This window comes from Benincasa hispida, chromosome 10 (assembly GCF_027475165.1).
Source record: "Benincasa hispida cultivar pf3 chromosome 10, pf3_genome.v1.1, whole genome shotgun sequence".
Lineage (NCBI taxonomy): Eukaryota > Viridiplantae > Streptophyta > Magnoliopsida > Cucurbitales > Cucurbitaceae > Benincasa > Benincasa hispida.
This window is the reverse complement of record NC_143487.1, coordinates 39,413,026-39,485,114: the sequence shown is the minus strand read 5'-3', so window position 1 is coordinate 39,485,114 and position 72,089 is coordinate 39,413,026. Positions and strand designations below refer to the sequence as shown.

Genomic DNA, 72,089 nt, shown 5'->3' with positions numbered 1-72,089 from the left:
GTAGTTAATTAAGTGGCATTTTTGTAAAATGCGCATTTAGAATTGAACTACCACACATCATCCATAGTATTAAATTTTCGTCGACATGTCGATATTTCAATTCATGTTTCCACGTTTTCATGAGATTGATATCGACATGAAAGATAAATCAATATTTCCATTATATCATGGAAAAATCCAAGAAATACTAATTAAACAAGAAAATATCACTAATGTAAATATAATATAAACAATAGATCTGTTAACTTGTTTTAAAAAAAACGTTTGTTTACTAATTTAAATTTATTTTTTAATCGTTTATAACTTTTCATGAAATATCCATCACATTCGAAATTTTATCGATATTTTCATCGAAATTTATGTAAAATTAAGATTTTGATATTTTCGTAAATATCAATATTTTAAACCTTCCATCTTGCCAATACATACCACAAAATATTCCAAATAATTTAAATAAAATTTCATCCACTGACAATTTCGTTTTTAGTTTTTTTAGATTTGTGTTTGTTTTCTCTCTATTTATGGTTTATAGTTTTTATTTTTTTAAAAAAAAAACACTTGAATTTCTACTAAAATTCTAAAAATCATTATAATGTTGGGAATTTGCAAGAATAGAACAAATATATATATTATAAGATTTGTAAATTTAGTAATGCCTTTTTGAAATTTACAAATATGGAAAAAAAAAGTTTAGATCTGATTTTCGTTTTTTATTATTTCAATTTTACTCTTTTTGGTGTATTGATATATGTATATTAATAGTATATCCGATATACTTTATGTTTGGTGTATCATTTGATTCATATAATCTATATGTAGTATATAGTTAACTGATATACTTTATATCTAGTTGATTGGGGAGTTATAAAATTGATATACCAAATTTACCATTCATCATACTAAATTTATCCATCAATAAAGTGCTCATGTACTTATTATTCATGGATTTAATTGGGATATTAATTCATTTTTTTTCGAGTATTAATGTTCTAGTATATCAACTTATTATAATGGTTTAATTCATCTTATTAGTAATCATTCTGAATGTATGTTGATAAACTAAATTGTTGATACACCAATGTTGCACTTGAAATTTAATTTTGAATGAGTGATTATCTACAATGTTATACTTGAAATTTAATTCAGAATGATTGAATTGATATACCGTTGATACACCAATGTTAAACTTGAAGTTGTTTTATAATGAGTGCTAATGTACTATCGATACACCAATGATATACTTGAAATGGATTTTTAATGGCGACCAATATATTATTTATATACTACTGTTAAATTTTAAATGAGTTTCGAATCAGTGTCGATAAACTACCGATACACTGATGTAATATTCAGTATTACATTTTAAACGAATGATGATATACTATTGATACACAAATGATATACTTGAAACTCTTTTTGAATTAGTATTGATATAAAATTAAAATACCAAATATTATACTTTAAAGTATATCATTTTAAATGATATACTTCACATTTGGTTTATCAACAATATCATTGATATGTTTTTCTTTCTCCCTAAATCTAGTTTGTCAATCAATCACAATGAACAAAATTTGAAATACATACATTATAGAATTGACATATCAAATTGAATATAACTTACATGCCATTAAAATCATATTAAAATTTTGAAAATAGAATAAATTAACTGATAGGCTTTATATTTGTCATATAAGTCGACATAATTAGTGTAATTAAAATATATAATAAAAATTAAACTAAAACGAATGAAAATATCATAAAACTAATGTCAAAACCTAAATCATGCCATTGAAATTGAACTAATAAAATAAAAATATCTGCATATCAAAATGAAACAAAAAACAAACACAACTTCCACTGTGATACAAAATCATGGAATATCAGTTGCATAAATGATTTACTTTAAATAAAGTGGCTGATTGATATAATAAAATATAAACTGTATCTGCTGACTGATATTTGAAAATATAAAATATATCAGATATACTTGCGGATGCACAAACAAGGGTAAAATTGGAACAATAAACAAACTGAAAATCAAGTTTTAATTTTTTGCTATGTCTGTAATTTTAGAAAATCGTTGCTAAATTTGTAAATAACCTTATGCTTTTTGCTACCCATTGCGATGCTCCTCTAATTTTTATTGTTTTAAGAAAAACATGCTTGAATTTTTAGTCAAATTCTAAAAACCGTAATAAATTTATGAAAACTATGCCACGTTTGATAACTTTTTTTTTTTTTTTTAAGATTATGCTTGTAACGTTGCACTTTACTCCTAAGTTTCTATATTTTGTAATCTACTTTCTACTAAGCGCTTTATTTGTGAGTGGTCCATTAGGCATTGAAAGATGAGTATATCCAGGTCGTCCTTGCTCTAGGTACAAGGTGTTGTGTCACATTTTGTGTATAGAGTTAGACTTAGTTGATATCATTTCTTGTTCTCAACGAGTCATCCATTTGACTTGTGTTAGACTAAGAATTTGGTTGAAAGCCTCTTTAGAGACCGCTCAAATAGTTTGGGTGTTGCTAATTTTGCCCATTGTAAGCTTTCATGTAATTTTGTTGCTCACTCTCTAACGTAGGATGCGATTGTTCATTTTTGGTCTAAGGCTTCTACTTCTGTGTAGGTTGCCAGAGAGGTTCATTCCAACTCTATTTATGTACCCTAATTGAGTGTCCTATGCTTTTAATGGGAACCTTATAATTTGTAGTTAGTTGGTGGTTGATGAAGTAATTTTTCCAAAAAAGAAAAAAAAACTAATTTTTGAAAACGGAAAAAAAATAAGTTTTTATTTTTAAAATTTGACTTGGAATTCCCATGTTTTTTTTTTAACAAACATGAAATTTAAAAAAAAACGACGAAATTGTTATCAAATAGAATATTGGTTATTTTAATTTTCAAAACTTGATTTCGACTTCCAAAACATCAATGAACGTGAATAAGAAAATATAGAAATTTAGTAATGGGAATAGTGTTTTTAAGGTTAATCTTCGAAATGAAAACTAAAAACTATATGAAGCAAAACAAAGTAGAAACCAAAGGCTCTTGAGAGTGGGTATACACCAAAGTCAGATCTAGAGGGAGAGGGTTAGGTTTTGTATTCTTTTTTTTCTGTTTTTGGAAAGGTCACTCTTAGTTGTAAGAGTATGCTTACAAAGAACTAACTTTTCTTCTTTTTAGAAGTGAGAAAAAAAAAACTAACTACAATGAAGAATTTTAGAAGGTGTTTGGTGCTTATAATGGATTGACTCCATATTTAGGATTCCAATTATAATAGTTGGTGTTCTAATTATTATAATCTACTATTTTAGCTACTTTAGTATTTTCTACCTATTTTCTCTTTTTCTCTTTATTACTGAATTTATTATTTTTCACTCAAATTAAAATAATTTATACCTAAAATAGAAAATATTATATTGCTTCACAAACACAAACTATTGAGTTTGTAATCCACGTAAGATTATAATAACAATTATTTTGAACGTATAATGTTTGAAGACTACTAGTGGTGTATCTCCACCTTATTTCAAAGCTACCCTTCAAGATCTCAATGGTTGGATTGGATTTGCATCCACCATTTCTCCCACCTACCCCTCTATTCTTCCTATTTATTCATCATCCCCTTTTTCTCTCTCTGCAAAACCAACTCCCAACTTAAAAATTTAATCAAGAGAGAGAAACTGATACATTGCCTTCGTTACGACACGTCGTCCCTTTAACAACCATGATTTCCGTGGCCTCGTTATGCGAAGCTCAACAACCCAATGTTTCCTCCGAACTCTCCTCCTCTCCGCCGCCCGCGACGGCGCCAACCCATATCTTCCGATCGAAATTACCGGACATTACAATCCCCGACCATCTCCCTCTTCACAGTTACTGCTTTCAGAAACTCTCTGAAGTCAAAGACCTCCCCTGTTTGATCGTCGGCTCCACCGGAAAATCCTATTCCTACTCCGAAACCCATCTCTTCTCCCGGAAAGCCGCCGCCACTTTCTCTAAACTTGGAGTTAAGAAAGGCGACGTCATTATGATTCTCCTCCAGAATTCTCCTGAATTTATTTTCTCTTTTATGGGTTCCTCCATGCTCGGCACCGTCGCCACCACCGCCAATCCGTACTACACGGCGGCGGAGATTTCCAAGCAGTTGAAGGCCTCCGGTGCCAAATTTGTTGTTACTTACTCCCAATGTGTCGCCAAGCTCCGAGAATCCGGCGAAGATCTCACCATTGTCACCGTCGATGACCCGCCGGAGAATTGTCTGAGCTTCTCGATGGTTTACGACGCTGATGAGAACGACGTCCCCTTTGTTGAGATTGACACGAACGATGCCGTTTCGTTGCCGTTCTCCTCCGGTACGACCGGGCTCCCGAAGGGTGTGATTTTGACTCATAAGAACATGGTGTCGAGTGTGGCTCAGCAGGTTCTAAGAAAAATTCGCTGAATTCAAAAGCTTATTAAATATTTAATCATATATTTATAGACCCAAAATTAACTTAGTTCAAAGATTAGCAAAGGCTCAACAAATAATTACCATATTAAAAAGATACCATTGGACTTATTTTCAAAGGATTAAATTTACTTGGTCGTTTTTAAAAGTCATATTTAATCACGTAAGTTTAATCTTAGATTTTAACTGTATTTTTCGTACTGTAAAACTTAAGTGTGAATGATTAAAAACATTTTCTTTAGTGATTTCAATAGTTTTAGATTTACCCCAAACATGTAATGTGATAACAATATAATGTAATAAGAAGAAAACGGGTAGTTATTGTAGATTTGATTATCTATTCATATGGTAAATATGCAGGTGGATGGAGAAAACCCGAACTTATATTTAAGAAGAAACGACATCGTTTTATGCGTGCTACCAATGTTTCACATATTCTCATTGAGCAGCATAGTTTTGGTATCAATTAGGTCAGGGGCAGCGCTGCTTTTGATGGAAAAATTCGAGATCGAGTCATTGTTACGACTAATAGAGAAGCACGGCGTGACGGTGGCAACGGTGGTGCCGCCACTTGTGGTGGCACTAGTGAAGAACCCGAGGGTAGCGGATTTCGACCTGAGCTCAATTAGAATGGTGCTTTCGGGAGCGGCGCCGCTGCGAAAGGAGCTGGAGGAGGCTCTCATGCAGAGGCTTCCTCAAGCCATTTTTGGTCAGGTATGGTAATGAAATGAAAGTGGTTATAAAGTTTGGCGTGTTTGTTGTGAATATTTCATGCCTTTTTTCTAAGTAAAAGGCCTTTTTTAAGTGTTATATATCTAGCATGTGAGAGTAATTAAAAGCTGGTTTTATTTAGCAACTTTTTTTTTTTAAACAAAAATGTTTTTTAAGTCTCTTAATTTTGAGTTTACTTTTTCATTTGATGTTGGTTTTCTTTTTTTTCTTTTTTTTTCATTCTATTTTTTTTAAAAAAAAAAATAATTATTGGATATATATATTTGAAAACTTAAAATGATTTTTACTACAACTTAAAATCATCTTCAACTTAGTTTAACTTTTAAACTTTTTACACATGTCTAGTCTTGAAAAACCCTAATTTTATTTAAAAGGCTTTGGATAAATATTTCAAGTTTCATTTTTTTTTGGTTATATATTTATATATTTAACAATGATTTATCAAAGTTTTCTAATAAATATTTACTTAGTTTAAATATTAATTATCAATACATTTAATTATATTTATAAATTTATCTATTAAGTCATTAAACTTTCCATTTCGTGTCTAATGATTTATTTAAATATTGATTAACTATAATCATAAAAAATATTATTTAAATCATATATTATAAACTTATCAATAAAAATCACTTACTAAATTATATATTCATAGTTTTACTTTTATCTAATATTTTGTTCTAAAATATTATGTCGCATGGCTAGTCAATAGTCACCATAGTATGGGCTTGAAAATATTAATAAAAGGTCTAAGAGTAAAGTATTAGTTTTTTTTTTTTTTTTTTTTTAAAGTACGAATAGGAATAGGGATTTGAATCTCAGACTTTTTGGTACTCAATACTTATAGATGTCAGTTCAATTATATTTTTATTGTTAAGTATTAGTTGATATAATAGAAAATAATGTTGATTCATAAAATATTATCGAAATTTGATCATTCATAACACAACATGACATAATAAATAGGGTTATGGGATGACGGAAGCGGGTCCCGTGCTGAGCATGTGCTCGGCTTTTGCAAAGGAGCCACCGATGCCAACAAAATCAGGGTCATGCGGCAGAGTAGTGAGAAACTCAGACCTTAAAGTTATTGACCCACAAACTGGTGCCTCCCTCAGTTATAATCAATCGGGAGAAATTTGTCTTCGAGGCCCTCAAGTTATGAAAGGTTCTCTTTTTTCTTTATTTTTTGTCTTTTCATTTTTCCGTTGCAAATATCGCAATTATGACCTAAATATTAATTAATATAGTAAAATACAAAAGAATTTGTTAATATGGTAAAATTTAAATAACAGTTCTCACAGAATATAATAGTCCATTGATACGTTCGATTAATAATAGAATTGACTATTCTTGCAATTTTTTAAAAATATTGGTATATACATCAGAATTAATCTGAAAAGTGGTACTTATTGGCTATTGCAATTATCCTTCCCCTTTTCATTAAATTAAATATCATAATGTTTGAAACTCTAAATAAATTTCCTACCCATTTTAAAAGTTGGGCAAATTGATAAAACCACACCTGAAGTATTGTGATAATTACAGTTACACACTTTAAACTTTCAATCCTAAAAATTAAGAGTGTTAAAAAAAGACTCGACAATTCGAACAATCTGTACTATTCAACTCAAATTATAAGAATTGGGTTGGGTTAGTTTTGTTCTTGGGTTGGGTTGAATTGAAATTTTTTCATTTTTATTTGGTCGGGTTGGGTCTCAGCTTGACTAAATAAAAATTTGATTTGACCCAACCCAACCTGAATTACATATTTTCTTTTAAGGGTTGGGTTGCGTTGCCTTGGGTTGGAGACTTTATCTAGGTCTTTTGGGTTGCCAATCCAAACGACTTGAAAATTTTGGTTGGTCCAAAAAACACTTTCAACCCATCCCAATCCAATCCGTGTACAACCTAGTAAAAATCAAATCTTTAAACTTCTACAAGTTTTAAATTGAACTCTCAAACTTCCAATAGTTGTAGAAATTGGACCCCAAGTGAGAAATTTTGATCCCTCAAACTTATACACTTATATAAATTTGAGGGTTCAATTTAATATTTGTATAAGTTTGAGGACTCAACTTTTACAATTGAAAGTTTGAGGGTATAATTGCAACTACCATCCTACCTTAGGAGTGGTTTTTACAATATGCTCTTAAACTTTCAATTTTATTTCCATTTTTAAATATAATTTGAAATTCTTTTGAAGTTATTTTCTCTTTTAACATATAATAACATGTTATAATTCAACTTTGGTATGGTTTCATCAATGGTATTATACCGAATTCTCTTTTTTAATTAGGTGCAGGTAAGAAATAATGAAATAGGTATAATTATTCGTATAAATATGTAAGTCTCCTCCCCTTAAATTAATATAATAATTTTATAATAAAAAGTTACTATTTTTTTCTCTTCCCCAAAAAATTAGAACCTAAATTTTATCCTTTTTAATTAGTGAAAATTTTTGGGACTTATTTCTAAAATAACTTAGTTTGATTGGTTACACATCAATAGTACGTTAAATTAAAGAAGTTTAAATTGAAGTAGCATCACAATTTGTTAAAATAAATGTCGTGAATTAAGATGTTAGAAATTTGAATCTATCAACACAAAAATGAAAACATTTTGAATTGCTAGAAATCAAGTAGCGTTAGGGGAAAAAAAAAGGGGCAAAAAATTATGTATATTCATCTGCAACTATCTTTTAGCATTTTTTTGTTTTTTTTTAAAAAAGTTAAAATTCAACCATTTTTGAAGCTGTTTAATTATGAAATTGAAAAGTTACAGTAAATGGAATTTAATTTTGGTGCTAAAGTGACATGACTGTAGGATATTTGAATGACCCGGTGTCCACGTCACTGACAGTTGACGTGGAGGGTTGGCTTCATACGGGTGACATTGGTTACATTGACGATGAAGATGAAATTTTTATTGTTGATAGAGTGAAAGAGATTATTAAATTTAAAGGTTTCCAGGTACACCTCACTTTTACCCTTTATATTACTCCATTCCCAAATTATTAATATTTATATATTATGTTTTAATCTTTTTCATTCTTATATTTAATTGTTATTTACTCAACTTAAAATACCAGTCGAACTTAATAATTTCTTTTGAAAAAAAAATAGAAAAATTATTTTAAATAATAAAACTGTTGAAAATAATTACAAATAATAGTCAATCGACTTTCATAGATCGCGATATACTATATCATGATAGATAGACTGTAAAAGACCACAATAAACCATTATTTATATCTATCACAACATAGATTTATCTATCACGGTCTATCTGCGATAGACAACATGTCACAGGTAGTAGCTTATCACCATCTATTACAGATATACGGTGAAATTTTGCTATATTTGTCAATATTTTAGTTCATTTTTCTATATTTCAAAACAATTCAAAAAATATGTTCATTAACCTCAATTTTGAGTATAGTTTCTATTTGGGCTCTATAAATCTCAACATGTTATATTTCGATGCCTAACTTTGACTTTAATTTTTACGTACTTTCTTTTTTTTTTCTTAAAAAAAATCATTTGATATTTAAATTTGAATTTTGAGTTTAGTTTTCATTTGGTTTTCAATTTTTAATATTATACCTTTTTACCCTGATTTTCATTATTTGAACTTTCATCTTTGATGTTAATTTTAATTAATAAATTTAAAATAATTGTGAAGTTAAAAATTGAATTTAATCATAATAATGATGAAAATATAGTGGAAATTATTAGAGTTAGTTAATCCAAGCTTTATTAGTTATTCCTAGTTACTTTTTAATTCTTTTGTAGCCATGGCTATATATTTGCCATCTTTACACATAATAAGTTAACGCAACTAGTTTATTATCTCAAGTCTTAATTAATCTATTTTAATCTATTTTAATTATTTAACATACATTAATATGTAATTATAATGGTCAATAGTGAGTACTTATGAAAAAATAGGGTCAAAACTATTGTTTTTTTTACCTAATTTGAATTGTATATAATTTAATGCTCCAAAACTTATTTTTAGTTGATTTTTCAACCTCATACAAATTTAGAGAAAAGGTGTTTGTGTCATAGGTTAAAATCATTGTATTTTTTTAATTGGTTTAAATGAAAAAGTTGTTGGATGTATATTCAAATATAACAAAATGTCACTACGTATCGGTAATAGATCGACATCTATCACTTTAGACACTATTAGACAAGGTCAGTGATAGACATTGATAGATTGACATCTATCACTTAGACACTGTTAAACAAGGTCAGTGATAGATGTAGATATCTATTAGTTTAAGTGCTTATCGTGGAAACACATTGACATTTTACTATATTTGTAAACAAGTTAACTCATTTTTCTATATTTAGAAATAACCAGCAAGACTTCCTAACAACTCTAGTTAGGAGTGTATTATTCGTTCAATTTTGTGTAATTAATTGAGAAATTGGGTTTGAGTTTTTTTTTTTTTCCTTTCTTTTTTGCCAAATTAAATTGGTATTAATGACTATAAATTATGATATTTGACAGGTGGCACCAGCAGAGTTAGAAGCTCTTCTCGTAACCCATCCATCTATTGTCGATGCCGCTGTTGTCCCGTAAGTACACAATTTATGAATGTGTTTGGAATGCATTTTTAAGTCTTTAATTTTAAAATAAGTCATTTAAAAAAATTGGAGTGTTTGGCAACCATTTATAATATTTTTTTAAAGTGTATTTTCAATAATTTTTGTTAAAAGTGTTTAAATAAAAATGATTTTTTTAAAAAACACATTTTTCTCAAGTCAATTCAAACGGGCCCTAAATCTCGTTGGTTTTACGGGATCATTTAAATTAAATTACAATTTTATTTTTAGTTCTTCTACCAAAAATACTGTTTATTAGGAATTATTGCAAATATAGTATAAAATAATTTGTGGATACATAACAAAGTTTATATCTAGCTCTCGGAGATTATATGACTGATAGAAGTCTATTTGTGATAGAGAGATAAATTTTGCTATATTTACAATTCTTTAAAGTTGTTGCTATACAGTTGATTATTAGCCTTAAAAGTGTTACTTATTACAATTACCTTATTTATTAACCAACTTTATACCTAACATAACTGTGGTTTAAATTCTCCCTTTTCTATTCTACTTAAAGGGAAAAAAAAAAAAAGAAAATCTATGTAGCTCAATTTTAGCAAAATGTAAAAAATGTGTTTGATTGTTTAATATCTAGAAAAATATTTGTAAAAGTAGAAAATGGAAATTAGAAAATTTAATATTTCGTTTGATAATCATTTCATTTTTTTTATTTAGTTTTTGATAATTAAATTTATTTCTTACAATGATAATGGTTAAATTCTTATCAAAATTTCAAAAACAAAAATAAATTTTGAAAAGCTATTTTTTTTAATTTTCAAAATTTGACTTGATTTTTTAAAGTATTGAAAAAATGTATATAATAAATAAAGAAATTTAGAGGTTGATGTATTGTTCTATAGGCTTAATTGTAAAATAATAATAATAATAAAAAAAAATTAAGATCTCATCTGACAACCATTTCATTTTTCGTTTTTGGTTTTTCAAAGTTAAGCTTATTTTTTTTTTCATTTCTTACCATGATTTACATATTTTTTTAAGAGTAATAGTTGAGTTTTCAATCAAATTCAAAAAAATAAAAATAAGTTTTTAAAAATTATTTTTTTTTATTTTTCAAAATCTGGTTTGATTTTTAAATCATTGAAAGTAGATATAATGTTTATAATCTTAATTTTTATAAGTAAAAAATAAAAAATAAAAAATAAAAAATGAAATGATTATTAAATAAAGTCAGTATTTTACGAGAATAATTTTGTTTTTAGTTATACATGTATTTGGACCTTTGAAAGTATCTTGTAATGAAGAGAAAATAAACCGTTTTAAGGAAATTACAGGCAAAATGATGATGTTGCTGGTGAAGTTCCAGTGGCTTTCGTAGTTCCGTCAACTCATAATGAACTTACCGAGGACGCAGTAAAAGAATTCATAGCAAAGCAGGTTTGTGTATATTCTACCTAAATTTAATTTTCATTATAATCACATTAAAATTATATTAGGGGATTTTCAAACATAAATAAAAAAAATTATTTATACAAAATAAAATAATTTTAATTTTCTTTGATAAAGGTCGATAGAAATCTATTAATATTTATTAGTGGTAGAAACAGATAGAAGTCTATTAATGATAGGCGTTGATAAAAGTCTATCAGTGTCTATCAATATATTTTTTTTGTTATTTCTATAAATAATTTGACATTTTTTCCATCTGCGAAACTTTTTCATAATAAATTCGATTTTAAATTTGTTATAATTATTCATTAATTTTCTAATAGGTCATTAAAAAAACTCATACTACACATATTCCTTTTTTTACTCTGATTTTCACATTAAAATTTGGTTTTTTAAAAGTGAAATTAAGCTTGCTTTCTCCTATAATCAATGCATTAGTTTTCTGAAAAAAAAAATATTATTCTTGACTAAATTCTAAAAATAAAAACAAAAACTATTTTTCAAAAAATATGTTTCTTAAACTTCATTTGGTACTTAGTTTTCTTTTTTTTTTTTTTCTTAAAAAAAATTATATTTGTTTTCTCCTGAATTTCTTACCAACACTGCTTGAAAAATACCTGAAATCTGCTCAAAGTTTTAAAAACAAAAACTAGTTTGAAAACTAGTTTATTTTGTTTGGTTTTTAAAAACACTAATTAGAATTGAATAACCAAAAAAAAAAAAAAAAAAAACTGATAGATGAAAACAGTAATTATAGTTTAATTATTTTTTAAAAAATCAAATAATTACCAAAATGAACTTTAATTTTCAAAATTTGGTAGAGTTTTTTAGAACATTGGTTGGAAATAGACAATAAAATATAGAAACTTATAGATAAAACAATGTTTTTTAGCTCAATTTATCAAAAATCAAAATCCAAAAAATGAAATGGTGGTTAGAATCCCGTACTTAAAAGTAAAGAAATTACCCTACTTTTTATAATATACATGAGTTACTATTCTTATTATCAATTGAATTTCAAATGAAATTTTATATTTAAATCAATTATATATCTAATAATAATGACTAAAGGAACTTAATTTTTTTAAAAAAAAATTACTTAAATTTTGAAAAGTACATAAGAAATCAAGAAAATCATAGGTAAAAGTATATTATTTATAATTATTAGTTTTTATTACAGTATTTTTTCTTAAAAAAAAATGGTTGTCAAATCGAGTGTTGTTAAATCATATTAAAAGTTCAAACAGAAGTCTGTACAAAGGAATGGCAAAACAGAAGATTTTGAAAAGCAAATACAATGATTTGACATTGGTTATTTTTGTAAATTTAAATGCAAAATCAACAGGTTGTGTTTTACAAGAGATTGCAGAAAGTATATTTTGTGCAGACAATTCCAAAATCTCCGTCTGGAAAGATTTTAAGAAAGGAACTCAAAGCCAAGCTCTCAGTGTCACCAGCATTTTAAAAGCCACAGAGAGAGAGAGAGAGAGAGATGGAGAGAGGCAGAGAGTTATAATTATTGACTTTCATGAATGCTTGTATATTTGTCTATTCAAGCATCATCTATTTGTGTACCACTTTTGTCAGCTGGTAGAATGTAGAAGTTTTCAATTTATTATTATTTTTGTTGGTCTATAGTAATCATTTTGAATATGAGTTGCATTTAAAACATGGTGTGGTACAACATTCTATATTAATTTTGTGATTTCTTGAATATCTTGAATTTATTTGTTGGCACTTCATCAACTAAGTATAGGGTCTGGTTGGCCGATCAGCGAATTGGGGTCCAGGGGGCGACGCTCCTGAAACCTATTCAAAATTCGTATTTAACATATTTATTTATTTGTGCGCTATATAAACTCTCTAACCATAGAGACACCGTTTGTGTAATCAAAAAACATTCTTTCTAATAATATTGTTTTCCTTCTGTCTCGTGGATATAGCTAACACATCATTAATGACCACGTATATCTGTGTTAGATTCTTTTACAATTTTTTTATATTATTTAATTGTTGATTACATAACAAACTGGTATCAAAGTCTCGTTAGGGGTTTTCAAAGTTTTGCATTTATTCTACAACTGAAGATGTCTGGCGTGAATGTAAAAATCAACAAATTTATCGTGAGGAACAATTTTGGTTTATGGCAGATCAAGATGTGATCTCTACTAAAGTAGTAGGGGCTGTGGGCACCACTAACTGGTAAGTCAAAAAAGGTTGTCGTGGATGACAAAGAATGACAGACTCTTGAGGAGAAGGCTCATTTGACTATCATGTTATGTTTGGCTGATGATGTCATCCTCGAGGTTACAGATGAAAAAACTGTCGCGGTCTTTGGTTGAAGTTGGAAATTCTTTACATGATGAAATCTTTAACAAAGAAGTTGTTTCTGAAGAAATGTCTGTATCATCTATATATGCAGGATGGTATGTCTCTACCAGACCATCTTGATCAATTAAATAAAATATTATTAGATCTGCGTAACATAGAGGTTAAAGTTGATGATGAGGATGTTACCTTAATTTTGTTGACATCTTTGCCCCTGTCGTATGAGACTTTCGTTGACTCGTATATTGGTGGGGAAGAAACTCTGACCTTAGAAGATACAAAGTCCACGTTGCTTATGAGAGAGGACCGCCAGAATGCAGAAAGTTCAGGTACAGAAAGTCAAAAATCTAGTTAGCTACTACAGGGAGTAAGGAACATAGGAATTCTGGTAAGTAGAAGTCGAACCAGAATAATAAGTCTTCAAAGTCAAAAGGTTCTAGGGTCAGATGATGTTTGTCACTATTGTAAAGAAAAGGGGCATTGGAAAACCGAATGTCCTAAGATAAAAAAGATAGAAAAAGAAGGGAAAAAAGTGACAAAAATGAAGCATCTGCTTTTGTTGCATAAGTTGAGATTGATCCTGAAGAAGTCGAGATCGATTCTAAAGGAGATCTAACTTTAGTTGTGAAAGTGGTTCTCAACGTATCAACTAATAGATAGAGGAAATATTAGTGTTGAATATGGGAAGTCTTCTCCTTCCCTTTACCCATTTGGAATGTTATTCCTTGCAATTTGTATTTATCCTTTTCAGTATTATTCTTTCCTTATGTCCATTTTTACCGTTATATGTCTTTGCCATATTTGGCAAACGTTGTTGTATATATAAGGGAGACCCTCTCTTGTAAAATGTATGTAGAATAACATTAAGAAAATTCAAAATTTCAACATGGTATCAGAGCCATCTCTCTGAATCATTTTCATAGGTGAAACATTGAAAATTCAGACATACCAATTTGTTTGGAGCTGTGCGTCAGAAAAACCACCATCCATAGCTTGGAGCTTCACGTCCGAAGCGAATTTGTTCACGATGGTTGAATCTCGTTCTTCGAGTATCAATCTAGTCTGAAGCAACCCCGACCGAACGCGTTCTTCGATCGACTATCATGTTGTCGTGGGTTTGTTTGATTTAATCTGTGTGTGTTGTTGAGTATCGAGTATCGTTAAAGGGTTTGGTTTTGTTATCGTCGAGTATCGTGTTATCAAGTAATCTAATCCGTGTGTGTTGTCGAGTATCGAGTACCATTAAAGGGTTTTGGTTTTGTTATCGTCGAGTTTAAAGCCGTAGGTTGTCGTATGTAGGTCGCCTCTCTTCATGGTTTTGTGATTTAATCGTGGGAGTATTTTATCAACCAGGTCAGGTCGAAATTCAACCGGGTCTAAGAAGCTTTTTTTTTAACAATTTGGGTCTAGGGGTGTGTTTTTTTCCTTTTTTTTTTCCCTATTTCTTTCTTAATTTTTGTCTTGCAATTATCAATTTTTATGGCATCAGTAAATTCTCTAACAATACAGAAGGGACCATATGCCTAACTACTAATCACAACTTAAATGGAAGAAATTATCTTCATTGGTCACAATCTGTTATGATGTTTATATGTGGAAAAGGAAAGGAAGATTATCTGTGAAGCAAAAATCCTATCCCAGACCTAGCTGATAAAAAATAAAAGACATGGGAAGCGAAAAATAATATGGTTATTTCATGGCTAATCAACTCCATGACGACAGAGATTGGTGAAGGATTTCTATTTTTCTCAACTGCAAGTGAAATATGGGAAGCAGCTCGTGAAACTTATACCAATCAATAAAATACAATGGAGTCATTTAAAATTGAAGGCAAAATTCATGAGTTACGACAAGGGGATATGCAAGTCACTCACTATTTCATTCAACTGTCTCGTCTTTAGTAGCAACTTGATGTATTTGAAAGCCACAAATAGGAATGCGTTGCAGATGGAGCCACATTGAAAAAGGTAATAGAGAAGAAACGAGTGTTCAAATTTCTCCTTGGCCTTAATAAAAAACTATATGAGGGATGTGGTAGAATCCTAGTCATTAAGCAATTACCTAACATCAGAGAAGTTTTTGTAGAAGTAAGAAGAGAAGAAAGTAGGAAGAAACTAATGTTAGGAGTGACTGCAAGCTCTGAATTTAAAGGGTCGGCTTTAATTGCTCAAAACCTTGGTAATGAGGTATGTATATTCATGATAATCGTTACAATCAAAATCAGAATTATACAGGAACTAAGAATCGATAACGAAAACCAAGACCATGGTTGAACACTGTAAAAAACCAGGACACACTAAAGAAATGTGTTGGAATTGGTAAACCTCTAGATTGGAAGACAAATAAAAGTGTAAGAGAAAGACGTGGGAAGACTTACCAAGCAAGTACAACATCTGAAGGTAACTTCAACTTTGAACATAATGTGTTTATTAAGGAGTAGTTGGACCTTCTCCAAAAACTATTTGGTCAACCAAAATCTATTCAAAAACAGTAGAAACCATTGTAACAACAGTGGCACAATCAGGTAACTTCTTTTGGGCTCTTAATGCAACCGAAGAAAGTTGTAGTACTTGGATTATTAATTCTAGAGCATCAGATCACATGATAGGTGGTATATCACTGTTAACTAACTATACATACTGTAACAATCAAATTACTGTAAATATTGCTGATGGTACCTATTCTAAAGTAATGGGAACTGGCAATGTCTTTGTATCTAAAGATCTTATGTTAGAAAATGTGTTGCATGTCCCAAAACTTAAATGCAATCTCCTTTCCATAAGCAAACCAACTCTTTTGAAAAATTAATTCATTTGCTTGTTCTAAACATTGGGGACAATGTTCCATCTTTAAGTTGGGGGTGGGATAAACATTGCATGTTTTTGACATGTTTTTGGTTATTCTTGTGACTATTCTTTGATTAACTTAGAAATAGTCAGAAATAGCCGCCTAAAATTTTTGCATAGCTGGAACCCTTGGGCATCTAAGCCCGAGATTGATAAATTGATTGATTACTTAGATTTGGCTATATACGAATAGATTTGAGGCTCTGATTCATCTCGATGGTATAATTTTGGTTCTTTCATAAATAAGTCTATCGAATTCTTTAAATCTTCATAAAACTGTTTTTCCTTTGAATTCAATAAATTCATAATTGATAAATTCATATTTGCACATTCATGAATTTCATTCACTTTGATTCAATGCATTAATTTTTTTTACTCAATCTCTTAATTCTTATCAATGAAATTTTGATGACGTACTCTTTCTAGTAAGGATACAACGAAATTTTAGATTTTCAAAGTTTTTCAACCAAAAATTTGAAGCACATTTTTCAAAAGAAAACTTTCTTTTCTTTTTAACTTCATAAAATATTGAATAATTAGTCCTTAGATTTATGTAGAATCTTTAAACTCTTAGAAATGTCATATCTACTTAATTTTCTTTGTTACCCTGATCAGACAAACTTTGGAAATTGACATAACATAACCTTTACTAACATGTGCGTGTGTGCATGGGTAAAGGCGAAAAGAGTTATCTTCATCGTGTTTCTGTTAGGGTTCGCAAGGAAAGAGTGATAGGTTCCCGGTGGTGTAAGTGTAAAAGTTATCCCTCTAAGTAAAAGAAATGCCTATGTTGAGAGTTACACACAATATAGTAGCCACTGGACTATTGATAGTGCAGCTTCTATATATATAGCTTCATATAGAAGTTTATTCACATCTTTCACATAAAGACTCGTAGTCTAGTGAGAATGAGGAATGGAAGAGTTTTCAAAATCACTGGGATTGGGAACATTAATTTGAAGACAGAGTTTGGAGAGAAGTTAGTGTTACGAGATGAGGTTTGTGCCTAGGATGAATGTCATCTCTATTGGCAAATTGGATGGTGAGGGTTACAAGTGTGAATTTGGTAGTCAATAGTATAAATTCATGTTGGGATCCCAAGTAATGGTAGTTGACCACAGAAATTTCATACTGTACAGATGTCGATTTAGTGTTGTCAAAGGATCAGAGAGACGACGGATGCTAGTTAAAGCTGCAGATGGCAGGTATAGAGGTATAGTTGAGCCAACAGCAAAGATAGGTAGAGTTAATTAATCAGATCAAGGTCCACTAGTTCAAAAGCAATTAAGAAGTCCAAGAGAGGGACTTGATGGCTATCATGGACCCCCAATTGTCAGATAGTCGAATGAATTGATAAAGTCGCAAAAGCAAATAAGAGCATCAAAGTGGAAGACCAAAGCAGTTACTAAGGTCAAGAATAAAATCTCTAGCTTGACAGTAGGTTTGAAGGAAGGATTCAAACCATTTAAAAAATTTATCTTCTTCAAGAATAGGTGTTCAGGATTGAAGAAGATGTCAATTGGTATCACTTAGCTGAAGTGGAAATAAGTGGCTGTTTTTTTATGTCTGAGGGATAGTTCCATGTAGCTTGCTCATACCTCGGGGCAAGAACAGATGAGCTACAATTATTTTCAGATGGTTTCCCATCACACCCTGCCCCAGATTACCTTATTAAACTGAAAAGGATGTGACGACAACAGTTACCAACCCTTTTGTTGGCTCTTACTGCCTAACTAACCTACTCAACCTATCTTAGACTCTCGTATACATACATTTTCAAATACATACTGAACAGAACAACTAGAACTTATCACATTTATCTCACAGGGTTTTACAGACTAATCACATATATACAACTTACGTACATTACCACTAGATGACCTAACATACAACATGAGTCCGCATGACAGAAACATGTGTACTAACAATTACAGAGTCATCAACTAAGCTTATTTCAACCTGAGTCTTTGAGTGGCAGAGCAACAACAGAATCGTCTTCTGGGAGTTGACCGTTATCAGGGGGGAGGGGACATTTTGAAAACCATGAGCTAGAAGCCCAATGAGTGACTAACTTTTAAAACATAGGTATCATACATAAAACTAATAAGAAAATTGAAAGCTTTAATTGGAAACATAAACTCAGGCAACAATCATTCACATAAACTTAGGCAACCATCATTCATATAAGCATTAACATAACAAAGCATATCTATGCTTAGTTGGACTATTCCTCAGTTGAGAGTGGACCTCTTGCTCAACTTCCAATACTTATACTTAGCCTCTTATCTGAGAGTGAATCTTCTTGTCTGCTCTCCACCTTACTTAACTGCATTACTACTTACTGAGAGAAGAAGCTCTTTTTTCCAACTCTCCATACTATTCTAGGTTGAGGTGTGTCACCTTTGTCCACACCTTACCTTGTACTAACCTACGTTAACGTGTGTCACCTTTATCCATCACTTTTCCCAGTCTCTCTCATGGTTTCCTAGGATAAAGTGTGTCGCCTCTATCCATCACCTCTCTCATAGTTTGACGTGTCCTCGTGCACGTAGTTTGGATCCTGTCATCAGAATTCATATCTAGGATTTAGCTCCAGTACCTTCACATCTTAGTCCTTCATCATTGAGCTACTCGTACTTTCTAAGGAATATTCCTACCTTACTAAGACTTAGTTTCCTTAAGGCATTCAATCCTAACGCTCAATCCGAATGCATACTCAGGATCATTGAAGTTCATAACTTAAACATACTTAGTAGCATTCTAGATCAGCGCATAACATTACATTTAAGAGATTCGTTATTTCAGATTAATTAGTGCTTAAAGTTGATCACTCATGCAAAACTCGATGCTCAATGGAATAATTGATGGTATAAAACTCAATGCTCAATGGAATACTCGATGGTATTTTGGTAATTACTCGATGCTTGATGGAATACTTGATGCACGATCCTTCGTCGATCATACATACTCGATGCACAATGAAATTTTCTCGATGCCTGTCTAGTGCTTACTCGATGCTTGCTTAATGTTTACTCGATGCTTGTCTAATGTTTACTCGATGCTTGGCAATCCTTTTCATGACCAACATTTAGTCAAAATTTCTTCTTGATAGGTGCAACTTATAAAACACCCAAGAGCCAACTTTCCCATACTTAAGAATTTTCCTTCTTCATTTCCTTATCCTTTACCCATTTCCCTACAATTCCACATTAACTTAAATACTAAACCCATCATTTTACTATTCTCAACAATAAACATATTTAAATAGGGAAGGTAGGGTTCAGGTTTCATAATTTCTGTTTTGTTACAATGTTGATTTTGCAGGTTTTATGTGGAACCTTGGAGTTCGTCAAGGAGATCAGAGATAATAGTTGTAGTGAGAGCTTAATCTTGGAGTTTTCCAATATGATGAGTTCTGTTATAGTGGAGACAAGATCGTTGTTTTATCTCCAAGTGGGAGAATGTTGAGATTTTTGAGATAAAATCCTATAGAAGCACACATGATGGGATGGAAATATATGTGTGTATGTATATCATTATAATTAATGAGTTAATTAACTTTGACCGAAGTAAAAAGTGAAAGGGAAAAGTTGTTTTCTTGAAGTACCAAATTGGGCCTGGCCCATTTTTATTCATTTAGTGTTACAACGTATGATATATATATATATATATATATATATATATATATATATGTATGTGAAGATGGTGGAAAAAAGAAAGTGACAGTGGTTGCAAAATTGAGAAAGAAAAGACAACAAATTGGTGGCTACAAAAACCAGAGTGCATTGACGGCAATATTAGAAGGTTGTTCGGCAGAAGCAATTGTTCAGTCCGGTTGCAACAGTGAGATTATTGAAAAACATACGTATTTTTTTTTATTTTTTTGTGTTTATCTTTTATTGTTAATTCCAAGATATCAAGTTATGATATAGAGAATCAAATGGTTCATCGTGGACTATTTGGAGAGAGATTTTGATAGACCTCCCATATTTAGAAAGTATGAAAGGAGAGTTAATAAAAAGAATGGGGAGAAAGGTACAAATGTAAATGTGGGAGAGAATAAAAATAGTTAGAAATGGGGCCACCAAAGAAGGATCAAATCCGTCAACAAATTCTGTTAGTAGGGGTGGGGAAAATAGAAGGATATTGTCCTTTTAGAAACTATTTAGGAAAATATTGTTGTTTTCAAACTATTTGTAAAAATATTGTTGTTGTTTTTTTTTAAATAAGTCGAGGGTTGAAAATTCGACCTAGATAGGTCGAATTGACCTTGCCCTTTCTAACATTATTATTGAGTCTGTTTAATTATCATTCCGGAGACCTTCCTCTATAAGATCGTATTTCTAAATTTTCATAAGGCCCCCTTGGAATTCCTTCCAAAGCTTGTTGAATAATTTTTATAGATTCTGTCATCTCAGCAAGTCTGACTAAATAACGAGCCAAGGAATCTCCTTCTTTTTGCCACTGAACTTCCCAATCAAATTCGAAAGCGAGATTATGAGAGAGAACGAGATTTTGAGAGAGTGAAGTTTGAGAGAGCGAGATTTTGAGCGTAAGCGAGAGCAGGAGCGAAATAATGAGATTTTGATAAAGAGCGAGAATACCGTACAAAATTTCCTTTTTTTTTTTTCCTTTTTAATTATTACACATTCCACCTTCTTCTTTCTAATCATTTCTTTTTTTCTTTTCTTTCATTTTTAATTTTTCATAAAAACAATTTCTAAAAATATTTTATTATTTGATTTAAACTCTAAAAAGAATAAATTAAAAAAAATAATAACTCATAAAAATTAAAAAATGTAAATTAAATATCTCATTTATATAAAAATAATTACAAAAATCAATGTGTCCTACAAGGCAGACGTCGTCGATTTCGAGCTAGTTGTCGTCGTCGACTTCGAACTTTCGGGTTCTTCTTGATGTTGCTCTGGTACCTTTGCAGGCGCTTCATAATATAAATATTCATTATGCTCTCCACGACCCCGACCATGTCCTGCACGTATGAAGACGAAGGACCAGCCTCTGAGTCATAATGTCCTGAACCAAATGCTGGCATCATCATCATCGGACTAACATAATCAGTTTGACTCTGCATCTACGTCATAGAGGGCAACTCTTCCACATTATGTGCAACCTCATCAAACTCATCCTCTTCCCGAATAGGTTCTCTAATTTCCTCCACATAGCTTTGGTTGTCACTACATATAGCAATAACCTGGTTCGGATCATTCGCAACCTCACGGATTCTACTATTGTTCGATCTCTGTGAATTATAAAACAATTAGACAATATTTAAAATAAATTTAAAGTAAAAAATTAGATTATATTCATTCATTTACCAGATAACCCACAACTGCTTTCGGACGAGTGATGTAGCGCCTTGTGATATTATTATACCAATGAATATATTCTGGAGTGACATCTGTGTCAAACTGTTCAAGAGAAACCCCCACTGCAATAAACCTTGCACGATAGTGCCATCGCACTACCAAATGTGCAACTTTTTCGGACCAATCTCCAGTCCTTAGGTCAATATCATGCAGTACGGGTTCAGTATTACAAGGCGATGGGATATCCTGCTGAAAACCGAATTGTCTCATCACCCTGTCAGGAAGATGCCACTCACCAATGTGAAAACATATGAGAGGACTCATCGTCCGCCATATGTTTTGACCATTCGTACAAAAATTAGGCAAAGTATGCACAATAATTTTGTACGGCTCCCAAATAACCTGAAACACAAAATATTATATTAGAGAATATTAAAGACAAATACAATAAAAATGTGAATAAAATAATCAATTAGGTTTAGTGTAATGTACCTGTTCAGGTTGAAGCAGATCAAACATGTATCTATACTGGTTGACTACATGTGTGGCTGTCCTAGTCACACAAAATTTGTCTCTCCACCTAAATTTTTAAATTGATAATTTAGAATTTAAATTAACTAGATCAGTGATATAAAAATTAAATTGAATTAAAACAACATACCGAGAACCGTAGGCTCGTCCAACTAACTGAGCGTCATTAACATGATGTAGCTGTGGAGCCATTGTTGGAAATCGCTCCCAAGCCCATAGTTGCAAAAGTATGAGAGGCCCAGCTATCTCTCGAACCTCAGGTCTTGTTGCTTTGCATAGTTGTCTATACAACCATGCCAAGCATGCTCCACCCCACGAATACCGCCCCGCATCATGGAGGTTAGCTAACAGTGGCAGGAACATCAAGTGAACAAAATGACTTGATTTATCTAAAAACAGACTTCCACCCATCATTTGTAGTATATATGCTCGCGCATATCTTATGACGGTTTCCTCGTCTGCATCATCTGTGAGCTCACGAAATTGTGTTCCTAACCATATTAAACTTAACCTCGATCCTTTAATCTTGTCGGCAGGTGGGGTCGCACCGAGGTACAGTTGACAAACTTCTAACCAGTCATCGTACATCACTCCGGTGACCGGCTCACCGTCAACAGGTAACCCCAACAACACTTCTATGTCTTGTAGAGTGATAGTGCACTCTCCAACAGACATATGGAATGTATGCGTCTCGGGCCTCCATCTCTCGACCAAGGCTTCCATCTCTCGACCAAGGCTATGATGCCTCTCGACCAACAAGATATTTCCTCCTCTCGACGTCTGTAAGATATTCCTCCAGTAGTACGATCTCGCCATACAACATATGATCGATGAATGGACTGGTCGTACAAAACATCGGGATCAACAGGTCCTGGGTTTAAAGCCATGATCTGAAAAAAAATATATTAAAATTGACTATAATTGAATAGTAGAGAAAAGTGTGAGGGTAAAGAATAATGTAAAACTTTATTGATTACAAAAAAAAAATTGAATATACAATAGATTATTATAAAAAAATTGAATATACAATAAATTATAATAAAAAAATTGAATATACAATAAAATGAATATATAATAAAAAAAATTATTTATTATTCAATCCCTAACTATCTGGAGCCCGTCTTAGTAACGAAGGACACTTCCTTCGATTATGTCCTAACTGGTTACAAAATCCACATCGTTGTCGAGTGGTTGGTTCTGTCCAATCCATCTCGTTGTGATAACGTGAACTTTTCGGTCTACCAGGTCTTCTCAACAACGATGGATCAGGATGTAAGACGGGCATATTAGGGTGCGTGATCCAGTAATCTTCATGCGGTACAGGTTGAAATTGAGGAGAGTAACATTCAGCATACGTTGACAATTTGTAGTAGTCCTCAATAAAATCTTCGTAGTTCATGTTAAAATGTGAGCAAACGGCCATAAAATGCGAGCATGGAATGCCGAATGCTTGCCACTTGTTACATGAACAGTACCGCTCGGACCTGTTTAGCCTCAATATTTGAACGTTTCCTCCTTTGGCATTGAGACTATGACGGTCGATCTTCACATGAAACACACCTTCATACCGATCGTATGATTGTACTTCATGTTTACTAGATCGTGCAGCCCATTTATTTATTTTGTCGTGTGCGTACCTGGATTTTTACTCCACTTAGTATTATAAAATATGTTTGAAATAAACTATTAATAAATTATATATATAAAAAATAATATTTACCAGGTGTATTTATCTTGACGCTCCAATGCATCCCTTATTTCTGCTCTTCTTTTCTCGAAATAGTTCACGCATTTGAAGAATGTTATCTGAGCAAGAGCATTTATAGGCAACATTCGAGCTCCTTTGAGGACTCCATTTATGCACTCTGATAGATTTGTCGTCATCCACCCATATCTGAATCCTCCATCATGTGCTTGAGTCCATTGCTCTAAACTAATGTTGTCAAAAAAACTTAGACAGCTCCGATTTATTCCTTTGATATCTTCAATTGCTTTGTTGAACTTTTGAATTTGAAACTGACACCCGGCACGATAAACATAATTTTTCAATGAATTAAATTTATACTTTTTATTGAAGTTGCTGACGATATGTCGTAAGCAGAAACGATGGTGACATTTCGGTCCCGTCCAACCATTTGCTGGGTTGTTCACTGCTGCAATTATACCAGCATGTCGATCTGAAATTAAACACACCTCTTCGTGTGTTACAATTTCTCTCAGGTGTTTCATACTTAGTGATCTCGAACAAGCCATCATACCGAGCGGTACTGTTCATGTAACAAGTGGAAGCATTCGACATTCCATGCTCGCATTTTATGGCCGTTTGCTCACATTTTAACATGAACTACGAAGATTTTATTGAGGACTACTACAAATTGTCAACGTATGCTGAATGTTACTCTCCTCAATTTCAACCTGTACCGCATGAAGATTACTGGATCACGCACCCTAATATGCCCGTCTTACATCCTGATCCATCGTTGTTGAGAAGACCTGGTAGACCAAAAAGTTCACGTTATCACAACGAGATGGATTGGACAGAACCAGCCACTCGACAACGATGTGGATTTTGTAACCAGTTAGGACATAATCGAAGGAAGTGTCCTTCGTTACTAAGACGGGCTCCAGATAGTTAGGGATTGAATAATAAATAATTTTTTTTATTATATATTCATTTTATTGTATATTCAATTTTTTTTTATAATTTATTGTATATTCAATTTTTTTATAATAATCTACTATATATTCAATTTTTTTTTTTTTTTGTAATCAATAAAGTTTTACATTATAATAATCTAATATATTCAATTTATAGTATAATAATCTAATATATTTAATTTGTTGTCTAATGATTATTCAATTATAGTATAATAATCTAATATATTCAATTTGTTGTCTAATGATTATTCAATTATAGTATAATAATCTAATATATTCAATTTATTGTCTAATGATTATTCAATTAGAGTATAATAATCTAATATATTCAATTTATTGTCTAATGATTATTCAATTATAGTATAATAATCTAATATATTCAATTATAGTCTAATGATTATTCAATTATAGTATTATTATTAGCTATTTTTTCTCATTTTTTATATATATTTCTATGGAAAGTTCAAATAAAGTGAAGACTCTCGCTCTTTCCTAAGATCTCGCTCTCTCAATCTCACTCTCTCCTAAGATCTTGCTCTCTCACTTTTGCTCTCTCCTAAGATCTCGCTCTCTCACTTTCGCTCTCTCCTAAGATCTCGCTCTCTCACTCTCGCTCTCTCTCAATATCTCGCTCTCTCTGTTATTGTTGTTATTTTTCCATTAATGATTACTAGCTTCCATTTCTTCTGGAACAATCACAAACACTTTTTTTATTATGGATCTACTACCAGAAACTCAATGCGTAGTCTTAGCATTCAATGTATATTCCTGAATAATCTCAGTTTTCAATTATTCAATCATTTCATTTTATCAAGTTCAATGTTAGTCAAATTAGTCAATATAAACTACATCTTGCTCTCTCCTAAAATCTCGCTTTGAATCTCCTCTCTCCTTAATCTGCTTCAACCCACTTATCTCCTTAATCACTTTGAAGTTTCGACATGTGTGTAACCTTCAACAACCTAATATACAAAATTTTGTTCGTAGATAAAGCTAATTCGGAATTGTCTTTCATTCCAAGGCATAACTTGTATCCATACACTTCATATTCGCCTGAAGTTCGCTCCCAGAAATATAGCCATCCCCACCCCGTCACGTCAATCCCACAAGCCTCCATCTAATTCGAAACGATAAAAAATGCATAGGTTGTTAGAAGCAGCTCGAGTACACAGATACATATAGTATACCATCTCATTACTTTATTTCCTCTATGGGGGAAAAAGAAAAGTCATAAACCTGCAATCTCGAGGGTGGATGTGTGTCGAAACTTCAACCTTCGACAACCTAAGCGAGATTCGCGAGATTTTCCTTGTCGAGGGTTGAAGTTTCGGCCTATATATTGTTTCCAAGTTTTTCTTTGTTCGTCGAGTTCTCAACGTTCGACCTCCACATTAGTCGAGTTCTCAACGTTCGACCTCTAGCCTCGAACTCCCAAAACAACAATATTTCTCTAATAAGTTTCAAAACAACAATATTTCTCTAATAAGTTTTGAAAACAACAATATTAATATTAAAGGTCCAGTAGGGGTGGCTGTTTGTTATTATAAAGATAGGAGGTAGAAGCAAGGGGGATATCAAACTTTTCATTTAGAATTGAGCTTGTAAAGCTTGTAAGAGGGAGGAGGTCTCGGCTTCCTAGGCTACTTTGATAGTAAATACATAATCAAGATTCTATTAGATTTATAGCACGAGTTTTGGAACTTTACAATCTTCATTATAGTAGAATCTGCAGTTGTTGAAGACTAATCATAGTCTTGACTTTGGGATGGATGAACTAGTATATTTCTCGGCGTCGATTATCTTTTCTCTTATCTTAATTATTTGATAATTTTATGATTTTCAATTTTTTTAGCCCTAACTTGTGGAAGTGAGAATTTTAGATATAATTTAGCTTCCACATCTTATTTATATCTAATTATAAATTTCCAACAATAGGATGAAATAGTGACATTAAAAACTTCTTAAGCACAAGAAGGGGGTAAACCTCCTATGGAAAGGGAAATATGTGAACGGGTGTTGGGTAAGCGGCCGGGGCATGTGAAAGGATAGGGTTGGGGATTAAGGTCAAAAAATGTTAAAAATGAAGAAAGTTACCGAAATGCAAAGGAAACAAACACACATATTGCACATTTGCAAAGTATAGTCGAATCCTAACAAGCCATAATTGAGGAAATCTTAAAAAGGTTGCCAAGTCACGAAGTTACATCTAACATGGAAAGGACTTCAGAACAATCTAACGATAATGAACAAGTAATTTTGCAAATCAAGTAGGTGTTTTGCTTGAAATTCTATTTTGATAAAAAGTATTAGATTAGATTAGTATATGTAAACTTGATATAATTTAATTGCTATGACGATCCTGTAGTTATGGTAGTCATAAATTATTTTTTGCTACGTTATTGATCAAGGCTTTTTTTGTCATTTGAGTTATTGATATAAATGATTGAATGTATGAAACTTGCAATGTCTACGAGCTTTCATAATTTGTTTTTCTTGACAATGTATCTATGGCAAGGTATGGGAACGTTTTGGTGTTTATTTTAGAACGTGGTTGTGATTTTGACCCCCCTCCCCCCAAATTGTATTTAGGATACTCACTTTGATTGATACCTTTAGTATGATTCAAGAAGTCATTGCTTATGTTTTTTGTTTATTTGAATTATTTTGATAGTACTTATTCCTATACCCTTTTAGAAGGAGTTTCCATAATTTGTTTTTTTGACATTGTGTCTATGGCAGGATATAGGAATGGTTTGGTGTTTGTTTTAGAACATGGTTGTGCTTTTGACCACCCTTCTACGCCCCTACCCAATTTGTATCTCACATTGATTGGTCCCTTTAGTATGATTTAAGAAGTCATTACTTAAGTTTTGGTTTGTTTGAGTTATTTTGATGGTACTTGTTCCTATACCCTTTTGGAAGGAGGTTCCATAATTTTCTTTTTTTGATAATGTGTCCATGGCAAGGTTAGAAATGGTTTCACGTTTGTTTTAGAACATAGTTATGCTTTTGACCCCCCTCCCTCCAAATTGTATTTAGGATACTCACTTTAATTGGTACTTTTAGTATGATTTAAGAAGTCATTGCTTAAGTTTTTGGTTTGTTTGGATTACCTTGATGGTACTCATTCCTATACCCTTTTGGAAGGAGTTTCCATAATATGTTTTCTTGACAATGTATCCATGGAAAGGTATAGGAATGATTTGATGTTTTTCTTTTTTGACATTGTGTCCATGGAAAGGTATGGGAAAGGTATAGTCATTGCTTAAGATTTTGGTCTCCCCCAAGTTGTATTTAGGATAACTCACTTTGATTGGTCCCTTTAGTATGATTTAAGAAGTCATTGCCTAAGTTTTTGGTTTGTTTGAGTCACTTTGATGTTACTTATTCCTATACCATTTTGGAAGGAGCTTTCATAATTTGTTTTCTTGGCAATGTGTTCATGTCCATGTGTAGAATCTGTGTTTTTGCTCTATGTTATTGAATTTGAAAGGTTTAAGAATGGTTTGGTGTTTGTTTTAGAACATGATTGTGCTTGTGATTAGTCATTACTTAAGGTTTTGTTTTGTTTAAGTTAGTTTGATGGGGTTTGTTCAATTTTTTTATTCCCACGTGCTTACATATTTCCTTTTTTATTTTTCAGATTTCATGTCTTGGTGGTCTTCAGGACAAGATGAATTTTGATGGAAGTGGAAAGAGTTTTAGGGTTGGTATTTTATAATGTTGTTTCGAAATGATGTTAGCTTCAATGACCTTTTGTTGAACTTTCATTAGGTTAATATTACTTCAACTCATTAGAAAACTACGAGTTTGTTGATATAACTTGTCATGTAAACTTGTACTCGAGTTAGTATTATTTCATTTTGTTTCAATGATAGTATTGGAAATGTGTATCTTCACTTATAATTTTTGGTTTAAATATAAATTGAATAGTTTATTCATAATTTGTTCAAATGATTATTATATTTTAAAATTTTATAGCAGGTTTATTTATTAAATCAAATATTATTTTTTTAATTACTAAAATACTTTTAACGACGTTTACTATAATGATAGGAAATCAAGTTTTAAAAATATAGCTTTTATAATGACACAAAATATTAATTTTGTCGACACTTAAATATGTTGCAAAAAGATACTTGCAAAGACCACAAAAAAAAAAATAAAAAAACATTTAGCAATCGTTTTATATGTTTCTAAAACTTAACTTTTAGTGACACGTTTTTGTGTATATGGAAAATAGTAACAAATAATGTGATGCTAAAAGTGTGCATTTAGTGACGCGTATGTATCAATAAAAGTAGCCTTTTAGTGGCACGCTATAAATGTATCGCTAAATCCTTTAGCTATGTGGATACAACAACATTCTTAACGACGCGACCTTTAGTGGCACATTTGGAGCTTTAGTACCGCGTTTTATTCGTTTCTAAAAGTTGATTTTATTGTAATGTTGACTTATATGGGTAATTCAAAATTAACATTATGAGAGAAAATGACATAACATTGAAACATACAAAATATATTAATTAATAACATACAATCAAATATCCAAGTTCAACATAGAAATCAAACCATTTGAAAAATGAAGACAATAAACCATTTTTATTGCTATGATACTCTAGTGATTTAGAATAAGTGTCGTCGTAGAGTAAGTTAAATGTTCCTTTACCAGATTGAAACATTATCAAACAAACATTACACCATAATAACTCTTGTTCCTATAATGTTTAGTTACCATTTATTCAGTTGGAACAATATTGACCACCTTAATGTGTTATTGTAAGTGTAAGCCATCTTTTTTCATCTATAGTTTTGTCTCAACAAGTGTCGTCGTAAGGTAGGTCAAGTATTGGAAACAAAAACTGCAATCCTAGCCTTTTCAGAAGTTAAGCAAAATATTGATTCATGCAAACACCTTTCGTAGGGGATGGTTCTAGACTGCCACGAGGCCAAACATGAATCTCATATTGTCAACCAATGATGGAGACCGTAGAATATGTTGAGATATATCCTTCTCCCATTTACAATAATATTTTCTCGAATTAACCTTGATTTTTTTCCATGCTAAATGATAACTTGTAGAAATACAAGTTATTTACACCGTTTTATTTAGATTATACGGCAAAAAGAAGGAAAAAGTTGCGTCGACCGTATAGAAATTAGCTTACTGCAAAAGTTGTAAAGTGTTGTAAGCACACCTGCTAACCTCATTGCGATGGAAAAATGGAATATCCAAGTCTTTGTTTTGTAGGAAATAGGTTACCGTATTCGACAATCGCTCGAGGACGAAAAGAACAACACAATTGCAGCACATGCGACGATCGATCATGGATGCAAACAATCAACGCATTTGCACCGCATGCGACAATCGATAAAAATATCAACACAAGTGCACCGCATGTGGCGATCGATCGTAGATGAAAAGAGCGACGCATTCGCAAGGACTTCTGAAATTATACAGCTTTTCTGTTGGACGTGCATTACTTTCATGCAGTCACATAGTCTGGAAAGGAAAGGAGATTGCATCTAACTTCATATTACATATAACATTCACCTAATCATGAATCCTCTAAAATCTCCTCATCGTCAACCTCATGTTAATTAACCTCAACATATGTATTTAATCTAGTTTTAAATGGATCAACTGTAGCACTTCACTTTCATGCACTAAATCATGTAAACAATACAGTATTCGGGATTTCGTAATATATTATACCATCTACACATTCTCATAATAAATCGCATAACTATATAGATCAGCAAATGTCTAATGCTCATCTAGCTTTAAGACACTCCAATAGGAGTGCTACTTAACTCATAATTTAAGGGTCATGCTCAGTCATCATTTAATATAACTCATAAAATTCCAAACCAAGCCATACGTAATCATATTCTGATATATTACCACATGTTTACATATCCTTCATAAGCAGTCCATCCAACCTCAAAACAATCAAAATTATTCAAAGAAAAACTGCTGCAGGATCCTCAATGTTAAATTTACAATGTATCGCCTGGCACAAAAGCGATTCCAGTAGTAAGATTACTTACCTTAATCGAAATTCCACAGATAAAATCAGATAACCAAACGATGACCGCAGTTTGAAGTAACGGCCCCAAAGAACTTGATCAACAACCACTCCCAAGATTTCGACTCCAAAATCTCCTGCTAATAGATTTTAAATCCCAATGGATGACGGCTTGGAACCTTAAAAATATAAGGGTTAAGTCAAACTTAATTCAGTAAGTGCCCACAAACCAACAATAAGGACCATAACTCTTACCAACCCTCTTACCGAACGATCTTGAATCCGCTGGACATTCGCTGCTGTGATTTCCCAAGTTCAAATCTAAAATTAAATAATGTGACTAATTTAATCCTTAATCCAACTTATTGGGCATCCAAAATCTTTCAAGAAACCCAACCACCAAAAATAGATCTTACCAAAAACTAAAAGTCAAGCTGCTGGAAGACGGCGTGGCGCGCGGTGGTCAGGGGCTGAATCGGCGGCGCAGACGGCTCTCCTCCTGGGCGAGCGGTGTGACGGGCGGAGGAGTAACTGGCTGGGCGCATAGTGGCAAGGGTCTGGGCAGTGAGGGAGGCAGCGGCGAGGTAGTCGTGACTGGCAAGAGGGAACTTTGGGGGAGATATGTGTGAGGTGTGCGTGAGGAAGAAGACAACTCCCGTTTTATTTTATAATAGTAATAATAATAATTAAAAAGGAAAATAGTATAACTATAATTAAATCATTTTCTTATTCCACTTTATACTATTTAATTCCTCTCATTTTTCAAAGAAAATTAATTTCTGTCATTAATTTTCAAATTAAATTTCAAAATTGAATAATTTTCACGCCAATACTTAAATTCTCACACCTATACTTCAAATTCAAAATTCCAAAAATGCCACTTCCAACTAAGAACAATTACTGAATTTCTAAATAATAAAATTACTGAAAATTACATTATTATTAAATAAAAATGTGCGGGGTGTTACAATTACCTACCCTATTAGATGTATGGAGTTGATTCAGTTGATGAAATATTTTAGAATAAACTTAAAGAAAATAGGATTTAGTTTTTAAAATTTAAAATCAACATGTTGATTAAGGTCTACAAAATTCAAAGTCCAATAAAAGCAATTTGAGACCAAAAGTCATTTGTGAAGTGGGATTAATATTGTTACAATCAAATCTTGCATACCAGTACTTGAGAACATGAACTTAAATTTTTTCTACCAAGAAACAAAAGAAAGCAGGCACCATTATCAAAATCTGCAATCAACGTCGATTATTAATTTTACTCAAATTAACATAAAATAGGCACATTGGTTAAAATCAATTCATAAATATCTAAGTAAGAAAGAGCAAGTATTTCTCCACTTTAATTTTAAGTTAATTGAAGAGATAGAGTAAGGTTATGATGTAGTAAAAGAACACCCTAGAATAAATATAAATAAAAGAAAGCATGGAATGATGTAGCAGAACATTCTCAAACTCTGTACGAGAATGAACGTAAATAACAACCAGAAGTTCAAACAACCTTAATCTACAGTATACATCACAGACATTATTATTATTCATTTCATGGTTCTCTCTTTTCCATCTTTTTGAAAACTACCAGAATTCATATTCTTCACAAAGCACACCATCTATCTAGAGGAAAGTGACATAAAATGTTTTGTTCCAGAAAAAGAAATAGAAAACAATCAAATATTACAAGAAATTTAGTTCAAGTATAAAAATCATGAAAAAGGGGGGAAAGCAGTCATATGATATTATATGTAATCAAGCCACAACTAATATTTCAGCTCAGAAACAAGAGAAATAACTAAGATGCCTTTGTGATTTGTCTTGTTTCTACAAAGAAGAAAAGGTTAGGATTTTGGGTAGAAATGTCAAAAGGTAAAAATTGCAGAGGAGGAAGAAGAATAAAATAGAGAGAGGATCCTGTTGAGGCAGTTGAGATGGTGGATGAGAACACCATTTGTGTTGCTGCAATTTTGGGGTTCACTTACAATGGAAAATTTGAAGACGTTTGAAGCAATCAGTGAACAAAAAAGATCATCTTGAACTCATATTTGAAAGTTCATAGAGCTTGAAGGCATTAACATAAATATTCTTTTTATGTTACACAGTTACTTGATAAAGCAGAACCAAAGGTTCAAAATAAGCAACAACTGTACGGTTATAAAATATGAAAATCATTATTTACAAAATTGTATAACTACAACAGAAAACAGAAGATGATCAACAAATGAAAAATGTGCCCCTCATAAAATTTTCCTATCAGATTCATGTCTTCCCTTGATGATCCTTCGAACGCACAATTCCCTCGTCGTCGTCTATTCAACCGACGTCGTTGGGCGTCTGCCCTGCCATGTCGTCAATTTCCTTAAAAATCGAGGCCAACGTCCTCAACCGTGTCTCCTCCAGACCTACTACCACAGTCTCTTCCATGGAAGTTTATGATAACTCCCCCTCTCTCTCTCACTCCACGAGGCTTTTAAAAGGTTGGTGAGACTGAGAGCTTGGCTTTCAGTTCCTTTCTCAAGATCTTTCCAGAGGGCGATTTTGGAATTGTCTGCCAAAAGTATACTTTCTGCAATCTTTTGTAGAAAACAACTTCTTTGTTTTGCATTCAAAATTACAAAAATAACCAACGTCAGGTCGATGTAATTGCTCTTGAATTGTTCTGTTTCATCCATATGTAAAGGCTGTATGAAATTTTGAATTACACTCTAAATCAATCAACTTAAGATTAAATTTTATTGTCATTAGGAACACTCAGATTTGGAAGCAATTTTTTCTTTTCTATGGTAATAAAACTTAAAACATGGTATGCTCAAAATGAACAACCGTATCATATCATACTATCGTGGAGATATTTGGATGTCCACTGATCCATATATGACTTAAACAATCATCTAGGTGTTAGTGCCAAAAGTTTGATGAGTACATCTCAAATTAGATTCAAAAGCAAACAAAAACAGACAACTCTCCTAAAGAATATGACCCTAAACACCAACTACTCCTAAACACACAACTACTAGAATTTTGACAGTGTTGAGAAATGGTAGGGTTCTACATTTCTGAAAAAAGGATAGAGTTTTTCAGAAAGACAGCAACTTGTTTTTGTTTCAAAGGTGAAGAATGTTGAAATAAGTTAAAACAGTTATGTTGAACCAACAAGTTGTTTCCGTCATCTCAACTACTCAATATATTATCTATAAATTGATGATTATAAGATTGTGTTTGAAACGCATTTTCAAGTGTTAAATTTAAAAAATAATTCGTTTCGGAAGAAATTTGAGGATTTAATATTCACTCAAAATAATTTTTCAAGTGTTTTTTAATAATTTTATTTATCAAAAGTATTTAAATAAAAATCTACTTTTTGAAAGACATTTTGTTTCTCAAATTAATCCAAACAGACTCTAAAAAGGATTATAAGTGAGAGTACTTGAAAAGCTACTATAAAATTCCTTGTATTACCCCTTCGAGATTAAAATCTAGGCCTTTATTGTCGAAGCACTTAAATTTTTTGGGTTCGTCTTCTCTTCTCTTCTTCTCCACGTAGCTTCCACGTGCTTGCCTTTGAGTGGATTTATGACATTGTGCTTCTTTTCCTCTTGATTTCTCCCAATCTCTCTTTCTACCTCAATTTCTTTCTCTCTCTGTTTCTCTTTCTACTTTTCACAAACTTTCCCTTTTTTTTTATTCCTTTTTTCTTTTTTTCTTATACGACCCATGCAAAGCTCCACCAATTATGATTGGAGTTATTTTCAAATACAACAAAATAGATCAACTTATTTATAAATATAGCAAAATATCACTGTTTATCAATGATAGACATTAATAAGGATTCGTGTCTGACTGACACTGACATATGTTTATAAGTATCTATCATTGGTAGACAATGTTATTTTGCTATATTTAAAAATATTTTTATTGTTTTGTTATTTGAAACAATTGCCCTTATTATTACTACTTGAAAAATCCCATAAGCTTCACAATTTTTTCGTCTTCTTTTTCAGGTCGATTGAACTTTTTTTTTTCCGAAGCTTGCATTTCCTTGTTTCTTTTTGTTTCTTTTTCCTCTCATTGCTAAATGAAAAAAAAAAAAAAAAAACAAAAATAAATCTTACAATACACCTATGCTAAATTAAAAAGAAAACATTAGAATTAGTTGCAAATTTAACAAAATTGTTCAAAAGAAAAGATCATTCAATTTCCACAATTTATGCAGAAGGAAAGGCTCAATTTCTGCAAAGAAGTGTGGTTTTCCAACCATCGAGGCAAAGCTTCAATGCTACCAACAGAGTTTTGCATCGACAAATCTTGCAAGGAATTAACCAATCCAATGGGAAGCCTAAGCTGTGCAGAAGAACACAAGTTAAGGGGTCCATAATGTTGGAGGCATCCAAAAATGTTCACTTCATTCACCTCCAAGTTAGTGAGTTGAAGAAACTTCTCAGGCAACATGATCCTTAAAGAAGACAACAAGTTCCTATGTTCCAAGTTTAGAGTAAAACAGGAACAACACTGCTTTATTCTCAAATCTTGAATGGAATGACAACGTTGGAGCCCATTTGGAATGTTGGTCAATTGGAAACATTCCAAAATTTCAACAACTCTAAGGTTTTGCAAACCATTCTCATCACAAAACCCAAACATATTTGGAATGTTCAATAACATGGGACAATCAGATACTTTCAATACTTGGAGATGAGGAAAAGTTGTAACATTTGATCCCACTCTCACTTCTTCCCATTGCTTTAGGTAGTCCATGCGGTCGAAATAGAGTTATTGTTACCAAATTTTCAATGAAAATATCGTTAGGCAATGTTTTACCTCGAAAGGATCGAATCTTCAAATGTTGTAGATGTTCATGTGGTCGAAATCCTTTCAACACTTCCAAATCATTGTGATTGTTGACTTTTCTATGAGAATTGTAACTCCAAATGAAATCTAGACCATGTAAGTTCTCCTTTTCATCCAAGTTTGCACTTTCAGCTTCTTCTTTACACTTGACATGCTCCAAATGTGTAAGTTTCAAACTACCTTTTAGGTTTTTTAGAGGTCCGAGTTCGGTTATCTTCCAACCCTCTTCAGATCCTGCTACAAATATAGACAACGTTTGAAGTTGAGTCAATTGGCTCAAATGTGGAGGCATTTGTTTGATGTAGTCGACATGTCCATTTGAAAATACAAAATGTCTTAAACTAACAGTTCTCTTAAATTATTCGGAAGCTCTCGAATATGTTTGCCTTCAATCCTTAATGTTTGTAAATGATAAAGCAAACAGAGAGAATTTGGAAGCTTCTCCAATCTACAATGGGACACATCGAGGTATCTCAAGTGCATTAACTTATGAATCGAATCAGGTAATTCATAAATATCCCACGAGTTCATCACCAAAACACGCAAACCAACGAAGTTCAAAATTTTATCACAAATCATCTTCTCTATTGTAGAAGGAATTAGTTCGTGACAAAGTATAGTGCGTGCCTGCCTAGCAAATTTCTTAGTCTTACTCGTCCAATGTTTCATTTGCAATGCATTGCTATGTTCTAATTGAAAACTTTTGTTATTTGAAACATCACATGCAATGTCATGTATAAGATCATGCATCTTACAACTTATAATTCTCCCTCTATCATCCTTGTTCACATCTTGAAATAAGCAACGAGATAACAATATCTTGAAGAACATATCTCCTTCATCTTCCAATGTTTTGTTGCTTCTTCCTTTCTTTAGATGAATAAATCCTTGTGCTATCCACATTTGAATCAATTGTTCTTTTTCAAATTCAAAATCTTTGGAAAAATTTGAACAGTAGGCAAAACATTGTTTCAAAGAACAGGAAGGTAGACGTTCTACACTTAATTTTAAAACGTATAACACAAAATTTTCTTCTTCAAATGGTGTTCTTATTTCACTTTCCAACATGGTCACCCATCTATCATAGTTTCCTTGAAATTTTAATGCCCTTCCCAAAACTCTTGCAACTAATGGTATTCCACCAATTTTTTTAACCAACTCTTCTCGAAGAAGTGTCAAACTTGAAGTCATTGTTAGTCCAATTGCATTTGAACTCGCTTGAAATAAAGACCAACATTGATCGTCAGATAATTTGCTTAAATGATGAGTTGGAAGCGTTTCCATGATTCTTGCAACTTCAACACTCCTTGTAATCACAACGAAACTATTTTCAGATTTTTCAGTGATCTTCATCAAACAATTCTTCAATTCATCCCACAAAGAAGGATTTTCATTCCAAACATCATCAAGTACAAGAAAATAACTTTTGTGGCGCATCTCATATTTAAGCTCACGAAGGAAAGCCTCCTTATTGTCCAAGCCACTGGAAGTACCTTTTAAAGTTACTAAGATTGTTCCCAAAATCTTATTGATAAGAAAAGGTTCAGACACACAGACCCATATAGTTTCATCAAAATATTGTTTGATCTTAGGGTGATTAAATACCAATTTTGCCAGAGTTGTTTTTCCCAATCCACTCATACCCACGATGGGTAGGATAGATGTAGTATGCTTCTTTTTTGCATCGATCACTTGTTTCACTATGCTTGAAACTTCATCATTCCTTCCCACTATTTCAAAATCATCCAACTCTGAGATCGTCTCTCGAAGTTGGCTAATTTCAGTCTCTAGCTCTGTAGATTCATTGCTAACGAGTCCTAAAGGACCTGCTTCACAATAATGTTTACGTAACAAGTCCTTAATGCTTTTCATTCTTTTTGCCATCTTTGCACGAAACAGGAAAGCATTACTGCAAGCAGAAACAAAAGCATGTACCTTTTTCATTTTTTCTTTTGCTACCTTTCCTCGAAGATCTTCATAAACAAGCTTGTCTAATACATCATCTGCTTGATTGGCAAGATTTTGAAGTTTATCCACCCACAGTTTCACTGAATCCTGATGTAATGTTGTTGTGTGTATATCACGCAAGAAGGTTTCTGCCTTCAGTAGCCATTCTGTCAACTCTGATAGCTCCTTCTCCAAGCTCCATGCCAACCCAGTTTGCTCAGCTGCAAGTTTGACAACCTTCTTCAACATTTCTTCCGCAGCAAAAGTCCATAGGAATTCGGCCATCGCTCAATTCTTACTTTCTCACAAAATTGCAGTTGATTTGGGGAAGAACACCCAAAATCTATAGGGTTTATGAATCGATGGGTTCTTTGGAAGTCAAGGTGGACTTGGATAGGGGACGAAGCAGCGTAGAAAGAAAGTAATTACTATGAAAATAACTACTTGTACCCCATCAACAGCTGGCAACTGGGAACTTAATTGCCTTTCAACTGTAAATTCAGTTTGAATTATTGCAATCTCAAAAGTGACAAAGAAACAGGGAAGAATTCAACAGGTGCATAGTAGAAGAATAATAGACTTTTTATCCGTTGAAATCAAAGTCTGGATCGGAGAAAACACACGACTTTCATGCCACAAATGTTAGAAATGACTTTTAGCCTTACATCCATGGAAAAAGTTAAGGGGAGTGGGAAGTTTGTCCAACATTGATAGATCCTAGAAGGTATAAATACCAAGCCATTCTAGATGAGAATCTAAAGTATGTTGGTGGTGAAAGTATTACTCTTTCACCACACGTGCGTGTTGCCGTTGTCGTCCGACGGACGGGTGGATTCGTGCTTGGGTTCCTCACTCTTACGTGAAAAAGAATTAAATTTTTACTACTTATCTTTACAATTATTTTTTGAATAAAATTATTATTAAATCTATTTATTAATATTTTGTTGAATGTTCATTTTTTTTACCGTTAATAGACCGTTCGAGTCTCCTGACATTTCGTGTCCTCCTCTCCTATGCTATTTAACACATATCAGACTTGAGAGAGGAGACACAACAAATCGATTTCCTTCTTCTATTTCTTCTAAATTCTTCTTTTGTTCTAAGCAATCTTCTCACCGGTTCTAGTCCATTTTTCGATGAGTGTACGTTTGAATTTGGAGACTGCTTTAACCTTGGGGAGCAACCGGTATAGAGGTCGCGCCGTAATTACTTTCAGGGTAGTGGTTTCTCCACTACGCAGCTACCTTTCTTGACATCTGTCCTAACAATAAATAATGGTAAATTTTTTTATTTGGGAAAGAATGTGACTTATAATACGGAAAGATATACAAAACGTCATAGTGCTTGTTACATAGACTCCTATGTTTAAGTTATAAAGGGGCTATTTGGGGGACTGTAATGGAATGAGTTTGTGTAATCCAAAACTCATACTAGGATTGAGCGTTTTGAATCTAATTTGTAATACCAAACTCAATTTGTTTTCACAGTTTTCAACTTAACATTCATTTCCACCGTTTTGACACTTGAAAGTTCCATATCCATTATGCCCTTGGTTCTTCATGCATTCCAATACCCTTCAAATTTCTAGTAATTCTGATTACATTCTAGCTCTCCAAACATCTCCAAATTTGGGTAGCAAATAGAAAAACTGGGTATTAGAATGAACTTACTTTCCTTATTATTCAAAGCATGCACCACATATCAGGTTCAAAGCATTGCAACAAAGTTCTTTTTCAAATTACAAAATGAGACACCCGTACTCTTGGTCATTCAAAGCGCCAAATATTAGATTCAAGGCGAACAAGTTTTTTTCACACTCTTTAGAGATGAAAACAAGATGACAGATATCACTACAAGAAATAATAGATACAATAGCTAATGAAAAAGGCTATAAAAGACCTTTCATAGCCTTTTTCGAAGGTCCTGATTGCCCATGTTATTAAAAGTCTGGAACTTTTTACAGCCATTTTGTATAGCTATAATAGATGCTATAGTAGAGTATAGAGATATAGCATGCATACATGGCTATGAAAAGATTCAACAACATTAGTCATCAAAGCTATCTTTAACATATAATAGCTTGCTCTCAATGCTATTTTTATTATATAATAGTATTTTCTTAATGCTTTATTTGACATATGATAACCTTTTTTTAAGGCTATTATATCATATATATATAGCTTTAATCTTATGCTATAACAAACAACATTGAAATTATGTCCATTTACATTACAAAAACTTGTTTTATGTTAAATAGACATATGAAATGATTCACAATTGCATTAAATACAATGACTTCCTTTCATTATTGAAATTTAGTAGTCAATTTACATTAGAAACTAAAAAGAATTATCCAATAATACAAAAAATACATCAAATGTAATTTTCAACCTATATAAAAAGTGCACTAGCATCAGATTGATTCCCAAAATCACAATTAAATGTCAAAACTATATAAAAAGTACATAATTATCCTTTTGACTCTCAAAACAACTTATATGTGGTTCATTAATAATCGACAAAGTTATATAAACACAATTATTAAACCTTTAATTACCTCTAAATTCATGAGCCTGTCATTCATTTTAGCTATTGTCAATGTAATAAATATATATAAGCATTGGTCAGGAAGGATAAGTTGACATTAAACTTCATAGATCATTGAAATATATAAGCAATGGTCATGAACTCTAAATATAAATGCCACTGATTAGGCAATAATAATATAAGCAATGTCATGAACTCTAAACATATGAAAATAGTAATAAAATAGAAACAAAGGTGAAATGAATAAATATGTTAGAAGCAAATTCAGAACAATATGTAAACTATAGAGATGTTTTACAATTCTAATAATAGATTGAAATCAACAATAGAGTAATGTGTAACTTGTGTACCCATTAACAAAAAAGAATTAGGATCTAATTACACTCTAATTGCTTTTAACTTAAAGGAAAAAACATGCAATTTGAAGGAAAAACAGTAATTATAATTATTTTTGTAGCTCCCGAAAATCGCTCTTTCTCACTGAATCTTGACCTGAACTCTTTTGGACCACCACTAGAGTTGACCTACTATCCTCTAGACTCAGCACCGAATTGTGGGACCCGGTGGATGAAGAAAATCGAGAGAGAGAAAGAGATGAAAAAATAAGATTGAATTTTGGTTTTGGGTTTTCTCCTTTTTTAGCCCAATTTTAGAAAATAATTTGGCAAAATTGGCAAAACTTTTTAATCCAAAACAGAAAGCCCAATTTATAGAAAAAAGTCATGCAACAATTGCATGAACCAAATCCATAAAAACCCAATACCTATAATCCACTATCTTAGTGGGCTTAATGTCTCCACTATAAGCCAACACCTAGCCCACTATTTTATTAGTGAAATTATTCAACAAAAGTTTGGATTTTTCTACTAACTTTAGTCAAAGGGCAAAATAGTCATTTGGTCAAAGTCAAACTTTGACCAAAAAGTCAACATTTTGACTTTTATGATTTTTTCCGTGTTGACTAATTTTGACCTCCCGAGCATGAATCCGCATTCATTTTCTCAAAATTCAAATCACATTTGAATATAAGGTCGGTCAAAGTTTGACTTTTCAAAGTCAAAAGTCAACTCTTTGACTTTTTACATCTTTGACCATTTCCATTATTTCCGAGCTTCCGAATATGAATGTATTCATATTCTTGATATTTAAATCACATTTAAATATTAAAGCTGTATCTCTAAACTGAAAAATCCGACCACTATATCACATATACTTGTCGGTTTCTCTCTCTTCACCTAATTCGAACAATTCGAATTATTCTATCATACTGTTCTAAGTTTATTCCATATGAGCTAGTAGGGGAACCTAATGAACCTATAGATCATGGGCTCCAACGATCCGAGATTAGCTGGCTAAACTCTTTAGATAGAGCTAATCAACATTCGTTAATTAACGGGTCATTCCACTAGAGTCCTGTAGTTGCACTCCCTTCACTATAGATATATTTATGTCCATTTGATATAACCATGATTAGGAAGCTAATCCTTCATAAGTTGTTCGTAATCTCGGCTGGATCATAAAAACTGTGTATCCCCGAGACTACATCTTATTTCTTAAGTTCCACTGATCCTCTAATGAACAATTGGTTTAAGGTCCAACCTATAAACCGAATCCCTCTCGGGCTAAGGAGAGGGTGGGGCCCCTTGTTCAAGACCTAGATTTAGTACTAAAGGAAACAACCTATCTACTATCCCTATAACAGGTAGGAGTGAATTCCATCTTGCACCCTATGTTCCCAACTATCCACCTGATCTTACCCTTGAAATGGGAGGCTTAGCGATAATGAGCTGCCCTCATCTATGTAAATCTAAGGATAATTCCGAGTGAACAGGAGTTCATAGTTAGCTCAGGATTAAGATTAAGTTACCTAGATCATCAATTAACAAAATAGTCAGTTTTATACATTAAACGACATTCAGAACGTAAAAAGTGACTATTTCATGGTTCAGTCTTATGCAAACTCATTGCATAGGATGCCCCCACTCACATATCTCTATATGAACGATTCAGGATCACATCGTTTGTACTAATTACAAAGTGGGCCGCATCCATAGTGTCCCCAAAACAAGGCATCCAACCTTATTCATATACTATAGACCATTTTGGCTATATATTTGAACTTGATCTACATTTATATCACTACATAAAGTTCAAGCTACATTAAATAGCCTCAGGACCTTAGTTTATTGGATTCAAGATTACAATTTCAATAACAACTTTATCGAAAAACAAAATAGAATATGTTTATTAATTTACAAACTACGAGTTTTAGGACATAAAATCCAACAGAACCTACAAATAATACTCATAATAAAAACAGAGCAATAAACAATTGAAGGCGAGAAGAGAAATAGTGTAGAACAAGAGAGAAAAAAAGGAAATTATTATCAAAAGAATAAGAAAGTGATAATTCAAAATGTTCTAAAAGATGTTTTAAACTGAAATTTGAGCATTTTTATGATATTACTCGCTTTAAAAGTCTCTCCTGTTCGAATCGGGCGAGCATCGAGTGGCAGAGCATCGAATGGATTTTGTTTTGCAACAGATCTCGACGAGCATTGAGTTTTCACAGTGGGGGACTTCTAGATCAGATCGAGGACCGAATCAAGACATGGATCGAATTCGATAGAGGATCGAATTCTGGACCAGATCAAGTTCTGGACCGAATCGAGTTTTGGACCGGATCAAGTTTTGGACCAGATCGTGTTCTTCACGGTGGGGACAGGTAATACACAGTGGGGATCGAGGATCGAGTTTTGGACTGGATCGAGGATTGAGTTCTAGCATAAAATTTTTAGACTACAGTTATAGAAACATTAACCATCACAGGAAATAAAACCCAAGAGGGTATAAATACCAAGACATTCTAAATGAGAATCCAAAGTGTGTTGGTGGTGGAAGTGTTACCCTTTCCCATACATGCATGTTGCTGCTGTCATCTAATAGACGGGTGGGTTTAGGTTTGGTTTTCTCACTCTTGCGTGAAAAAGAATTAAATTGTTATTACTTATCTTTTTAATTTCATTTAAATAAAATTATTATTAAATCTATTTATTAATATTTGTTGACTGTTCATTTTTTTAACCGTTAATGGACTGTTCGTTTCAGACCGTTCGAGTCTCCTAATCTTTCATTCTCCTTTGCAATTTAACACAGATCATACTTGAGAGAGGAGACACAACAACTCGATTTCCTTTTCTTGTTTTCTTCTAGATTTTTCTTCTTTTATGAGCAATATTTTCATCCGTTCTAGTCCATTTTTCGACGATTGCACATTCGATATACAAATCGAAGTATAGTGATTAGCAACGAGGTCGAGATCGGTATAGCAATCTTCTCACCGATTCTAGTCCATTTTTGACATATGTTCTAACAATAAATTGATGGAGTAAACTAACACAATCTTCTCACCAGTTCTAGTTAATTTAAGTTTAAAACATGCTTTAGAAAAGTTATTTCATAAGAGCGTTTGCTAAACACAATACCCTTGATGAAACTTCTTCACAACCAGCTGGGCTCCACAAAAAGATGCTTCAATCTTCAAGTAGACCACAATAAAGATCTTTTCTACTATTCTCTTACAAGGATCGTGTGGTGGAAATACTAAATTGAGCTAGTTTTGATAAGACTGAGGAGGATTTGGAGAGGATTTTGATTTCTACTGAATTCTTGTAGAAATTTTGAATGTTTGACTTATGATTTAGCCCAACACTCTAATTTATAAAGCTTATCATGCAATCTCAAAGCTTGCATGAAGGCCAACTCCTTCTTCATGAATTAAGTGAAATTGGATGAATAAGGTGCTTGCACCTTTAGTGGAGATTTCCAACTTTTGGAAATTTCTATTTTGTTTTTCAAATTTTGGATTTCTAAAATCAATTTAACAAATGAACTAATTTATTTGTTTAATAGTTTTATAAAAATTAATTCAATTAATTAATTTTAGATAAAACTAATTAATTAAACCTTTTAATTAATTTTGTTAATTTTAATATCTAATATTAAATTAATAGAACACCAACTTCACTACAATGATTTTAATTTCATATAATTAATATTTAAATCATAATTTAAACTAATTGTTTCTCCAATTTTGTTTAAATTTGATGAGATTAAACATTTCAATTGTATCGTATACAATTAATAGAAACCCTAATTGAATTTGAACATTTCAAATTCTAAACCCTAAGTTCAAATCTCATCAAGATTACTCAATTTATTAATCAAAGTTATGAGCTCGTAGAGGGACCTTATGGACCTACAGATCATAAACTCAAACGATTTATAATTAATTGGTTAAACTCTTTAAACCGAATTAAACACTATTCGTTAACTACCAAGACATTCCACTATAGCTCGATAGTTGCACTCTCCTCACTGTAGATATATTTCTGTTCATTTTAACCATAATCGGTAAGTCAATCCTGCATAGGTCGTTTATATTTACAGTTGGATAAAAGATTACCATTTTACCCTTGTAAATAAATCTTGCTCTTTAAACTCCCACTAATTCTCCATTGAAAAATTGATTTATAGTCCAACTTATAAAATCATAACGCTCTCTTTCATGAGAGGGTAGGGCCTTGTTGTTCAAGACAAGGCATCAACGCTTAAGAGAACAACCTATCTGCTAACCCTAAATTGGGTAGGAGTGAGTTCCCCATTGCAAAGTTATGTCCTAGCTATCTATCCGGTCTTATCCCAAAATGGGAGGCTCTTTGAGTAGTGTTGTTGGACTACTCTCACCTATACAGATCAAAGGATAATCTCGAATAAACAGGAGTTCATAGTTAGCTGAGGATTAAAATCGAGTTACCCTAGGTAATTGAGTTTGAGATAGTCAGTTTTAACAGTAAATGGTTGTTACAAAGAAAAATGACTATTTTGAGGTCCAGTATTATGCAAACTCATTGCTTAGGATGCCCTCATTCATATGTCTCCACATGAAAGATTTTCGGATCACATCATTTGTACCAGTATACAAAGATGAGCCGCATCCAATAGTATCACCAGGATGAGGTACCCAATGTCATCCATATACTTATAGACCATTTTGGTTACATACTAAAATTTGATCATCTTTTATGTCGCCACATAATGTTAAAGTATTCATGTTATAGCCATGGATTTTTTTATTGATTTTTTTATAAAAGAGTACAATATCAATAATAATTTATTAAATAAAATACTCAACAACATTTTTATTGATGAATAGAATATGTTAACAACATTTATGAACTGCGAGTTTAGGACATTCCCAACATAAATAATGGTGACGTTTTTTAATTTGGGAAAGAATGTGACTTATAATATGGAAAGATATACAAAACGACGTAGTGCCTGCTATACAGGCTCTGATGCTTAAGTCATTAAGTGGTTGTTTGGGGGACTATAATGGAATGGGTTTGTGACATCGAAAACTCATACTTGAATTGAGCATTTTGAGTCTAATTTGTAATACCAAACTCATTCAGTTTTCATAGTTTTTAATTTAACCTTCATTTCCACCATATTGACGCTTGAAGGTTCCATTCCTATTCCACCCTTGGTTCTTCATGCATTCCAACACCCCTAAAATTCATAATAATTCCAATTACATTTCAGCTCACGAAACATTTCCAAAGTGTATATTTGTGTAGCAAATAGAAATTTTTGTTTTTAGAATGAACTTACTTTCCTTGTCATTCAAAGCATGCACCATGTATCAGATTCAAAGAATTGCAACAAAGTTATTTTTCAAATTACAAAATGAGACACTGTAAACCCTTAAGTCTTGCTAAAGGTAGATCAAGCCAAACTTGGATATTAAAATTAAAGATGTCTAAGTATAAGTTAAGATTATAAGGAGAAAGCTTGAGGATGGATGAGAAAGGAGGAAAATACTTTAGGGGTTATAAAGAACATAGGTAATAGGTAAAGATGTAGATAAGCGTGGTTAAGGAGGGCAAAATTTGGCCAAGTATGGAAGCCATGAGTTGAAGACTTGAGGAGGTGTGCAGTGGCCTAAGTATTTTAAGGATAAAATGAGAATTGAGGAAGGTAAGGGCATGGTTAAGGGTTGGACGATGGTGAGGGGGCCTTGCATTGAAGCCATGCGTTGGTCAAACCTCATGTTGAGGTTAGAGGGACAAAGTGACACGCACGACAAAGAGCAAGGGTGCCTTAGGTGAGGAGACTTGAGTGTGCATTGATGTGTGTTGGTTTGATAAGATGTGCGTGAGGTAGGGCCATGCACCAACCGTGAGGCTAGGCATTGGGCACAAAGGGGGCGTTGAGGTATGCATTTACCAATTAAGAGTTGTATCCTAGTGAGGCTCGGCGTCGAGTAAAGTATGAGGCCAAGGAAGGGATGATATGTGTTGAGTTGAGTAATCTTAGGGAGCAAGTTTGGGTTGACAGCAAATTGGGCATGTGACTAAACCAAGTGAAGTTAGCTCAGAATTATAATCAAGTTACCCTAAGTCATTGAGTTTGAGATATCCAGTTTTAATAGTAAACGGTTATTATAAAGAAAAGTGACTATTTCGAGGTCTAGTTTTATGCAAACTCATTGCACAAAATGACCCCACTCACATATTTTCACATGAATGATTTTTGGATCACATTATTTGTATCAGTATACAAAATGTGCCGCATCCAATAGTGTCACTAGGAAGAGGTACCCAATCTCATCCATATACTTAAAGACCATTTTGGCTACATACTAAATCTTGACTTCCTTTTATCTTTTTATTCACAATTCTTTTCAAGTTTTCCTTAAAAATCTCGACATTAATATTACTCCCTCAAAACTCTCATAAGTTTGGGAGAGTTGAAGACCTTTAATATTTCTTATTTTATTATTTATTTTTTTTTCCAAAACTTAAACCCTCTCCATCTTGCTAAATCTCTCTCAACTCACAAATTTTCGTTGATATTCTATGTCGCCTCACAACTCCATGTTAGATTATCAATTGCTAGAGCGGAAATCATTTCCTCCACTCAATCAGACTACTTGAAAGGTGCAACTTTTTTTTTTTTTTCAAATTCTTTTACCTTTTTTTTTTTTTGAAAAAAAGAATATCATATTATTGATTATTCAATACCGTAACATCTAAGTTTCGTTTATATTTTCATACTTAGAATATCAATATGTCTAGTAAAAAATATGAATCTAGATATGAAAACCTCAAGAAGAAAAGAAAAGTAGAAAAATTGATAGAGTCTAAAAAAGGTGCTCTCGATAAATTTGTCATTAGAAGTAAAAGTAACAAAGCTGATGAAATAATCGAAGAAATTATAGGTAGAGACATATATAGAGAAAATAGATTCAAAGATGCTATGATTTCATCTAAAGAAATTACAAATAATATGGAAATACCACTGAAAAATAAATGGTTCAAAGAATAAAAAACAACTTGATGAGAATGTTGTATTGAAGAAACAAGATAACGTGAAGATTCTTTTAGAATTGATTACTTCTTCTAGGTTATAGATCAAACAATTTCTTCACATAAAAATAGGTTTGAACAATTTCAAGTATTCAAAAATGTCTTTAACTTCTTATTTGATATGAAGTTTTTAAAGTCATTAGATGATGATAATTTAAAAGATATTATATTAATCTTGAAAATATATTAAAACATGACACATTTTTTTTACATTAACAGTTTAGATTTATTTTTTTAATTAAAAATATTAAGAGAAGTCTTGCAAGATGAAATGATTGCTCTATTAACATATTAAATTATATAAATAAGTAATATTTTTTCAAATGCATATATTGCTTTAGAATATTATTAAGAATACAGTAATGGTTGCTTCTGCTGAAAGAAATTTTTCAAAATTAAAACTAATTAAATCTTATCTAAGATCAACTATGTAAGATTAAATGGATTGGTCATATTATCCATTGAAAATAATATAATGATGAACTTATATTATCAAAAATCAATATATAATTTTTCTTCTCAAAAAACAAGAAAATAAAATTTAGATAATATTTTCTATATGAACACCTCTCTATCAATGTTTTGCCTAAGGTCTTATATGATCTCGGGTCGCCCCTGCCTTGTGCCATCCACATTTCAACCAATTCTTCTTTTGTAAACCAATAATCTTTTGAAAAATTTGAATAAAAAAACATTGCTTTAATAAAGATGATGGTAAACAATCCACGCTTAATTTTAACATGGACAAAACAACATTTTCTTCTTGTTGTCTAATGCTTACTACACTTACCAAAATTGTCGCCCATCTCTCATCATTTCTTTCAAATATTACAACTCTTCCCAATACTCTTGCAACCAAGGGTGTGCCACCAATCTTTTTATCCAACTCTTCTCGAATTTCCTCCAAGCTTCACGTCTTTGATGGTTTATATGCATTTGCACTTTCCTTCAACAAGGACCAACATTCATCATCAGATAATTTGCATAAATGATGAGTAGGAAATGTTTCCATAAATTTTGCAACATCAACGCTCCTAGTTGTGACAAGGATGCTATTTTCAATTTTTGGAGTGAGTCGCATTAAACAATATCTTTATCCATGCATCTCTTTTCGGAGTTCGCGAAGTAGGACCTCCTGATTGCCCCTTCCATTGGGAAATACCTTTCACCTTTTGTCGATGATCTTCCTAGACAATTTCGTCTAATAGATTATCGATTTGATTGTTGAAATGTCTTGAATCTGTTTGTATTCAATATATTTATTTATTTGTTGTTATTTATGATTATGACCCTAAAATGCTATATAAACTCTCTAACCCTAGAGGCGTTGTTTTGATGTAATTTCTGAAAACATTCTCTCAATAATATTGTCTCCCTCTGCCCGTAGACGTAGCTAACACACTGTTAGTGAATCACGTATATTTGTGTGTCGATCTTCCCTATCTCTACGTTCCTTTTTGTGTTCTTTAATTGTCGATTTTGCAACATTGATAAACAAGATGGGGGAGATGGTTCAACCACATCCTCACAGAATGATGATGTAACATTCTTGTGTTGATATCTTGTAAGATGGCTTCAGCCTTGAGGAACCATGTTTTTAGCTCTGAAAGATCTTTCTCCAACCCCATTTGCTCCGCAGCAATTTTCACCAATTTCTTCAACACTTCTTGTACAGCAAAAGTCCATATGAACTCGGACATTGCTCCAATTTTTGTTTTCTCTTACAAAATTGCTCAATTGATTGATTGAAGAATTAGAAAATCCAAAAGTGTCTATAAGCCAAACTAGTATTTGGGAAGTGAACACTTCCAAAACCATTGTCTTGAAAAATAAATAATATTTGGGCCAAAGTGAAGCTAAATGATTTCAAAGTAGCAAACCGGAGCTTTAGAAAACTTAAAGGTAAAAGGTTGTTTAAACTACAAATTTTCCCTATCAATAATTGAGGCAATTTATTACATTTTAGACATTAAATTCTAACTTTTAAAATTATAGATACTTCACCTAACCACATAGACTAAATTTATAATTTTACCTAAAAGTTTTATCGTCTTTTATTATTTCCATTTTTATAAGATTTTATTTAGGAGGATATAGAAAAATAAGAAAACAATATTACACGAAAAGCAATATTTAATTATAGTTGTGATAGACATTGTTATCAATGTCTTATCATAGATAGATGCTGATAAAAGTCTATCAGTGTCTATCAGCTATAGAAATTGATAAAAGACTATCATTTATAGAGACTAATAGAAGTCTATCAGTGTCTAGTAGTAATTGATAGAAATCTATCATTAATACTATTAGTGATAGAAACTGATACAAGTCTATCATTGATAGAGGTTGATAGAAATCTATCTGTGTCTATTATTTTTTTTTTTTTGCTATTTTTATAAATAGTTTGACTTTATTCAATCTATGAAAATTTCTCTTTTATTTATTTATATTTGCAATAAAAGTTAAAATTAAAAAAATAAACTTTATAGCATTTGATATAAGGACACAAATGAATAAAGAAATTTATAACTGGTGATAAAATTAATAGAAATTGAAGGTAAGGCTATCAATTATGGTGAAGAGTATATAAATAATTTATAGTTAGTCAGAATGTGATACTGGCTAAATATATTTGTTTTAGATTGGTGACATTGAGTCCATAGGTTTTTAGTTGTCTCTGTTTTTGTCTTTGGTGGATCTTATCTCAAATGATGTTCTTCTAGATGCAAAATATATAGAATAATTATTTCCTTATTTAACTTATTTTACACAATAGTTTATTTGGGATGTACTCCTTTTTGATGGGCTAACGATTTTATGTGGGGATATTTTCCTTCATTCTTTTGTTTTATTTAAGTCCAAAAATTCTTCAAGCTAGGGTTGCGACACATAATATTTGAGAGATCATTGTTAGAATTCGATCTGATACACAACACGACATTGATTTAAAAAAGAAGGTTTCATGTTGCATTTGTGGCGACATTCCTTCAGTTGCTTTTATAGTAAGCATATCACAACAACAAAGGTTACTCGGTCTTGGGGGGGGGGGGTGTAGATAGTGTTAATCGAGAAGGATTTCTCAAACCTTAGGGGGAGACTAAGGTGTTATTCCTCAAGGATGGAGTTCCCAATACTAGGGGGAGCTTAAGTTCTCATGTGAAGAGAGTTTGCAAGTAGATGGAAAGATATAATCAAGTGAGAGGGAGTCTCCCCCTCTTAGAAGGACCCTAAGTGTTTTATCACTAATTACCACATACTTAGGGGGAGTCTAAATTCAAGTGATACGGAGTCTCACATCTAGGGGAAACCTAGGTGATTAACTAAGTTAGATTGTACCAGTTGAAGGAACTTTCATCAAAGGGAATCCATGAGCGGAAACACGATCGATCCAAATTCATTGTGACAAAATTACAAGCATTCACAAACATACATACTAGTTATGCATTTCAGAACAAATTATTGCATGCGTTTATAAATAAATACAAAGGGAACGATAGACATACCTTTGAAGAACTTTTCTTCTGCCTTTCTCTCGGTCTCGTGGACTTTGGAAAAGAAACCTCTCGCTGTCGCTTAGAACACCAACCCAATCGTCTAGTGGTCATGAACAAACTTCTCCACAAACAAACAACCTCTTGGACACCACCATTCGGCAACCTCGGTATTCTCGAAGTGAGAATCTAGGAGGTGTGGGCTCTGTTATGAATTTGGTAGAGGGAAGGAGGAAACAACGATCGAACTATACGACCAAGCAAGTGGGAGAGTGAACTATCTATCGTATAGACTTTGTGCTTGATCGCTTAGTAAAACTCAGTAGGTACACGATCGTTTAGGAAAAACAAGCTCGATCGTTTAGTGAATCTCGCTTGCTATGTGATTATTTAGTAAAATGCTACATGATCATTTAGAGAATGATGCGTGTACACGATCATTTAGACAAATACTTGAAGGCTGTCGTGTAGTCTCAAACGATTAGTTGTGTATTTAATGAAGCGATCACTTATAAAATGAAAACATTTTTCATTTTATCCTTCAATTATGAAAACTGAACGTAACCTCCCACTTCACGCATGGTTAAAGGAGAAACTGCCCACAGTTATCATATAATTATTTTAATCATAAATAAATATAATAACGAATTTATCATATTATATTTATAACATATAGTTTTAACATCACATCAATTTAACATTTAAAGCATAGTCATTTTCTCCTTTACTTGATATAAATCATATTTATATCATTTTTCTCCAATTAATATATCTCATACATCATATCAATTATCACATATAACCGAACCAGTTTAATCATATCATATATAATCAAACTTCCTCTTGTTAATTTGAACACTTCAAACTGTCCCGAAAACTAATTTTCAACTTGAATCCATTGAGCTACCAATGGGACCTTATGAACCTATAGCTTGAAGCTCCAATGGTACGTGAATAACTGACTAAACTCTTTAGTCACGAGATCCACCATCCGTTAACTGTCGGGCACTTCATTAAAGACTGATAGCTGCACTCTTCTCACTATAGATATATTTATGTGTCCATCGGATATAACCAGTCAACAATACGATAACCCTTCACAGAGCGCTTGTAAGTACAGCCGGGCCAATTTATCATTTTACTTCTGTAGTTACATCTAACTTCTTAAGCACCACTGATTCCTCTAATGAACAATACATCATAGTCCTACTATGAGTGGACACCTCACGGGCCTTGAGAAGGTGTGTGGTGCCACATCGTTCAAGCCTCGGAATCAACTTTTAAGGGAGCAATCTATCTACTTACTCCTATTTCGGGGAAGAAGTGAATTCCATCTTGTGTAGCTGAGTTCCCAGCTCCCCAATCAGACGAATCCCCACAGTGGTAGGTCCAAGTCGGTAATCTGGTTACTCGCACCCATGCAAATAAAAGTACCGCCCTCATAGGAAAGAGGTCCCAACTCACTCAGGATTAAGGTCATGTTACCTATTGTCATCCTAGTGAAATGAAAGTCTATGCCATGAACGGCGTTGTATAACGAGACTAAACACTTGGTGGTCTGGTCTTATACACACTCCTTTGTATAGGACACCCCCACTCACATGTCTCCACATAAATGATCAGGATCAGACCATCTGTAGCACGTCACAACACTTGTAACTATCTACAAAGCGAGTCATATCCGTAGTGTCACCAGGATAAAGTTTCCCTCCTTTATCCATATACTACAGACCATTTAGGTTATCACATAAGGCATGATCCACTTGTATGTCTCCACATATATGCTTAAGTTACAATGACAACCAAGGATTTTAGTTTATTGGTTTGTGGTAAATGCAAATAAAATATATCATATTTCTTAGACAACAGTGAAGAAAATATCTTATATTATTACATCACAAACGTTTGTTCATATAGGTGTTTACAAACTACAGGACCCTACGAGAGTTTAGGGTATCAACCCCAACAATCTCCCACTTGTCCTAAAGCGAGTGGGTGTACAAGATTACAACAAGTACAATACAATAAACTAGGGCACTAAGGCCCGGTATAAAAATATCTCACTTAGCCTAGTCCAGCCGCGGGCGGTCCCGTAGACCCATACTCTGAAGGTGACCCTAAAAAACTATAGCTATGAGAGCCTTCAGGAACGGGTTAGCAACATTGTGCTCCAAAGCGATATTCATGACTATCACGTCCCCTCGATGAACTATCTCGCGGATGAGATGCTACTTCCACTCTATATATTTTTCGCGCTTGTGACTCCTAGGCTCCCTGGAGTTCACCACGACATAACTATTATCATAATAGAGAGCGATGGGCCTAGACATGTCTGGAACAACTTCGAGATCAGTCAGAAAGTTCCTGAGCCAAACGACCTCTTTAGCAGCTTCACAAGCCGCTACATACTCGGCCTCCATCGTGGAGTCAAAGATGCACCCCTGCTTAGTGCTTTATCATACTACAACTCCTCCATTAAGAGTGAACACTGAGTCTGAAATTGATTTCTGAGTATCTTTATTAGTCTAAAAGTCAGAGTTCATTTATCCAATAAGGATCAAATCCTTAGATCCATACACGAGCATGTATTCCCTCGTTCTCCGAAGATACTTGAGGATGTTCTTGACGGCGGTCCAATGATCCTGTCCTGGATTAGACTGATATCTACTGACTATCCCTATAGCGTAGCAAATGTCTGATCTAGTACACAACATCGCATACATAAAACTGCCAACGACAGATGCATAGGGGACCTGTCTTATATCCTCAACCTCTTAAGGTTTCTTAGGACAAATTTCTTTAGATAATGTAACTCCATGCCGAAAAGGCAGTAAGCCCCTTTTGGAGTTCTACATCGAGTACTTGAGCAACATCCTGTTGATGTATGATACCCGAGACAGTGCTAGTACTTTGTTCTTCCGATCCCGAAAGATCTGAATACCAAGAAAAAACTGAGCATCTCCCAAATCTTTCATTTGGAATTGGGTCGCTAGCCAGTTCTTAACCGAAGTCAGTAGACCTACATCATTCCCAATGAAAAGAATATCGTCTACATACAACACTAGGAAATCTACTGAACTGTTGATATTTTTCTTGTAGACACACAGCTCATCAACGTTTTGATCAAAGTCGTACGATTTGATCACATCATCAAACTGAATGTTCTAATATCGAGAGGTCTATTTTAGCCCATAAATGGACCGATTCAGTTTGCAAACTTTTTGCTCTTGACCTTGGGCTACTAATCCCTTGGGCTACACCATATAAATGGCCTTCTCAAGATTACCATTCAGAAAGGATGTCTTGACGTCCATTTGCCATATCTCATAGTCATAATATGTGGCAATGGACAGAAGGATACAAATAGACTTTAACATGGCAACAGGTGAGAAAGTCTCTTTATATTCGACTCCCTCCACTTGGGTATAATCCTTTGCCACAAGTCTAGCTTTGAAGGTTTCCACATTCCCATCAGCACCTCGTTTCCTCTTGTAGATCCATTTACAACCTATAGGTTTTACCCCACCAGGTTGATCTAGAAGATCCCATCCTGTGTTGAAGTACATCAACTCCATCTCGAGATCCATGGCTTTGACCCATTCATCTCTGGCAACATCCTCCATTGCCTTCTGATAAGACAATAGATACTCAACCTTGCCATCGGCTACCATGAACAAGATTTTAGTGACACCCATATAGCGAACAAGTGGGTTCGCAACCCTCCTACTACGTCGAGGGTCCCTGAACTCTTGAGGTAGTTCTGACCTACCAGATGAACTTCCATCAATAACTCTTCTTGATGAAGCAGGCCCTTCAATAATTCTTGTTGAATCTTCAGTAGTTTCCTTTGAAAGTAACATGATCTTACTACGTGCACTGTGCTCCCTCATATGATCTTCCTCCAGAAAGGTAGCGTTCGTCGACACAAACACTCTGTTTTTCTTGGGTTCATAAAAGTAACCCCCTCGTGTATCTTCAGGGTAGCCTACAAATAGGCATAGCCTTGAACATGGTTTTAGTTTCTTTGGATTAGCCTTAAGCACATGTACTGGGCAACCTCATATGCGGAAGTGATGCAAACTAGATTTACACCTGTTCCACAACTCCAAAGGTGTTCTCATAACACTCTAGGAAGGAACACATTTCAGGATATAAGTTGTAGTCTCTACTGCAAAACCCCAAAACGAGTCCGGTAAGGAAGCGTAACTCATCATCGAACGAACCATGTCCAACAAGGTTCCATAACTCCTCTCCAGTGCTGAGAGCTGGGAAACGATTCCATATTCTATCATATAGTTCTGGAACTCAGAATCCAAAAACTCTCCACCTCGATTCGATCGAAGTGTTTTAATCCCTCTATTCAATGCGTTTTCAACTTCCGCCTTGAACTCTCTGAACTTTTCAAAGGATTTAGACTTACGTTGCATCAAATAAACATACCCATACCGAGAGTAATCATTAGTAAAAGTGATGAAATACTCATAGTCTTCCCTGGCTCGCACATTCAACGGACCACAAAAATCTGAATGCACTAACTCTAGAGGTTCTTTGGCTCGATAACCTTTTCTAGTAAAAGGTCTTTTAGTCATCTTGCCTTCAAAGCATGACTCACACACAAGTAAAGAATTTTCCTCTAAATTGCTTAGAAGTACATTCTTCACCAATCTCTCAATCCTATTGAGATTAATGTGCCCTAATCGAAGGTGCCAAAGATGGGCATTTTCCTTAGGAGAAACCTTTAGTCGTTTATTTTGAGTTAAGACAATTTTAAATATCTCTATGTTATGGAGGGAATTTGTTGCTAATGGCCTTAGAACATACAAATTATTTTCTAATTTTGCTGAACAAATCTTAACTCGATCCTTGAGAATAAACACTTTATTCAATTCGAAGTGAAGAGTATATTTACATTCTATCAGACACTTTATAGAAATTAAGTTCCACTTTAACTCGGGAACTACATACACATCATTCAAAAGGAGCAAATTCTTCTGTAAAGTCAACTGGAGCCTTCCCATTGTCATAATTGAGACGACGTGCCCGGTGCCTACTCACATCGTCATCTCTCCAGCCACAAGCTACCACCAGGATCTAATCCCAGAGTCAATAATCCAGGCAGAATCATCATTCCCCACTAAACAAGTTTCCAAAACTAGTAAATCATATTTACCTTATTTTGCATTAGCCTTAGCCTTCTTCTTTATCTAGCGAGGAAAATTCCGCTTCCAGTGCCCATCCTGGTTGCAATGGAAATACTTTCCTTTGTTAACCTGGGCTGGTCGCCTACCCTGCTGGGTGACAGGTTGCGGGTTAGCAGGTATCTTCCCCTTCCCCTTACCACCCTTATTCTTATTCCTCTTGGAAGTGTTAGAAGTAGAAGGTGCAGACTTAGTCCCTGCGATCGAACCCCGATGGAACTTCTTTGATGATGAAGCAACATTTGCCTCATCAACCATCTTCTCCTTACTTTTCAGTAAGGATTGGAATGTCTGCAACTCGATGAGGAGAGTTGTAAGGGTATAGTCAACTTTGTTCAACATAGCATTACTGACAAAATGTAGGAAGCTATTTGGCAACAAATGCAGAATGATGCTAACCTGGCTATTCTCATCGATGCATGATCCATTCATCTTCACCACATTGAAGTGGACCATCATGTTCAGAACATCTACACAAACAGAAGTGTCTTTCTCCATTTTGGAGTTGAAGATGCATTTAAGAGCTTCGTGCTTGAGCTGTCCAGACGATTGTTCGAACATTCACCTCAGGGATTTCATGATCTCACATGCTGAGACCATAGGCTCATGCTTCTTGGCCAAAATGTCATTAAGATTGGCCAAGATGTAAGCTCGGCCTTCTCGTTTGCCTGTGTCCATCTCTTATAAGCCTCCTAAACATTTCTAGTGGCATTCTGAGTCAGAATAGGAGGACACTCCTCCTTAAGGACGAACCTCAGATCATCAATGATCAGTATCGTAGTTATCGTGCATTTCCAACTAGCGTAATTCTCGTCAGTCAATTTATCGCCGCTTATTAGAGTTAATGTGGCTGTAGCCATTACGTTGCTGAAAATGAACAAACTTAATAAGTTTATGTATTACCACTTTTAACACCCCTTTTAGTTTTAGCAAAATATTTTCCATGTACTTTAAGTGAAAGACATCTATTTCGCAATGATGCCCCAGCGAGGCAGGACAAAAGTCACTGATGGGGTGATTAAATGCCCCTTCACTGGGATGAGACACTTTCAACCATTAGGCAGAAACAACTTTTGTAACTTAGACTAACTGTCACCATTTTTCAATCCAGAACTGTTAACCTTTAACAATTTCATGTAAGTGTAGCCCCCTCATTTTCGGCTCTAGAGTCCTGCCCTAATGCACCCACCGTAGGAAAAAAGAAGATTAGGACAAGAGACTAAAGCGACCTTATCCTATATAGGAGATCAGATAAAGAGTCGTGCAAAACTACCATCCTATAGGGGGACACTCTCAGGGTTCCTCGAGGCAATGCACAGAAACGTTATCCAACCTAATGGGAGAGACCGTGTGATATGTTGTCACACGTCCTGCTCCCACTTACTATGAACATTCTCTCCATTCACCTTGGTATTGACCTACCCAAACATCATCCTTTAGGGGGACACTCCCAGGGTGCCTCAAGGCCGAGGATAGATCTCACAGTGTGAACATAAAGGGAGAAACGTGAAGAGGTTTAGGTGAAGGATCATATACCCTAAGTACCTCCACTGATTGTTCTACCTAGGTGTTCATTAACTTAGACCATCCAGCTACTGATTTTATATAAGTGTGTTTAATTTGCTAAAAAACAACTATTGTCTTTGAAATTAAACAAGTTCAAGTCAAGTTTCATCAAACTTTTTAACGAACTATCCTCAAATTTGCATGCATGCATGAAATCTATCTAATTCACCTTTTCAGGTAGGTTCCCAGGTAAGGGTGTTCTGTTTTCGTCAGCTTAAGCACCCCAGCCTAGACAGAACCCGCCTTAGACAAAAGGTCCTTTATAGATAGATTTGCTATATATTTAATCTTTTATAAGTCAATTTAATCCTATTAATCTGATTAAAAGATTAAATCTGAGATTTCTAATCTCATTAGAACCATGATCTTAGGTCCATCTCCATCAAGTTTTCAAACTCTTTTAAAAATATGATTCAAGCCTAAGTTTGCATGCATGTCTTTCTTATTGATTTTAGTTCTAATTTCCCTTATAACTTTTATAAAAGAAACAACCAAAACCATTCCCATTGCTATGCATAACTAGGTATTTATAACTCTTATAAATTTAAGCTATGTGTCATGCTTTATGCAATGTCCATTCATTACTATATATAACTCTTATATACTTGGTAATGAACTAAGCATACATGCTTCCATACTCCCTTATACTATAACACTTATAATATAAAGATGATGCATGAATATGCTTAATGCATGCATGAATATAACTCTGCATTATATGATGCATGAGCATGCTCTTGAAGTAATTTAATCATGCAAACTACTATGTCATAACTCTTACAATATAGAGATGATGTATGACCAATGCATAACCTAAGGTGGGATTTCAACTATATGGCATACTATATGACATATAATAAAACATACATCTTATGTACATTCACCAAAATTAATGGATCGGGATGATTAGCCTAAAAAGTGGAAATTAAATTCTATCTATTACATTAAAACCATCGAGCAAATCGGTTTACAAGCGAACCGGGTCTTGAACCACCTGGGCAAAATCTTCCCTGATTGTTTAGAGGGCGAGTAACCACGATCGCTTCACTACGATTGAGTAGCATTTACAACGTGATGAAGCATGAGGCCACTCAATCGTTTAACGCACTAAATTTAAACAACGCAAGTCTAAATGATCGTCTAGATGACTACAATGTTGTGAGGCATGATCGTCTAGTCAATAGAATAACAAGCGCCAAGTAACAATTATTATGTGATCGTGTAGTCAGTGACTAAGCGATGAAGCTTGTAGAGCTATACGATCATTTAATATGCATGCGTCAACCTTCCTGCTGAGTATCCCATACTCAATGATTGCTTACCCTTATCGTTTAGACGATTTGACCAACACTTGGTCTTCTTCATCCTCGAAGTAATGCACAACTCCTTGCTTTGAAGCTTCATCACGAGCGAATCACACTGACTCAAACACTTCGAATTATAAACTCAATAGCAAGTTAATATGCCAAAAAACACAAGGGCCTTCACAATTAACTTTGAATGTAAAAGAATTCAAAACCCAGAGGCAATCATCCCAAAATACTCCATTAATCTACATCCACAAACTTATTTAACACTTAAGCAAAATGCAGACATGCTTACACCCACCAAAAATGTAAATGCTATTCTATATATCAATAAATTTGGAATATCAGAACCATGCTCTGATACCAATTAAAGGAACTCTTATCAAAGAGAACCCATGAGTGGAAGCACGATCGATCCAATTGAAGGAACTCTTATCAAAGAGAATCCATGAGCGGAAGCACGATCGATCCAAATTCATTGTGACAGAATTACAAGCATTCACAAACATACAAACTAGTTTTGCATTTCAGAACAAATTACTGCATGCTTTTATAAATAAATACAAAGGGAATGAGAGACATACCTTTGAAGAACATTTCTTCTACCTTTCTCTCCCTCTCGTGGAGTCTGGAACAACAACCTCTCGTTGTTGCTTAGAATGCCAACCCAATCATCTAGTGGTCACGAACAAACTTCTCCACGAACAAATAACCTCTCGGACACCACCACTCAGCAACCTCGGTATTCTCGAAGTGAAAATCCAGGAGAATCTATCAACAGTGATAGACCATTTTATTGTCATATTTTATAAATATGGCAAAATTTAAATAGTCTAACAGTGATAGACCATTTTATTGGTAGCAGTCTATCAGTGATAAATCATATCACTGGTAAGAATCTATCAACGATAAAAGTCAATCACGGATAGACTTTGCTATATTTACAATTTTTTTTAAATGACGTTATACACTTGATTATTATTCCTAAAAATATTATACGTTACAATTATCCATTATTTTATCGTGCTATGTTAGGTATATCACCATGGCCACAATATTTTATTTGCTACTCAATTCTCCAATTCAACATCTATTATTTGATTAACAACTACTAAATAAAACAAGAGGGTCATAATTTTGAGGACATGTATGCCCCACTAATTTAAAATTGTTTCATTTTCATCCTTGAAAATTAAGCCTACATTTAGGCCCATCAGTTTTCTTTTCCTTTCGAAATTCAAGTTTTTAAGAAATTTTTTCACAAATAGAAAAAATATCAAAGTATTTAAAAAAATAGTAAAAAAAAAAAAACAATATCAGTAATTGAAATTTATAGAAGTCTATCATTGATAGCGGACGATAGAAATTTATAATTGTTTATCAACGATAGAAGCTGATAAAAGTCTAAAATGATTAAATTTGTTATTTTGTGTAAATAGTTTTTTTTTATTTTTCTATTTTTCAAAATCCTTCTTTTTAATTTAAAAACTTTTTTTTAATAATTTTTTTCAGAATTAATATATTAATTTGAAGTGAAAATAACATGATTAAAAAATTATGAGAAAATAGGCACAAATTTAAAAAATAAACAACAAATTTGTGCCGGACTTGATAACTTTATTTATTTATTTTTTTTGAAAATTAAACTTATAAACAATATTTTCCTTCATAAATTTCTATGTTTTGTTTTCCACTTTCAACACTATGTTTTTAAAACTAATAAAATAATTTTCAAAAACTTGTTTTTACTTTTAGAGTTTGAATAGGATTCAAGTACTTTTTAAATAAAGATGAAAATCATTATTAAAAATTTAGAGAAAATATGTAAAAATTTTAAAAACAAACAAATTAAAAACCAAAATCGTTTCCAAATGGAGACCTTGGTTTTTGGTTACTAAAAATTAAGCTTATAAAAATACTATATTCACCAATAAGAATAACTAAAGAACATAGTCTTAAAAAAAAAACTTGTTTTTGTTTTAAGAAATTGGACTAAAGAGTACACGTATTTCTTCTAAGAACAGAAAACTAAAGAAAATAAAAAAGAAAAATCGTTACAAGACTACAACTTTTCAATTCATACATTTCTAAATAATTAAGCAAAAGGTAAAATGATTAGTGTTTGAAATATTCTTTAGTGCGGGTTGATTATTTCAAAACAAAGACTTGTTTGTCTTAGTTATTTCCTATGTAGCTTCCCCTGTCCCAACAAAGGACCACATTGCTTTATAGACCCTTTGAGATAATTTGAATAATCTAATTCTTCCCCAAATCGTTTGTTTGAGAGATAGCACTGAACTCAAAAAGCCATGGCTGAGTTAACATTCCTATTGACTTTTGCAGCAGAACAAACATTAGAGAAGGTGATGGCAGTTGCAAGTGAACAAATTAGCCTCGCATGGGGCTTCAAGGAAGATCTGTTGGAGCTAAGAGAAGCATTACGCTATGCTAAAGGCATATTAAACGACATCAACACAACAAAGTTACATTATAATCCTGTCAAGGATTGGGTGGAGAAGCTTCAACATCTTATTTATCAAGCTGACGATCTATTAGACGAAATTGTTTACGAAGATCTTCGAAGAGAGGTGCAAACAGAAAAGATGAAGAAGGTATGCAATTTCATTTCGCCTTCTAACAATACTTTCATGTTTCGTAGTAAGATGGCGAAAAAAATGAAGAGCGTTAAGAATTTGCTGCAAAAACATTATTCCATTGAGATTGGTCCTTTACAACTTGTGTGTAATAGATCTGTAGAATCTGAGAGTAGTAATGTTATTAGTCAGTCTCGAGAGACAATCTCAGAGCTTGATGATTATGAAGAAGTTGTGGGAAGAGATGTTGAAGTTGAAAGTATAGTGAAACAAGTGATTGAAGATGGTAGTAATGAACAAGAAGCTATATCCATCTTGCCAATTGTTGGTATGGGTGGATTGGGTAAAACAACTTTGGCAAAAATGGTTTTCAATCATCAAATGATCAAACAACATTTTGATAAAACTATCTGGGTTTGTGTGTCTGAACCTTTTAATGTCAACAAGATTTTGGGAGCAATCTTACAGAGTGTAACTTGTACTACTTCCAAAGGAGGGGACAATAAACAGGTCTTACTTGGTGAACTCCAGAACGAGATGCATGGAAAAAGATATTTTCTTGTGCTTGATGATGTATGGAACGAAAATGAAATTTTGTGGGCTGAGTTGAAAAAATGTTTAAGAAAGATCACTCGAAAATCCAAAAGTAGCGTTGTAGTGACAACAAGGAGCGCAGATGCTGCAAAAATCATGGAAACACTTCCTAGTCATCATTTGTGTAAATTATCTGATAATCATTGTTGGTCTTTATTCAAAGAGAGTGCAAGTGCTTATGGATTACCAATGACTTCGAGCTTGGAGGTGATTCGAAAAGAATTGGTCAAAAAAATTGGTGGCGTGCCATTGGTCGCAAGAGTTTTAGGAAGGGCAGTAAAGTTTGAAGGGGGTGATGAGAGACAGATGAAAATGTTGGAAAGTATAGTAAGAAGTACATTTCAAGATGAAAATTTTACTTTATCCATACTAAAATTAAGTGTGGATCGTTTACCATTTTCATCTTTAAAGCAATGTTTTGCTTATTGTTCAAATTTTCCGAAAGATTTTGTGTTTCAAAAAGAGCAACTAGTCCAAATGTGGATGGCACAGGGATTTATTCAAGCACAAGGAGGTAGAATCGACGTAAGAACAAAAAATGTTGGAGATGAGTATTTCAGTATCTTGTTGTCTCGATGCTTATTTCAAGATGCAAAGAAGGATAGTGAAGGGAGAATTATAAGTTGCAAGATGCACGATCTTATACATGATATTGCGTGTGAAGTTTCAAGTGATGGAAACTTGGAACTAAATTCTAGCAATTTATTGGAGAATGTAAGCAAGGTACGCACGATGATTTCATACGAAGAAACACTTCCAAAAGAAAAAATGAAGTTGGTTGATGATAAGATTACCAAGTTTCTTCCTTTGCGTGTTTTGATTGTGAACTCATGGTCCATATACAAGCTATCAAACTCAGTTGGGAAGTTAAAGCACTTGAGATATCTTGAAATTTCAGATCCTGAAATAGTTGAGCTTCCACCATCCATTGTTTTGCTTTATAATTTGCAGACACTGAGAATTGCAAACTCAATGATTAGAGATCTTCCAAAGAATTTAAGAGAATTGGTCAGTTTACGACATTTGGATTTTTCGATGAAGAATTTAGTTGCCAAGAAGATGCCTCCACATTTAAGTCGATTGACTCAGCTTCAAACATTGCCTATTTTTGTAGTTGGAGTGGAGAAGGGTTGTGATATTGCAGAACTTGGACCTTTGCCAAACTTGAAAGATAGTTTACAACTTTTTTGTCTAGAGAAAGTACAAAGTAAAGAGAAAGCCAATGAAGGAAGCTTGGAGGGCAAAGAGCACTTAGATGGGTTAGCCTTTAACTGGTCTAAGCAAAGAAATACTGCTACATGTTGCAGTGACTTGGAAGTGTTGGAAGGACTTCAACCACACAAAAATCTTGGGTCACTGAAAATCCACAACTTTGCAGGCAAATGTTTGCCTAACAAGATCTTTGTTGAGAATCTAAGAGCAATTGGTTTATGGGATTGTAAAAATTGTGAAAGGCTTCCAATGCTTGGGCAATTAAACAATCTAAAGGAACTTGAGATTTATGGCTTGGATAGTGTCCAAAGTATTGGCAAGGAATTCTATGGAAATTATGAGTCAAACCAAAGGACTTTCTTCTCCAAGCTAGAGAGATTTATACTCAAGGGGATGATCAACTTAGAGCATTGGGAAGAAATAACAACACATGATGATTATGCATCATCAAATGTTACAACTTTTCCCCACCTTAAAGAGTTGAAAATTCATGGATGTCCCAAATTATCAAACATTCCAAATGTTTTTGGTTCTTGTGATGAGAATGAGGAGGAACACCTTGAGTTATTAAGCATTTCACATTGTGATCAATTGATGAAACTTCCAAATGTGTTACAATTTTGCCATTCCATTAAACTCATGGAAATAGATCATAATGGTTCCTATTTGAGCTTAAATTTTCAAACTAAGCCCAAGTTGGTTCATTTAAGCATTGGTCCATTGGAGAAGCTGCCAGAAGAGTTAGGCCATCTCATGAAGTTGCAGTCAGTGAAAATTGTTGGATGCATACAAAATTACGATTTTAGCCCTCTCATGCAACTTCCTTCCCTCAAAGAACTTTGTTTAGTTGAAGATTTGAGGGGTAATAAGGCAACTCAACTTCCTCAACAACTTCAACACTTGACGGCTTTGAAATTTCTTTCACTACAACGTTTCAATGCCATTGAAACTTTGCCAGAATGGTTGGGAAACTTTGTATCTTTGCATACACTCAGTGTTTCTAACTGTGAAAATTTGAAACGACTTCCTTCAAGAGAAGCAATGCTACGTCTCACCAAATTAAGTCATTTGTATGTTATTCATTGTCCAAAAATACAACTTGGTACTGAAGGTGACATGGAGATGGCAAAGCTTTCTCATCTTCCTAATATTAAATTTTACTTGGATTGTAATTGTAGTCTTTCGTATTCCTTATTGTTGACTTAAATTCTCTGTCTTCCTCTTGTATAAGTTTTTGTTGTAATGCAAATTGTGATTCAGGATTATCCTAGCTAGCTTGTGTAATTCTAGTGCAAATTGTTTGCATGAGAAAAAACTTGTGTGCAATGTGTATGTCTTTCTTTCTATACTATATTTACTAAATTTTTTCTCAACTATATAACAAAAGTAAGGAAAAGAAAAACAACGAACAAAAGAAATAGTTATAAAACAAACGATTTGTTTGTTTTAGGAAACAAAGAAACAGAAAAATAGATACTTGGGATCTCAGTATGCCTCATCCGAATTCAAGGTTTAAACTAGAAATAGCAACAACTCGTGAGCATGATGTTACAGAAATATAGAAGCGATAAAAAAACATGAGAAAAGGAAAGAAAACATTACTTTGCAAGTCTTAGTTCTTAATGACTAAACCAGCAGCATCTAGAACCCATTTCGCATGAACTTTTTTTGGTGATGGTTTCAACTCTGCCATGTAAGATATGACATTTAAAAAGTGTCCGGAACTATTTTTTGTGATCATTTTCAGTCATTGAATCGCACATTCATGGACCAAACGAGGGTGTCATAGTCCTCCCTCAGATCGATCAAATGATATTTATATTTACCGATCTAGAACTTCAACTAACTAGCAGTAGCAGAAGTAATGACTACACCATTTTGGTGTCGCTCCCGAACACCACGAATCAAATGATATTTATGAACTCCAATCTATACTATCCATATTACGTAGTATGAGTGGCAAGATCGGATCATCTCCACAAGGAATCTAAGAATCTTAGTAACGATTGCATTCACGCGGTAATGGGAAGGGAGTTGATTTTGTTGTAATTGTAAGGATGAATTTGCATGAAATTAAATGCATAATTTAAATAAATTTTAATTTTATTTTAAAGAAACCTAGCCTTGGAAGTCGGAATCCACTCACAAAGAGGTCATTGCATGTTTAACTTTATTCTTGGCTCGTTTATTTGGAAGAACATAGCTAAATGCCCTATGTACTAATTGATTTCTCAATTATTCTATATGCTTAACTAATTGGGTTCAAGTGTCATATTAATTCTACATACACATTAAAAGCCAAGGTATGTAATCCACAAAATTGAAAATTGGAAATCCATTTAACAAATTGATTTAGTTCTTGAATTAGGTGAGTCATGCAATTATGAAATAAATATTTTTTCTAAGTAAATGCATAATTCAAATTTATGATATGTTGGCTGAAAGGAATAATTTAATTTACATTGAATGACTACTTGATCCGAGAAGTAAATGAATCCATTACCGTTTCATATATCTATTGCATTTTGTTTCAATTTCAAGCATTTATCTCTTCCACCTCAAAACTCCCCATTTATCGCTCTAGTTAGAAAATTAGCTTAACAAAATCAATCACGCTTCTCTACGGATTGACTCGGACTTTCCACTATTACTATGTTTTAATAGTAATAAGAGTAGTTCGGTATTATAAGTTTTTTTTTTTTTTTTTTTTCGGTTGGAGTCAAATTAACGACATCGATCCCCGATCCAAACACTTGACTTGAAGAAACGAATCACATGACTTTCTTGAAGTTGAAGTCTTGGAAGAGCCCTTGTATCTTCAGGAGGCCTATGTGTTCAAGGAGTGTGCAGCTTCAAGAGTCTAGGAGTTTCTGATTGTTGGTGAATTCTCTCTCGGCTCTCTAGATGTAGAACTACTGACCCTACAAATGAAAAAAACTCCTCTATTTATAGACTCTGGTGGGTCTCGGGGGTTTGAGCTTAGTTGTTTTTTGAATATTTTAAATTATTTCTTCAGCATGTACATTTTTAATTATCTTTTTCAAGATTGAAGATATATAATTAATTAAAAAGGAATCCTAAATGACAGTTTGTCTAAAAACAAGAACTTATATAATTGTCACAGTGAGCATACCCTATTGTACTGAGAGAAAAAAAAAAAAAAAACTTGTACGTTTTTATAAATGGAAAACTAAGAGAATTTAATTGAAAAAACTTAAATACACTATTAGTACGTTTAGAAATGATTTTGAAATTGTTAAAATTACTTTTCTAAAGTTTAAAATTACTCCAAAATATGCATTAAATGATTTAAAATTAATTCAATATTCAATTTTATACTTTTGAATGTAATTTTCATATTCTCAAATTTCAATGCAATGAGGCGTTGTAATATTTCTTTTTTAACAGTAATTATTGGATGCGAGATTGAACCTCCAACCTATTGAATCAAAGTGCATGTCAATAGCCCAATGAGGCGTTATAGTTGTTAAGGAAGTTGAGTTATATTACTGCCCGACTCACTAATTAAGCATCGAGGGAAGGAAGTTGCATGAGAGGGCTGAAGTCATAATTTTGTATTCATCATAAAACTCTTTATTCTCTGCAAGTTCTAATGAGATGAGCTATTTTCTCTTAACAAAAAAGTTCCACACTAACATTGCAAGTTTTTCCAAAGGACCCAGTTCTGTAATCTTACAACTCTTCTCGAAATAGACAACTGACTTAAACATCGAGGTGTCCTTTAATTTTAAGAAAAATGTCGAAAAACTCTAAACGTCTCAAGCGGACCAATTTTCTTAACTTCTTTTGAAGGATCTTTAATCAATGAGTTTCAATCTTTAGTGTTTATAAATTATAAAGCAAGAAACCAAATATTTGAAATTTCATTATTGATACGCTAGAAATTTCAAAATATCTGAAAGAAAACTCATCTTTTAAAATGTTTTTAAGTGTGATGAACGATCGTATCACAAAACAGCTAAACAATGAACATGTATTTTTACTAGACGATGACAGACGATCAACAACTACGCGATCACTTACACTTGCTATACGTTCACTTACTATCACTACGCGATCGCTTACAAACACTACGCGATCGCTTACCACAACTACACGATCGTCGGACTCTTCTACATGATCGCCTAGTAGATGAAGTAGGCGATGAGTAGTACTCCTCTATTGCTTCTACATGATTAAACTAACTCGAACTCCCGCACTCGAGAGCTCACTCCCCGTACTCAAGATATTTACTTCTTCAATGCCTTCTCTTTCTGTTTCCTTCTTTTAAATCACAACTTCTCCCCAACAGAATTGAAAGTCGTTTAACTGTGGTCCCCAACCTCTTTAACCGCCGCAACTGTCACTTTTCCCATATTATCCTTATTCTTCCTTCTTTGATATTGCAGTACAAACGGAGGCCTATCAATATTCCAAATATTTTTACTAACCAACTTATCAGTAGAAAATAAATGTATCTTCAAAACACACAAACAAACAAAGTTCTCTAATATATATCTCAACATCAAACACCTTTCGATGTATACTGTGAGGTAATCTTTTCAGAAAAATCAATCGTGTGAAACTAACCTGCAACCTTTTTCTCCCCTTCTTCCGAAGTTCTTTGCCCTACATTTTATTGCTAGGATTTAATTTCTAATTTTGTTCACTTGATAAAAACAGATAAAAACTGCGTCTATCAACGTCTATCTATGATAAAAACCGATACAAATTTATCATTGATAGAAAGTGATCGAAAGTAATAGAAGTTTATCATATCAGTGATAGTAACTGATAGAAACTTATCCTTTGATATTATAGTGGTAGAAACTCATACAAGTCTATCCATTAATAGAAATATATCAGTGTCTATCAGTATCTCTTTTGCTATTTTTGTAAATAGTTTGATTTTTTTTCTATATATGAAAATTTCTTTATATAAAATTAACTAATTAATTAGAATCCTGAATCACAGTATGTATTGAAACAAAAAAGTTGTACATTGTTTATATATGGAAAACTAAGAGAATTGAAGTGAAAATTGAATACACTTGTCTTACTAACTATAAGTGTGAAATTAAACCAAAAAGACTATTGAATAGAAGATTAAATATAACTTTGGCCCACTCAGTGTCACCTTCACCAAGTTGTAGCTGCGGACAATGATGAACACACAGTTTACGTAATTTGATGAGACGTAGTCCAGTAATCTCAATTTACCTTGCAAGTTTTTCAAAGGACCTAGTTCCGTAATCGTATAATCCTTCTCAAACCCAACTACAAAATTAGACAAGGTTTGAAGATTCGTCAACTGGCTTAAACATGGAATTTCAAATGTCCAATTCTTTTAAATTCTTTGGAATATCTTTAATCGGTACGCTTTGAATCTCCGATGTTTGCAAATTCTAAAGCAAACAAGTAGACTTTGGAAACTTGATTACTTCTGCAAATGTCCCAGAAATCTCAAGATATCTCGAGTGTTACAATTGACCAATTGAATGAAGTGACTTGTTAGTAGAAAATAAATGTAACTTCAAAACACGCAAACAAACAAAGTCCTCTATCTTAACATCAAACACATTATTGTTAAGCATTAAACTCAAATTGTTAGGTTTTTGGACGGTATTTAGTAGGCATTGGGAAGGTCAAATGATGTCCAAATTAAATGTATGACCTGTGGATTTTGATGCCCCAGATGTATACTTTCTGATGATTCAAGTTGCAAGTCGTTTGGTGTTTTCTATGGAATGTTATGTACTTTGAGTAACGAAAGGTCAAGAATTACAGCAGCTTTTGAAATTCTGTCTTAATTATTGTAATTTCTTTCATTTACTTTGATTTATTGAAGGAATTTAGGGAGACACTTTGTGAGACTATATATAGGGGTATTGTAATTTTTGCAAAGGCAAGGTTGAGAAAGAAATCATTAGAAGATTGAGTATTTGTGTCCATACTTTATTCTTTCTCTATTCAATAAAAAGCTCTACCACTCAAATAATTTTGTTTTTTTTCTCAATTCTGATCTATATTGTGACGAATCCTTTGAATGAAATCCATCGTGTGTAACTTGCTTGCAACTTTTTTACTCCCCTTCTTCAAAAGTTATTTGGCCAACAAATGACTAGGATTTATTTCCAAATTTTCATCACTTGAAATTGCACATGTAACATGCATCTTACAATATATTATTCTCTCTTTTGGATCCTTTAAAACATCTTGAAATAAATAGCAAGACAACAAGATATTGAAGTACATGTCTCCTACATTTTTCATTGTTGTGTTGTTTCTTCCTTCTCGTGATTGAATAAAACCTTGTGCCACCCACATCTGAACAAGCTTCCCTTTCTCATACACGAAATCCTTGAGAAAATTTGAACAAGAAGCAAAACATTATTTTAATGAACATGATGGTAGACGATCTACACTTAATTTTAATATAGATAAAACAAAATTTGATCAATAAAGTTCTATCAAAATGTTGTTTGATCAATCAATTAACTTGGCCACAGTTGTTTTTCCCAATCCACCTATACCAACAATGGGCAAGATACATGTAACTTTTTGATGGCTAGCATCAACCACTTGTTTAACTATACTTTCAACTTCCACATCCCTCCCCATAATTTCATAATCATCGAGCTCTAAAATTGTCTCTCGAAATTGGTCAATGATATCAATGTCTGGTCGTGCAGATTCATTGGCGACTAGTCCTAAACGACCAGCCTCATTGTAATGTTTCTCTAACAATTCTATTACAGTCTTCATTTTTTTTTTTGCCATGTTACGACGAAAGATGAAAGCACTACTAGAAGGAGAAACAAAATTGTTTATAACAATTTAATCTTTGTACCATATTACGATGAAAGATGAAAGCACTTCTTCATTGAATTTATAACAATTTAATCTTGGTACCATATGTGCAACTATTCGGTTTACGGATTCAATTTTGTTTTCGTATTTTACCATTTCTAATAATTTAGTTCCTGTCGTGAAAAAATACTATTAAGATTTAATTAAAATTCTTACACTAGCAAATTGATAAACTAATTAAAAACTAAATTTATTTATAAATTATAAAGGCTTAAATTGTTACATAATAAACTGAAATTGACATTTGAGTTTTATGAGATTTTCGTGATAAACATTAAGGTCCGTTTGGTAACCATTTTGTTTTTTATTTTTGTTTTTGAAAATTAAGCTTATGTACACTACTTCCATTTTCAAATTTCTTACTTTGTTACCTATCTTTCACTAACAATTTAAAAAAAAAAACCCATATTTGAGAACTAAAAAACGTAGCTTTCAAAAAGTTGTTTTTTATTTTTATACCTAAGAAAGACGCAAATCATAGTAAGAAATGTAGATGATATAGACTTAATTTTCAAAAACAAAATGATTATCAAACCGGGCTTAAATTATTACAAATATAAAAGTATAAGAAATAAATTCTTTCCAATTTGAAAGTATAATAAGTTGCAAATTTTGAGAATATTATGATTATATTAGAGTTACGTGATAAGGATAAATACCTAGCCCATTCAGCAGCTGACGAGGCGCCACAGAGATGCTGAGTTGAACCTCACTGCCACCATGGATTTCTCTCTCTAAATTAATTCTGTTGCAATGGTCTTCATTATTTTCCCCTGCAAAAGATTCTTTTATTCTTTTGTCTTTATTCACCTTATTTGTGTATATAAGTGGAAGAATGTACTATGTGTAGTGTGTGGAAAAATATATACTAAAAGTAGCAAGGAAAATCAAATTCAAAGGTTGTCCTTTTCTTCTTCTTTTCCCTTTCCTTCCTTTATTTTTGGTTCTTAACTTGGTATCAGAGCTAACCATGGTGAACATTGCATCGTCTATGTCCTCTGTCGTGCTCCATGGCATTGCTAACAATAGCAACATCACCAACCCCCCACTAAATCCACTACTAAATCAAGTGAAGTCCATTAAAATGGATAGATGTAGCTTCCTACTATGGCAAAACCTTGCCTGGTCCATCCTCAGAAGTTATAGACTAGAGGGATACTTAACAAGAGAAGATCCCTGTCCCAAACGGTTTATTACCAAACAAACCCATGAACATTCCAGCGAAAGCTCGAGCTCCGACCCAACTGCAGCGGCCACATCTGAAACCGAACTACAACCAAATCCAGCCTATGATGTGTGGATCACCGTAGATAAGCTCTTATTAGGCTGGCTCTACAACTCGATGACTCAAGAAGTAGCAACTCAGGTAATGGGTTTTCAAACCGCCAAGGACTTGTGGGAAGCCGTTCAAGAACTGGTCGAAATACAATCAAGGGCAGAAACTAATTACCTCAAGCGACTATTTCAACAAACACGCAAAGGAGCTCTCAAGATGAGTGAATACTTGACTCTAATGAAACGATACTCTGATGGCCTTGCTCTTGCAAGTTC

General features: G+C 33.1%; 4 protein-coding genes and 1 pseudogene across 5 annotated transcripts; 2 read left to right on the top strand and 3 right to left on the bottom strand.

Annotated features, from left to right (window-relative positions):
- Positions 1 to 3,560: 3,560 nt before the first annotated feature.
- Positions 3,561 to 12,920, top strand: 4CL3 (4-coumarate:CoA ligase 3). Of its 2 annotated transcripts, none has more exons than XM_039045618.2 (7): positions 3,561 to 4,424; positions 4,812 to 5,165; positions 6,150 to 6,351; positions 8,010 to 8,155; positions 9,702 to 9,769; positions 11,092 to 11,194; positions 12,552 to 12,920. In XM_039045618.2, the coding sequence occupies exons 1-7, from the start codon at positions 3,729 to 3,731 to the stop codon at positions 12,669 to 12,671; spliced, it is 1,689 nt and encodes a 562-aa protein (XP_038901546.2). In that variant the 5' UTR covers positions 3,561 to 3,728; the 3' UTR covers positions 12,672 to 12,920. The 2 variants fall into 2 exon arrangements, with proteins under 2 accessions (XP_038901546.2, XP_038901547.2); XM_039045619.2 differs by having other exon boundaries at positions 3,614 to 4,424; positions 8,046 to 8,155.
- A 20,029-nt stretch (positions 12,921 to 32,949) lies between these two features.
- LOC150033336 (disease resistance protein RGA2-like) lies at positions 32,950 to 36,074 on the bottom strand. Its single transcript, XM_090305545.1, has one exon. The coding sequence runs from the start codon at positions 36,072 to 36,074 to the stop codon at positions 35,604 to 35,606; it is 471 nt and encodes a 156-aa protein (XP_090161671.1). The 3' UTR covers positions 32,950 to 35,603.
- On the bottom strand, positions 32,950 to 38,281 carry LOC150033335 (putative disease resistance protein RGA3). The gene has a single exon (XM_090305546.1). It carries the CDS (start codon positions 38,012 to 38,014, stop codon positions 36,119 to 36,121), a length of 1,896 nt encoding a protein of 631 aa, XP_090161672.1. The 5' UTR covers positions 38,015 to 38,281; the 3' UTR covers positions 32,950 to 36,118.
- A 23,251-nt stretch (positions 38,282 to 61,532) lies between these two features.
- Positions 61,533 to 64,992, top strand: LOC150033334 (disease resistance protein RGA2-like). The gene has a single exon (XM_090305703.1). It carries the CDS (start codon positions 61,578 to 61,580, stop codon positions 64,872 to 64,874), a length of 3,297 nt encoding a protein of 1,098 aa, XP_090161829.1. The 5' UTR covers positions 61,533 to 61,577; the 3' UTR covers positions 64,875 to 64,992.
- A 4,043-nt stretch (positions 64,993 to 69,035) lies between these two features.
- LOC150033333 (disease resistance protein RFL1-like) lies at positions 69,036 to 70,448 on the bottom strand (annotated as a pseudogene).
- Between the last annotated feature and the right edge of the window lie 1,641 nt (positions 70,449 to 72,089).

Excerpts from the sequence above, each read along its gene's own strand:
- 4CL3 (XM_039045618.2), top strand. The coding sequence starts at position 3,729 with ATGATTTCCGTGGCCTCGTTATGCGAAGCTCAACAACCCAATGTTTCC. Across the intron at positions 4,425-4,811 it reads TGTCGAGTGTGGCTCAGCAG|GTGGATGGAGAAAACCCGAA; the intron begins GTTCTAAGAAAA and ends GTAAATATGCAG. Across the intron at positions 5,166-6,149 it reads CTCAAGCCATTTTTGGTCAG|GGTTATGGGATGACGGAAGC; the intron begins GTATGGTAATGA and ends CATAATAAATAG.
- LOC150033336 (XM_090305545.1), bottom strand. The coding sequence starts at position 36,074 with ATGCCTCCACATTTGAGCCAATTGACTCAACTTCAAACGTTGTCTATA.
- LOC150033335 (XM_090305546.1), bottom strand. The coding sequence starts at position 38,014 with ATGGCCGAATTCCTATGGACTTTTGCTGCGGAAGAAATGTTGAAGAAG.
- LOC150033334 (XM_090305703.1), top strand. The coding sequence starts at position 61,578 with ATGGCTGAGTTAACATTCCTATTGACTTTTGCAGCAGAACAAACATTA.